The sequence below is a fragment of the Xyrauchen texanus genome, chromosome 12 (genome assembly GCF_025860055.1).
Source record: "Xyrauchen texanus isolate HMW12.3.18 chromosome 12, RBS_HiC_50CHRs, whole genome shotgun sequence".
Classification (NCBI taxonomy): domain Eukaryota; kingdom Metazoa; phylum Chordata; class Actinopteri; order Cypriniformes; family Catostomidae; genus Xyrauchen; species Xyrauchen texanus.
The window spans coordinates 12,786,186-12,858,274 of NC_068287.1; the positions used below are offsets into that span (position 1 = coordinate 12,786,186).

General features: G+C 42.0%; 1 protein-coding gene and 2 long non-coding RNA genes across 6 annotated transcripts; 2 read left to right on the plus strand and 1 right to left on the minus strand.

The window, feature by feature from the left end:
- The first annotated feature begins 24,561 nt into the window (after positions 1-24,561).
- LOC127652288 (4-galactosyl-N-acetylglucosaminide 3-alpha-L-fucosyltransferase 9-like) lies at positions 24,562-33,608 on the plus strand. The gene is made up of 2 exons (XM_052138428.1): positions 24,562-24,568; positions 32,366-33,608. Exons 1-2 carry the CDS (start codon positions 24,562-24,564, stop codon positions 33,508-33,510), a joined length of 1,152 nt encoding a protein of 383 aa, XP_051994388.1. The 3' UTR covers positions 33,511-33,608.
- A 5,012-nt stretch (positions 33,609-38,620) lies between these two features.
- On the minus strand, positions 38,621-42,587 carry LOC127653088 (uncharacterized). Of its 4 annotated transcripts, none has more exons than XR_007971776.1 (4): positions 42,358-42,587; positions 41,146-42,238; positions 39,906-41,018; positions 38,621-39,788 (listed from the first exon to the last, which is right to left on the minus strand). It is a non-coding gene; the product is annotated as an uncharacterized LOC127653088 (long non-coding RNA). The 4 variants fall into 4 exon arrangements; XR_007971774.1 differs by having other exon boundaries at positions 38,622-39,788; positions 39,906-41,424; positions 41,612-42,238; XR_007971775.1 differs by having other exon boundaries at positions 38,622-39,788; positions 39,906-41,010.
- An 11,426-nt stretch (positions 42,588-54,013) lies between these two features.
- LOC127653437 (uncharacterized) lies at positions 54,014-57,247 on the plus strand. Its single transcript, XR_007971801.1, has 3 exons — positions 54,014-54,151; positions 55,827-55,971; positions 57,174-57,247. It is a non-coding gene; the product is annotated as an uncharacterized LOC127653437 (long non-coding RNA).
- The last annotated feature ends 14,842 nt before the right edge of the window (positions 57,248-72,089 follow it).

The window sequence follows — 72,089 nt, forward strand, 5'->3', positions numbered from 1 at the left end:
CGAGCATCCTACGGCTCCGCCTCCCGAGCCTCCTACGGCTCAGCTCCCAGAGACTCTCAAGCATCCTATGGCTCCGCCTCTTGAGCCTCCTATGGCTCCACCTCCCGAGCCTCCTTCGGCCCACCTCCCGAGCCTCCTACGGCTCTGTTCCTAGAGACTCCAGAGCTTTCTAGGGCTCCACCTCTCGAGCATCCTACGGCTCCGCCTCCTGAGCCTCCTTCGGCTCCGCCTCCCGAGCCTCCTATGGCTCTGCTCCCAGAGCCTTCCAGGTCTCCACCTCTAGAGCCTCCTACGGCGCTACCTCCCTCGGCTCCGCCTCCTGACCCGGCCCCTATCCTGTGGCCTCCTCCCAGGCCCCCTGACCCAGTCCCTGTCCTGTGGCCACCTCCCAGGCCTCCTGACCCTGTTCCCATCCTGTGGCCTCCTCCCAGGCCTCCTGACCCAGTCCCTGTCCTGTGGCCTCCTCCCAGGCCTCCTGATCCTGTTCCCGTCCTGTGGCCTCCTCCCAGGCCTCCTGACCCAGTCCCTGTCCTGTGGCCTCCTCCCAGGCCTCCAGGCCCTGTTCCCATCCTGCGACCTCCTCCCAGGCCTCCTGAACCTGCCCCTGTCCGATGGCCTCCTCCCAGGCCTCCTGACCCGGTCCCTGTCCTGTGGCCTCCTCCCAGGCCTCCTGACCCTGTTCCAGTCCTGTGGTCTCCTGACCTGGTCCCTGTCCTGTGGCCTCCTCCCAGGCCTCCTGACCCGGTCCCTGTCCTGTGGCCTCTTCCCAGGCCCCCTGACCCTGTTCCCGTCCTGTGGCCTCCTCCCAGGCGTCCTGACCCTGTCCCAGCCCTGTGGCCTCCTCCCAGGCCTCCTGACCCGGTCCCTGTCCTTTGGCCTCTTCCCAGGCCCCCTGACCCAGTCCCTGTCCAGTGGCCTCTTCCCAGGCCTCCTGACCCTGTTCCCGTCCTTTGGCCTCCTCCCAGGCCTCCTGACCCTGTTCCAGTCCTGTGGCCTCCTCCCAGGCCTCCTGACCCGGTCCCTGTCCTGTGGCCTCTTCCCAGGCTCCCTGACCCAGTCCCTGTCCAGTGGCCTCCTCCCAGGTCCCCCAAACCTGTCCTTGCCCTGTGGCCAGCTCCCAGGCCTCCTGAACCTGTCCTTGCCCTGTGGCCAGCTCCCAGACCTCCTGAACCGGCCCCTATCCTGTGGCCACCTCCCAGGCCCCCTGACCCTGCCCTTTGTGCCCCCCAGGACTTCCTGCCTGCCCTTTGTGCCCCCCTGGACTTCCTGCCTGCTCTCTGTGCCCCCTTGGACTTCCTGCCTGCCCTCTGTGCCCCTTTGGACTTCCTGCCTGCCCTTTGTGCCCCCTTGGACTTCCTGCCTGCCCTTTGTGCCCCCTTGGACTGCCTTCTTGCTCTCGTGCCCCCCCCCCGGGTCTGCCCGTTTGCTCTTGGTGTTTTTTTTTATAGTTGTTTCTTTTTATTTTGGATCGTCTGGAATCCGATCCTTGAGGGGGGGGCTCTCTTAGGCATACCTCGTCTTGTTTCACCGTTGCCCTTTGTTTACCATTTTTGTCACTTTTGTAATTCCTTAGTTTTCACTTTTGTCCCTTTTGTAGCTCCACAGTCTCCCTTGAAGGGTGAGGGTCAAAATCCCTTGGCTCTTCAGATATATCAATACATATATATATATATATATATATATATATATATATATATATATATATATATATATATATATATATATATATATATATATATCCTTTTATATCAATATCTATCTGTATTCTGTTGCTTAACTTCTTTAATAAAGTGATGAATTAACTATATGCAGGATCACATAATCAATTCTATTTTCTTATGCATAATTGAAATATACTTTGAATCATATGTGTGTTGAATGTTAATTAGTCTCTTTTAGGAACATTCCAGAGTCTCTCTGTCCTGCACGTCGGCTGAAGGTCTTTTGGGGATAAGCTTATCTGTGACGCTCTCCAGCCTCTCAGGGAGGGGGTCAGGGGAATGCGTTAAACATGTGTTCCAGATGTATTCTGTGTTTGATTGTTACCTTTCCATGACTAATTATATGGTTTAAAGTCCTATGTAATAATACCTGAATAGTAGAAGTGTGATTTTCTCTTATTATTTCTTTAGGGAAGAAATGTATGTTATTTCAACCCTCTCCTCTGCCCGAGGAGTGAATATTTTATCTCTCTGTTTTTGTTTAAATGGCCTGATAATGTGTGCTCTAGCTGTCTTGTGCCCAGAGAAGGACTGTCGTTCGTCAGTGTTTTGTGTGTGCATTTGACCTTCTACCTAGGTTTTGAACCAGGGATGCACACCAGGCCGACTCGAAGACGCCCCGCGACCATCTGCGAGGTCACTTCAGACGTAAATCTCGGGCGCGGACGACAAGTGCGCTGATTAATGTTGATAGGCCATTTAACTATCTATATGTTGTGACTTTATGTTCTTTTAGCCAATCAGGAGTAAAATAATGGAATATACGTCCTTGCAAATGGTATAATTGATGTAAGATTTTGTGTAAGGTACGAGTTAGCTTTCGATCTCCTCGTGAGACTTTGTCGCTGGCTCTACCAATTTCACTGCAAACTATTCTTCAGTAAATTTTGGATTCTTTAAATTGCACTCCTCGACTCCTGGTCTTCTTTCTCCATATCTGGTCCGGGTCAAACTGTTATACCCCTAACAGTTTGGTGGAGGATTTGGCGGGCAATCACTCCGTGGTGACATCTCTGGCAAATCAGCAAACAAGGTAGGAAGCTTTTATTAATTGTTAGGGCTGTCTGACTGGAAGAGATTTTGAAGGGGAGCGGGAGAGCTTCACTCCGAAGAGGCGAGTGAAGAGTAATTTAATTATACTATTGAGAGTATAAGAAGTCGCTGAGAGAGCTGTTAAGGGTTAAAACAGCAAACAGCGCAAGTGAAACGTGCTCTGTGGGGGGGCCCAGGTGGGCACTGGTGTAGCACCACCCCGGCAGAGTGCGTCCCTGGACGGGAGGTCCAGTGGCACCGTAAACCTGCTCAATCTCTTCCACCTCAGATAGGGGTACCCCGAGCTTAGTGAATCAGGCAGTTAGGGATTCAGATATTAGGTATAAAATAAAATAAAATACAATAGGGATTGTTTTGCCAGGGATGCATCAGGAGCGGTCCCAAGTAAATAAATAAATTGTGACCCGAATTGGTATGGATCAGTATATGTGACCAGGATGTTTGTGAAGAATACTTTGTGGTGAAATTGGTAGACAATCCAGTATTGTTGCTGCTATAGTTCATTTATCCGCGTAAAATATTTGCTGCTAAAATCTTTTCGGTAGTGATTTTCAACTGTGACCAAGAAAAATGTCTGATAAAGGGAATTTTCTGAGTAGTTCTGACCAAAACGAGGAGGGCACACGCTGTAAACAGCTCTGCTCTGACGAGCTCAAATCAAAGAAATTTGCACAGCTCATTAAGAAAATGGTCAGTCAGGGGTTTGATTCTGATTGGAAAGTCATGCAGCAAATTGACTGGCTGCAGAACAAAAAAGACGCTGATAGGGCCAAATATCTATCCGTGTTTGCCTATTCATGGATTTGTAAACTGGGTGGTATACCGTTAAACCATGAAAAGGCAATTCCAAATATGATGGACGGATGGTCTAGTTTGATTGCCCAGCGTGATAGAGTGGCAAAAATTATTGGGCAGGAAGTGGGCTGTGATCTGTGTAGTTTGAGTAAGGGTTTCGAGGCTGTTTGTGAAAAAGCAGAAAATGCTGTGAAAAATGAAACTGTGAAATGTGATAAGATTTAAAGGGAAAAAGTGTGTGTGTGTGTGCTCTCAGCTTGCCTGACAGAAAAACAAATGCAGTTCTATTTTGATAGCAGGGAACACTGAGACACTTTATCAGTGATCAAGGCCAAAGAGCGTTCAGTCTCATTCACCATTCACTTTCATTGAAAAAAAAACACAATGAAGATGAATGTGGTCTGCTGTGAGCAGATTTGGGCCCCTTTGTGAGAGAATGCATTAAAGCAACAGATTGGGCTAAATAAGTGCAGGCGTGAAACACAGCAAAAGTATAGGAGCATTTATGTCAAAATGTGATTTTGAGATCGAGGTACAGAGAACTGTAACTGCTATTGTGGAGAGTGCGGTGGAGAAACATGGAAGGGGGCTCTGACAGAAGTACCTCCTAGGTTATGGGTTAAACACAAATATGATGTGGGTTTAATCATAGGATGTGAACCGGTTGTAATCACCCCAAAATCTGATTACAGACCATGTCAAGTGCAATGCCCCCTAAAAGAGGAGGCATTGCAGGGTATTATGCCAGTTTTTGACTCCTTGTTGAAGGAGGGCATAATTATAACATGTCATGATTCTCCAGTTCGCACTCCAATCTTCCCTGTGAAGAAAATAAGAGATAAGAATTCACCAACTGAGTGGCGATTTGTGCAAGATCTTCAGGCCGTAAATTCAGCTGTCATTGCTAGGGCGGCACGTGTACCAAACCTTACACAATTTTGTCACAAATTCCGCAAAATGCAATGTATTTTACTGTGGTAGATTTGGCTAATGCATTTTTAGTGTGCCTGTGGACCAGGAGAGCCAGTTCTGGTTTGCGTTTGATTTTGACAATGAGGGTTATACGTTCACATGGTTGTGCCAGGGGTACACTGAATCCCCAACGATCTATAATGAAGCGCTTCGAAGAAGCCTTGAACCCCTAACACTGACAGCTGGAACGGCTTTGTTGCAATATGTGGATGATTTGTTGATCTGTGCATGTGATGAATCTACGTGTGTGACTGACTCTGTGTCTCTTTTGAAGCACTTAGAACAGGAGGGACACAGAGTCAGTCTTTCGAAATTGCAGTTTGTGAAACAGGAAATAAAGTTTTTGGGAAATGTTATCAGACCAAACAGTAAATCCGTCTGTGACAAACGGGTACAGGCCATAAAAGATGTGCCAAAACCAATTACAAAAAAATCATTTATTGTAATTTTTAGGAATGTGTGCTTATTGTCGTACATTTATTCCTAATTATGACATTCTTGAACAGCCTTTGTGAGCCCTGATGACAGGGAAAGGGCTGAGGTCATGTGACAAGCTTGTTTGGGCAAGCGAAGCCGAAGAGGGATTTGCTAACATGAAAGAGCAAATGGCTCTGGCTCCCACTTTGGGCTTGCCAGATGTAAACAAACCGTTTGTTCAGATGACTGATGAGAAAAAGGAAGGTCCTAAAGATAATGTTTCTGTCAACAGTGATGTTCCGAAGCTTAACTCTCTGACTACAGCTGAGCTCAAAAAGCTGAGGCAGCTGATAGGGGACGAATAGGGGTCAGCAGCCTCCGGTTCATGTAATTATGCAGACACCTGCCCATTCATACATGCGTTGTTAGGAGGCCGGCAATGCCTTATTTTGATTGACACGGGCGCGACTGTATCAATTACAGATCTCGATCTTGAGATCACTTCTGAAACTTTGTATATAGAAGGTCTAAATGGCACAAATGTATATCATAAATCTGTTCCTGTCCCTCTAACCATTTCTAACTCTGGAAAAGTCTATTGGACTGAATTTTGGGTAGGGAGAAATACTGTAGGGACTCTAATCGGTGTTGACATTCTGAAAGAACTCGAAGCTGATGTTTTGCTTTCTCAAGATAAGCTAGTGCTTGGCTGCAATGAAACAATTCGCTTATCTCAGAGTGGCCCCCACCATGAGCAGAGATGTGCAGTGGCTGAACCTGCTAGTCTAACTGAGACTCGCCCTGAGTGGAAGTTTATAATTTCCAAATTTCCTGATGTATGGACAAAAGATAAATATGATTGTGGTTTAGCACAGATTCAGCCACTGAGCATCCCAGGTCCTTTGCATGAAGCCAGAAGACAATATCCTTTGAAAAATTAGGCTCGAGAGGAGCTGACACTGTTGTAGATGAACTATGCAAATGAGGATTGTGATTCCCTGTTCCTCTCCCACTAACTCTCCCATGTGGCCTGTCAAAAAGCCGGATGGGAGCTGGCGTTTGACCATTGATTACACTTCTCTGAATTCAGTGTCTGAGAAAATGCACCCTCTGGTGGCCAACCCCGCAACTGTCCTACACGAGATAGGATCTGAACCTTGTCTTTTTACTGCTTTAGACATTTCTAACGGTTTTTGGACTTGTCCCCTAGCCAAGGAGGACCAAGGCAGATTTGCTTTCACCAGCAGGGGTCGCCAATGGACATGGAGTCGTTTGCCACAAGGTTTCTGCAACTCACCCACACTGTTTCATCAGGTACTAGCATCCTTCATCGATCCGGTAAGAAAACAACTTGAATATGACGGATCTGTTGTCCTACAATATGTGGATGACATTTTAATTGCTAGTCCAACCAAGTTCAAACATTTGACTGCTGTACAGACTGTTTTGAATGCCCTCCAAAACGGGGATTCAAAGTGAACTTGAAGAAAGCACAGCTAGCACTGCCTGAAGTGACTTATTTGGGGCAAATTGTGGGTGTGCACGGCAGACGCATCACTCCTGAACGAGTTAAAGCTATCATTGAACTTCCAAAACCAAACACGGTCACTGGTCTAAGGCAAGTAATGGGTCTTTTGAATTATTGCCGCCAGTATGTTTCTGAATACACTGAACTTTCTAAACCACTCACAGAGGCGCTGAAAGGAGGAAAACCTGGATCGGAGCTGATCGACTGGACTGAGGAGATGGAGGAGGCGTTTGTGAGTATCAAAGAAACTCTTGCTTCCTCCCCAGCATTACGTCATGCCGATGCCAGCAGGCCGTTCCATCTATGGACATTGGTGGGAACTCGATCCTATTCAGTGGCCCTGGGTCAAAGGGTTCCAGGAAGAAACTCCTATGGGATGGTAGGATATTATTCTGCCCCTATTCCTGTTTCAATGGCAGGACAGCATCCGTGCCTGTTGATATGCGACTGTGCAGAGTGGGCTGTAAAGGTTACAGAGGACATTGTGACTCATCAGAAGGTGATACTGCACACTAGACACCAGATTCTGAAACTGTTAACAAACACTTGTTTAGGCTCTATCTCTAATCAAAGACGAGCTAAATGGGAGGCCACTCTCTTGAGTAAAAATGTGGATATAAATATTGACATTTAAACTGCTATCAACCCTGCCTCCTTACTTCCAGAAGAAGGAACTGCACACAACTGTGCCCGACTGATCGAGACGGACAGCCAGAGACCTCTTCAATCTGAACCACTTTCTGATGCCATGAAGTTGTTCGTGGATGGTTCCAGCTTTCATGAACAGGGAAAACGCTTCACTGGCTGGGCTGTTGTAAATGAACATGGTGAAACTGTTGACTGTGGTTCTCTTTCAGGAGGAGGGGCTCAAGTGGCCGAGCTGGCACATTGACACGAGCATTGCAGTATGGCCAGGGGAAACGAGTCAATGTTTACACTGACAGCCATTATGCATATGGTGCTGTTCATGACTTCAGCCCTGTGTGGAGACGCAGAGGATTTCTAACCACTGCCGGTCTGCCGATCTCTCATCAACAGCAGGTAAAAGAGCTTATGAATGCCTGTGATCTTCCTGCAACAGGAGCAGTTATCAAAGTCACTGGACATGCAACGGACAAATCTCCTGAGGCCGCAGGAAACTGAGCTGCTGACACAGCTGCCAGAGAGGCTGCAACACAGACTGAGACTTGCGTGAGTGTTATGGCTCTTGCTCCTCAGGAGAGTGAGACCCCCAGAGATATTTTTAAACTCTATGATGAGGATGACCCTGAAGAGATAGAACAATGGACAAAATTAGGAGCTCAGAAAAATGCAGAAGGACTGTGGAAATTTAATGAGCGTTTTGTTTGTCCTGTTTCTGCTAGAACTGAACTAATGTCTTTGTATCATGGTTTGGCACATGCAGGTCCTGAAAAACTACATGCAATGATTTCCAAAACCTGGTGGTGGCCACGACTGAGGGCTTCTTGCAATGATTTTTGTAAGAGATGTCTAGTATGCCTTAAGGTTAATTCTTCTTCTAAGCTGAAAATTCCCTTAGGACATGCCCCTCAACCTCAAGGGCCATGGACACACCTCCAAATTGATTTCATAGGTCCACTGCCCCCTAGTGGAGGTTTTACATACATTCTAATGATTGTTGATCTGTTTTCCAGATGGGTTGAGGCATTTCCACAGAGAAACTGCACCGCAGATGCAACCGCCAAGATTATGTTGAATGAAGTTTTCCCAAGATGGGGTTTGCCCTTACAAATTGATTCAGATCAGGGTACACATTTTACTGGGAAGGTGATGAAAAATGTCATGAAATTGATGGGGGTGAGGCAACACTTTCACATTCAATTTAGGCCCCAATCTAGCGGATCTATTGAACGCACTAATCGTACGCTTAAAACTTCATTGAGAAAGAGATTGTTGGAGTGGGGGAAAGGGTGGCATGCGGCTGTCCCAGCGATTTTGTTAAGCATGAGAGCCAGCCCTAACAAGACTACACAGCTCAGCCCTTTTGAGGTAATGAAAGGTCACTACATGCGGCTGCCCTGGGATGCCCCCTTGCAACATGAGGGACCATCCAGGCCTTTGAAAGACGCTTTACAAAATTATCTGAAAGCTTTGGATGACAGTCTGCGAGACACATGGGTTAGTGTTAGCACACGACAAGCAGATCGAGATAATGTTGAGCAAAAAGACATGCCTGCTTTACCTGAAATAGGTGACAATGTGATGTTACAGCGGGAGATAGTTTCCCCCTTAGGTCCGAAATTTGATGGGCCTTATCAGGTGGTATTGACCACTAACACCTATGTTCTACTGAACAGGGGGGTTTTGGGTACCGTATGGAGACATTGGTCACAGGTGAAACCACTTGAAAAGTGTAACAACTTACTACCTCGGGATCATTAAATGTCTGTCGTGTATGTTAAAATTCTAGAATTCTAGAACAAATGTTTTATCATTACAGATGGCTGAATCCGACGACATACTGAAGCTGCTAATTCTTCAAGAAGAAGTGCGTAGTGAGAGACGACTGAAAGTGAAACGAGCTTTCATCCGATTGGTACTTCTGCTCTCGTTGGTATTTTTAAATTCTGATCGCTTTATCATTTTTGATGTGGATTCAAATTTCAATTTGGACAGGGAGATTCCATGCGTTTTCAACTCATTGGGATTGTGAGGAGATCGATAACCGTCCATCATGGGTACAATACCCATGTCTAAATTCAACTGAGGGTCTAAATTTAATTCCGACCATGTACCAAAAGGTAAATGATCGTTGTTATCGTCTGGACGGAAATGAGACAGTGACCTATTGGCTTGGTCACTCCCCAAATTATCCCGATACTACCCTCATTATGCAAAAAGGTCGGTGGATGAGGAGTGGAGGCGTTGACCTGTTTGAAGGAGATTTCAGTTCAATGAGCTGGATCCCTGACCACATACCTCGTGAAAACATGAGTGCATGCTCTATACTGAATGGATATGGTTAATCGATATTTGTTAAAATCTAGAAAAGGTGAGAGTAGAGCAGAACGAAGGAGGCATCAGGTAGCAGATGTGAATGACTCCCACATGATTTTAGGTGGAAAAGCAGTGAAACTTCCGTTATACCCAAGTGCTCCTGATCCTCGCCACATCATGTCATACTATCTTCCCAAAGCTAAGAATGAACTTGGTTACAACAAAGTCGTTAAAGATGTAGCCCAAAGCTAAATATACAGCAATATTGTGATTAGAGAAGAACCGGGGTCTGATGAGTATCAAACAGCAATAAATGATAAGGATTTGATGAGATGGGGAGTGTTAGTCCCAACTAAATGCCACATGATCCGATGGGACACTAATAGGGCTTACGGTGCAGTCTGTGATAGGTTAGGATGGATAGATAAAACTGACAAGGACAAGTTCGATCTGAATGGCAGTAAAAATGGTTTGCCTTCTATTAATGCTTTGTCCCTCTCTTGGCCCAGGTACACTAGATTCGATGACCCTTGGAAGGAGACTGCACATGTTGAGCGTTGTTTAGGTAAAGAAATTCAACAGTGGTTTGTTAAGATGTTTCCTCCTGGAGATGTTGATAAATGTAGAGAAATTTCTGAGAAGCTCACCGGTGTGAAGATGATGGAGATACCCTGGGAGGTGTGTAATGCTTCTTTTGTTAAGTCAGGTTACACTTGGGCTAGTTTTTCTGATGTGTTGCACCAGTATGAGTTTGCTAGGAACCTTGCTAACAAAACTGTTTTCAACATGGATCACTTGCATGATTACCTTGAAGATAAATGTTGTAATCCTACATCGATGGCTTATAATGTGACAGCCTGGATGCATTTGCAAGTGTTTAAACTGAATATTGAAACGATGTACACTCAAGCAAAGACTAGTCTGGTACCTTTAAAGTATGAGGAGCTGTTGTGGGACAATTATAAATCATTTCAGGTGAGGATGTGACCTCAGTTGTCCGATGTAGCTATTGGAGATGAGTGGTTTGACAGGGCAAAACAATTTAGACAATTTCTGAGTCCAATTCCTTCAGTACAGGAAATCAGAGATCTAGAGTCTAAGACTCCATCAAAGGACTGTGCTAAACACAGGTTGACACACCCCATGGGTCCTGCATGGCGTCCAGTTGATAAGAGTAAGAAAGCTAATGAAGCAGAGCTGTCCCTTTGTGTTGCAGAGTTGAAGCAGGAGACTGAATACTTTCCTCGGTTGAAGGGGCAAACAGCTCGGCAGAAATTTATCACTGCATTTCTGGAACAGATAAAAACTAATGATCCATTTGCAGGTTATGAGTATTTGAATTCTGTATGGCTTAAATCTAAGGGCACTCCATGGTATACTGATTCGGAACCTCCGTCTGCTATAGCAGTAGCATTGGTTTTGGCTTTTTCGGTAGGAGCAATATTTACTGACATGACGGAAACAGTGGAGGAATATGTGGAGGAAGCTTGGGAGGAGTTTGTGGCTGTGTCAGAGGATTTGGGAGCTGTTAAATATGTGTTATATGCTTTTGGAGCTCTTTTGGGAATGGGTGTCCTCTGTCTGTGTGTGTGGATGTGTGTTCGTTTCTGTTTTTCTTATGTATGCAGGTCTGCTTGCAGTAACTTGAACCCTTCCGAGGAGGAGAACCGACTAAGAAAACTGACGACACGCTTGGAAGAGAAACTTAAGAAGGATAACATCCATGCCCTGTTGTGAGTGGAAGGTGGGAGAGCCTTCGCGTGGGGACTGGGAATTTTTAGTATCCAGCATGTCCGCAATGAGGCGAAGAGACAAGTGTGACCCGTCAGGGAAGCATGCGTTACCACTCCACCTTCCGTAGTGACCTCACTTGGTAGACCAGACATGGCGGTATTGGACCCCACATTGGTCTAAAACGGGGGACTGAAGGGTGAGGGTCAAAATCCCTTGGCTCTTCAGATATATCAATACATATATATATATCCTTTTATATCAATATCTATCTGTATTCTGTTGCTTAACTTCTTTAATAAAGTGATGAATTAACTATATGCAGGATCACATAATCAATTCTATTTTCTTATGCATAATTGAAATATACTTTGAATCATATGTGTGTTGAATGTTAATTAGTCTCTTTTAGGAACATTCCAAAGTCTCTCTGTCCTGCACGTCGGCTGAAGGTCTTTTGGGGGATAAGCTTATTTGTGACGCTCTCCAGCCTCTCAGGGAGGGGGTCAGGGGAATGCGTTAAACATGTGTTCCAGATGTATTCTGTGTTTGATTGTTACCTTTCCATGACTAATTATATGGTTTAAAGTCCTATGTAATAATACCTGAATAGTAGAAGTGTGATTTTCTCTTATTATTTCTTTAGGGAAGAAATGTATGTTATTTCAACCCTCTCCTCTGCCCGAGGAGTGAATATTTTATCTCTCTGTTTTGGTTTAAATGGCCTGATAATGTGTGCTCTAGCTGTCTTGTGCCCAGAGAAGGACTGTCGTTCGTCAGTGTTTTGTGTGTGCGTTTGACCTTCTACCTAGGTTTTGAACCAGGGATGCACACCAGGCCGACTCGAAGACGCTCGCGACCATCTGCGAGGTCACTTCAGACGTAAATCTCGGGCGCGGACGACAAGTGCGCTGATTAATGTTGATAGGCCATTTAACTATCTATATTTTGTGACTTTATGTTCTTTTAGCCAATCAGGAGTAAAATAATGGAATGTACGTCCTTGCAAATGGTATAATTGATGTAAGATTTTGTGTAAGGTACGAGTTAGCTTTCGATCTCCTCGTGAGACTTTGTCGCTGGCTCTACCAATTTCACTGCAAACTATTCTTCAGTAAATTTTGGATTCTTTAAATTGCACTCCTCGACTCCTGGTCTTTTTTCTCCATATCTGGTCCGGGTCAAACTGTTATACCCCTAACACCCTGTTAGCGTTCATGTTCTCCGTTCATTGTTTTCACCTGCCCTCGTTAATTTGCCACTGTTTTCTGTTTATCCCCTTGTTATCTTGTTTGAGTTCTGTTTGTTCATTGGTTCCTGTCTTCCTATGTCCTTGTATTTAAACCCTGTCTGTTTGTTTCGTCGCTGTCTATCGTTGAATGTTGTCATACCTGGTATGTGTTCCCTGCCTGAGTTCCCAGTTTTATGTTTATTTCCCCATTGAGGGTTTTCCTTTGTGTTTATTGGTTTGTCTGTTCCAATAAGGTAAGTCTGCACTTAGATCCGCTCTCCTCGTCTGCCTTCGCTGCCTCCATTTGTAACAATAACTATGCATAATTATATATTGATATAAATATGTATAATCATTATATGTTGAGTTATTGTTATATGAGGGGCTTTCTAAGCAAATATTTGTATATGAGATTTAATTTGATTAATCACGATTAATTAATCGGGACACCATGTAATTAATTCAATTACAATTTTAATCGATTGACAGCTCTACTTTAAAAATAAAGTAATTATTAAAGACAAAACAGTCGTAATAGAATGGCAAAAATAAAAAAATCACAGGCAATAGAAACAAATTAAAAACAATAGAACAAAAAAATACAAATTAAGACAAAGTTGATATAGTTCAAGTAAATATACTTTTTATAGTTGTATAAATTGTCTCTTGAATACTTGATTCTGATTGGTTGACAGATGTTCTAGGGTGTGCAAATCTTTTTTTTTTTTGGTTTGTTTTAAAAAATATGGTTGCTTGTTAGGAAAATCTGACAAATCAGACTCCAATGCATTGATTGAAACTGTCTGCTCACAGCCTCACAATAATATCAGTGCTGTAGTGTAATTTACCCTCCCACAAATCCCCACCTGGACCTATCCTGCCCCCTCTCCCCCTCTTGGAGAAAAATCACATTGTATCCAAGCAGCATGCATAAACTGCCTTTGGTATCCTCTCTTCTCTAGCTTCTCCGAAACTCTCAGCCCTGTCACTACACAAGAACTGTAATACTGTGGTTCCCTTACAACTCAGTAAACTTGACATTGCATCACTAAGCTGATGTATATGGGGAGTGTCCTTCTATACAACCTAGTTGAAATCTCTCTACAATAATGACAATTTGAATATTAGCTATGATGTTTGAGCCCCGCCCTTTTTTGGCTCGAAGCTGTCTGCTATAAAAGCGGGCGCTCAAACACCATTCCTCAGAATTTCTCTTTCATGACAACGAATCATCTAGAAGCCCTGTACTTCGCTGTCGACATACACGAGTCAGTAGGAGGGATCTTCACGGCAACGTGAAGACTCTCTGCTCCACTGCAGTGTTCTGGCTAACACGTGTTTGTATCTTTTTAAAGATGACGTTCCGTAAATGTTTCCTTATGCGAGGGACACATCCCTCCTTTAGATCAACATGAGAGCTGCATTCACTGTCTGGGCCATGACAAGGCATAGACAGCTCTCATAGAGTCATACTGCCCTCACTAAGAGTGCAAGATGCTTTGCTCGTGAATGGCCCTTGTTCTGAGGGACAGTTCAGCCTCACACACCCTCCCACCCACTTCTTCTGTGATATGAGGAGATCACACAATGAGGCATGGCGGGGCTGCTAGGTCGAGCAGGATAAATTTGAGGTGCACATCGTGCCGGCACACACCCCACGAGCCCCTCAATCTCCATGTACTGCATCTATGCTGATACAGTAAGTGCATGACGAGCTTCTGCCCTCTGTAGGAGAGTGCCGCCTTGTCAAGTCGGCGGTTCTGATGCTGGGGATGATGATGTTTTGTCTCTTACTGCATCTGGTGAGTGGTCACCAGATGCAGTAAGACACCTCCTCTTTGGCACACATCATCGTACATGATGCCGAGTACTGATTGGCCGATCTCCTGCATTATCGGGGCATGGACCCTTTTAGTGCCTACGTCACAATTACCAATCTGGTACCGTCCGTTAAAGTTAACTTATTCAAATAAAAATTGCATTCATTGACATTGAGTGACTTACATATTCAGATAAAATCAGATTTTCTCCAGTCATTCTTAAAAAACAAGCTAACAAAACTTGCGTTAGTGAAGTGGTCAGGGGAATCGTTCTGCCTCCACCTAATCTCCGCCAACAAAAAACGTCACAATGTTTACTAACTGAAAAGGGGTCAATACTTGTGCTCTGCTACAAGATTACCTTTTTTTTGTGTGTGTGTGTTTGCCACTCAGCACCCCCTCTTCTGCACACGGCATCATCACACCCTAAACCGAGTCCTGATTGGCCGATTATCTACTTCATTGGCGCATGGACAAAATATGAGGCTTCCACTTCTGCAGATTAAACAATTGTTTTGCTGTTGGCAAGTTGTTGAAAAATATGCTGACATTATTTACCTTTCAAGTGTTATTGAAATAAAAGTGTAGTATGCAGATGCATCATCCAATAGATAATTATGAGAAATACTCATTAATGTAGCTATTTGTCACGTTCCTGTGTTGTCTGTCCCGTGTTTTCTGTTTTACTCAGCACTTCACACTCCATGTCAATTTCCTTGTGGTCCGGCCCGTGTTTTCACTAGTCCCTGTCTAAGAAAACTACACTTCCCATCTTTCCTTGCTCTCACCACCTGCTAGCATTCACTCATTGTGTTCACCTGCTTATCGTTTAGTTCCATCACCTCTGTGTATATAACCCTGTTTATTTCTCCATTCCCCTGTCGGTCTTTGATGTTCGTGGACGCCTGTTACCCGTGCTCTCTGTCTTCATGTACTTCCCGTTGAACCCTTTGTATGCCCTCCGTGTTTTGTTTTACCTTTTCCCTCATTTAGTTTACCTTTTCCCATCGTGGATGTTTTCTTTGTTTGTGTTTTTTTTTGTTATTCAATAAAGCCCTGCATTTGGATCCTCTCTCCTTGTCTGCCTTCACTGACATTCGTGACACTATTATTGGACAAAATAAAAAGATTGAACACTTGTTTATTATATCAAATGTGATATCACTACCCATGTATTTTATTTTTTATTGTTAAACTCTACATAAAACATTTATGTAGACTCTTTATATAATTTCACAATGAAGAGTAATACTGGAATATCTTAATTAAAATACAAAATAAACATCAAATTTAAAAAATCTCATCTAAAAATCTATGTAAAACGTAACCAAACTGTGGATAATAAAAGCTCATAAATGCGTTTAAATGATTAGAGGGATGGTAAAAAGAAATATACAGATACAATTTAAGTAACATGTAGATTGTACACGTACATTAAATGCATATAAACACAAACACACACACGTTGGGTTTCCATGTTTTATGGGGACTTTCCATAGACATAATGGTTTTTATACTGTACAAACTATATACAGGTGAAACTCGAAAAATTAGAATATCGTGCAAAAGTTCATTAATTTCAGTAATTCAACTTAAAAGGTGAAACTAATATATTATATAGACTCATTACAAGCAAAGTAAGATATTTCAAGCCTTTATTTGATATAATTTTGATGATTATGGCTTACAGCTTATGAAAACCCCAAATTCAGAATCTCAGAAAAAAAGAATATTACATGAAATCAATAAAAAAAAAGGATTTTAAATACAGAAATGTCGGCCCTCTGAAAAGTATAAGCATGCATATGTACTCAGTAATTGGTTTGGGCCCCTTTTGTATTAATTACTGCCTCAATGCGGCGTGGCATGGATGCTATCAGCCTGTGGCACTGCTGAGGTGTTATGGAAGACCAAGATGCTTCAATAGCGGCCTTCAGCTCTTCTGCATTGTTTGGTCTCATGTCTCTCATCTTTCTCTTGGCAATGCCCCATAGATTCTCTATGGGGTTCAGGTCAGGCGAGTTTGCTGGCCAATCAAGCACAGTAATACCATGGTCATTGAACCAGGTTTTGGTACTTTTGGCAGTGTGGGCAGGTGCCAAGTCCTACTGGAAAATGAAGTCAGCATCTCCATAAAGCTTGTCTGCTGAAGGAAGCATGAAGTGCTCTAAAATGTCCCGGTAGACGGATGCGTTGACTCTGGACTTAATAAAGCACAGTGGACCAACACCAGCCGATGACATGGCTCTCCAAACCAACACAGACTGTGGAAACTTCAAACTGGACTTCAAGCATCTTGGATTGTGTGCCTCTCCATTCTTCCTCCAGACTCTGGGACCTTGGTTTCCAAATGAGATGCAAAATTTGCTCTCATCAGAAAAGAGGACTTTGGACCACTGAGCAACAGACCAGTTCTTTTTTTAATTTAGCCCAGGTAAGACGTTTGACATTTGAAGCCCATGTCCAGGACCCGTCTGTGTGTGGGGGCTCTTGATGCAGTAACTCCAGCCTCAGTTCACTCCTTGTGAAGCTCCCCCACACATTTGAATGGCCTTTTCCTGACAATCCTCTCCAGGCTACGGTCATCCCTGCTGCTTGTGCACCTTTTTCTTCCACACTTTTCCCTTCCACTTAACTTTCTATTAATGTGCTTTGATACAGCACTTTGAGAACATCCAACTTCTTTTGCAATTACCTTTTGAGGCTTTCCCTCCTTGTGGAGGGTGTCAATGATGGTTTTCTGCACAACTGTCAGGTCAGCAGTCTTCCCCATGATTGTGAATTCAACTGAACCAGACTGAGAGACCATTTAAAGGCTCAGGAACCCTTTGCAGGTGTTTAGCTGATTAGAGTGTGACACTTTGAGCCTACAATACTGAACCTTTTCACAATATTCTAATTTTCTGAGATTCTGAATTTGGGGTTTTCATAAGCTGTAAGCCATAATCATCAAAATTATATCAAATAAAGGCTTGAAATATCTTACTTTGCTTGTAATGAGTCTATACAAAATATTAGTTTCACCTTTTAAGTTGAATTACTGAAATTAATGAACTTTTGCACGATATTCTAATTTTTCGAGTTTCACCTGTATTCTAACCCTAAACCTAATCCTCACAGAAAACTTTCTGCATTTTTACATTTTCATAAAAACATTATTTAGTATGATTTATAAGCTGTTGTCCTCATGGGGACTGACAAATTGTCCCCACAACGTAAAACATTTCGGGTTTTACAATCCTTATGGGGACTTTTGGTCCCCACAAAGTGATAAATAAAATGCTCACACACACACACACTAATGTTTGTCTACCTATCATTATGAGGACTTTCCATTCACATAATGATTTTTATACTGTACAAAATATAGATTCTATACCCTAAACCTAACACAACCCCTAAACCTAATCCTCACAAGAAACTTTCTGCATTTTTAAATTTTCAATAAAACATTGTTTAGTATGTTTTTTAAGCTATTTAAATAATGGGGACACTAGAAATGTCCTCATAATTCACATTTCTAGCATAATACCCTTCTAATTATTACATGTTCCTGCCTAGATAATACCCCCTTGAATAATAAAGGTGTTTAAGTCAATAGAATCAAAAGTGTTATGAGACATAGAGTACTTCTTGTGTCAATGCACTGTACCTTGATTATGACTATTTGGGCATCCACGTAGAATAATGAGGGAGGTAGAATCTAGGCAGGCTTAATTTTTTTATGATTTTTTTTTTACATGTTTGTTTTCTAATTGTGCATGTTAAATGCTCTCTTTTCCTTTACATTATTATGTAGGTTGACATGGGATTTGTGTGTGCACTTACTGCATGCTAAAACATTTTCAAAACAACCAAGAAGAAAAACTGTTCAAGTAAATAGAATATGTTATGGGACAAACAGTGTTGCTTGTGTCAGTACACAGTATATATAAATGTATATTATAATAATTATATATATATATGATATTCATGTGTGTTTATATTATTCATTTATGTATATTTCTCTTATTAATTTGTTAAAAACTTTTAGCTTAAAATCTGAAAGGTGCAGTAGAAATAAAGATAGGCTATATTATTTATTTCCACCAAGAGCCAATTACAGAATTTTGCTACATCTACAATTTTAACAAGTGTTTAGATATAATACCAATAACATTATTAATTACATTTGGGTTAATTTGGACAATATCGTAACATTACAAGAGTTGAGTGTGAACTAATTTTCTTTTGTAAAGCATGTGACACTTTAGTGTAAAATCTACCAAGTGATTTAATGTTCAAATAGCAGACAAAAGAGACCTAGAATCGACTTGTTACACGAGTTGTGTAGAAACACTGTTTCCATAAGGATCATAAGGACGTAGGGCAATAACATTTGAAATGCTTTGAATTAAATGTCAGAATCTGTGCTGCCATCTAGTGGAAAATGTATAACTTATCATCCAAACTGAACTTTCGGGTGGCTTGGGTGAAGACGAATTTCACACATTATACTGCCATCTAGTGGAAGCACAGCTGTCCTGTGCGCATGTACGCAAAGGGGGATGGGCTATAAACGGGACAGTCGGAATTAGGCACAACACCCCAGACATTTATTTTCCAGAGGCGTTTCCAGCATTGAAGGACATCCGGGGCTTAGCCCAGACCATTTTATTTTCACACTAGCAACCACTTCCCTGTAGACCAAAGCTGGTGAGAGTGTATTCTTTGAGTTTTGCTCTGGCTGGGCCTGTTTCTACAGTTCCTAAATCTTCCACTCTAGTACTATCCTCAACATCCTCTCTCCTCCCTGAATCACCTGTGATGCAAAAGAACAGATACAGCACATAACTTATTGCAAATCAGCTTCAAACAACTAATTCATTGTCACACACTTCATTCAAGTGCTACATATTTCAAATTGTAGACCAATACCATTGAAGAAAATGTATTGGGAAGAGCAGATCAGTGGGATTGCCGGGTGGGGATGCCAGATCGTTCCGCGAGCTTGCGAGAGGAGATCTGCTCTCACTGGGATGGGCCACGGCGCTGTCAGTGACAGCTGCGTAAGCTCCGGGAACCATGTTTGATTCTCCCAGCGCGGGGCTATGAGGAGCACTGAGTGGCGCGTTTCCCTGATCCTCTGCATTACCTGTGGCAATAGCGAGACGGGAGGGAAGGCGTAAAGCGGGCGGTTGGGCCAGTCCTGGGCCAGCGGCGTCCTCGCTTTCGAGAAAAATATTGGGCAGTGAGAGTTCTCTTCTGACGCTAAAGAGGTCTATCTCTGGTCTGCCGAATATGCGCCATAACGTCTGGACTGTTTGAGCGTGCAGGGACCATTCCCCTGGGGAATACTGTCTCTGGACAGTCTGTCTGGGCCGTCGTTCAGGTGGCCTGGCACGTGCGTCGCCCTCAGCGAGCGCAGGTGGCGCTGGGACCAACTCAGTATGCGTTTCGTCAGATGGAAGAGGTTCCTGGATCTGACACCGCCCTGACGGTTTAGATAGGATACCACAGACCTGTTGTCCGAGCGGACCAGGATGTGGTGACCCTGAATGATCGGGAGGAAACGCACGAGCGCGTACTCGACCGCTATCATTTCCAGACAATTTATGTGAAGGAGCTTTTCCTGAACTGACCATAGGCCAAAAACCGGAGAGCCCTCGCAGACCGCGCCCCAACCCGTGTTGGACGCGTCTGTCGAGATGACTTTTCGGCGAGATAAAGCTCCCATCATCACTCCCCGCTGATACCACTCGGCCACTGTCCAGGGCTGCAGAGCTGAAATACAGGTCTGAGTCACTCTGATTGGCTGGCGGCCTGTGGCCCAAGCCCGGCGAGACGCGCGGGTGTTTAGCCAATGCTGAAGCGGGCGCATGCGCAGTAAACCCAGTTGAAGTACTGCTGCGGCTGAGGCCATGTAGCCTAGCACAGAGGTGTGAGGCTGTTCATCTGAAATGACGCGGCTAGTCGCTGCACACGGCGCGCGCGCGCTGTGTAGATAAGCGAGCCGTCATTGCCACTGAGTCTAGTTCTATTCCAAGGAAGGAAATTGTCTGACTGGGCTGTAGTGAGCTCTTGGTCCAATTGACTGCAAGGCCCAAACTGCTCAGATGACTGAGGAGAACTGTCCTGTGAGACAGAAGCTCCGTATGTGATTCTGCCAAAATCAGCCAATCGTCCAAATAGTTCAGAATTCGCAAACCCTGACTCCGCAGGGTTGCGAGCGCCGCGTCCATGCACTTCGTGAAAGTACGGGGTGCTAAGGACAGGCCGAACGGAAGGACGGTGTATTGATAAACCTGGCCGTCGAAGGCGAATCTCAAGAATGGCCTGTGATGGGGATTTATCTGAATCTGAAAGTATGCATCTTTCAGATCGAGAGAAATAAACCAGTCCCCCTGGCGCACATGCGCGAGGAGTTTGCTGGTTGTAAGCATTTTGAACGGTCTTTTTGCAAGCGCTTTGTTCAAAACCCTGAGATCTAATATTGGTCTGAGGCCGCCGTCTTTCTTGGGGACAAGAAAATAATGGCTGTAAAACCCCGACTCGCTCAGGGGAGGCGGCACTCTCTCTATGGCCCTTTTGCACAGAAGGTTTGCTATTTCTGAACGAAGCATGCACGCTGCTTCCGTGTTCACAGTAGTTTCGAGCCGCGCTCTGAAGCGAGGAGGACGGCGATCGAACTGTAGCAAATAGCCCTGTTTTATTGTGCTTAACACCCATTCAGATATCCCTGGAATATCTTCCCACGCTTTGAAGCGTAATGTTAGAGGGTGAGTGGCCAAATCGCTCTGATTGCCGCACACAGCGCGCTGAACAGAATGTGTGAGCGCGCTTACTGTGCTTATGCTGGACTGCTCGCAGACAGCATGGACAGGCTGTTCTGTAAGTGACTTCCCGATTGAGGTGAATGGGGAAAGAGTCACGTCTGTTAAGTGATACGCAAGCATAGTCACGGGCACGGGACTTACATACAGAAAAGTGTTTGCTGGCCGTGTGACAGAGCGGGCAGAGAATGGGCGCGCACGTATTTGTGAGCGCATTTATTGACTCTAACACTCGAGTGGTTCGTAACCGCTTTTGAGTGTGCTCTGATGGGGACACGGAACGTGTAATGCTTGTGTGTAGAGGTGAACACTGGATTGTGGGCACATTTTCTACACATAAGGCTGGTCGTGTGACAGAGCGGCCAGAGAATGGGCGCGCGCACGGATTCGTGGGTGCGTTTATTAACCCTAACACTCGAGCGGTTCGTAACCGCTTTATGTGAGTGTGCCGTGATAGGGCCACGGGATGTGTAATGCTTGTGTGTAGGGGTGAACACTGGATTGTGGGCACATTTTCTACACATAAGACATGTTTGCTCTCTGGTATGGACACGGGATGTGTAATGCTTGTGTGTAGAGGTGAACACTGGGTTGTGGGCACATTTTCTACACATATGGCATGCTTGCTCTTTACCAGATTTATTTGGGTCGCCGTGAAAACGGCGTTTGAGCGCAGGCAAGCGGGCGTTAACACCGGCTTGTTGGCTGCTGAATCTACCACTGTAGTAGCCTGAAGGAAGGGGACTGACAGGGGGCGAAGCTTTGACGGTGGTCCGGCCGCAGCGGGACTGATCCGTCGTTTTGTCAACAAAGCTAGGAGGACTTCGGTTGTTCTGGTTTCAGCGCAATTCTAGTCCGAGGCCCGCGGGGGGGCGGCGGTCTGCGGCGGCTGTCTGAGCGCGATCGAGGGCGGCCGCCCTGTCGACGCTGAGAAGTCTGGCTTTGTTGAGCTGGGCGCTGTGAAGAGGCTCGTGCAGGAGGCTCACAGAGGAGCTAGCGCGACGAGGCAGAAAGAGATTCATGGCTTGTGTGGCTTTTTGGACCTCTGAAAACCGGTCAATGATACCACTCACCGCGGAGCCGAAGAGACCGGATGGAGAGAGCGGTGCGTTGAGGAACGTAGAGCGCTCTGCTTCTCCCATGTCAGCTAGCGTTAGCCACAGATGTCTCTCGGTCACAGTCAGCGCGGCCATGCACTTCCCTATAGCTTGGGCTGCAGCTTTGGTAGCGCGGAGGGGTCCGTAGCACTCCGTATGTCTGCAACCGCCTCTGGATGCCTGCTTTCCTCATCCCACTCCCGCAGAAGGTCCGCTTGGAGGATCTGTAGGACGGCCATAGAGTGCAGAGCAGATGTAGCTTGGCCGGCGGCGGAATAGGCGCGGCCAACACAGGCGGAAGTTGTTCTGCAGGCCTTAGACGGGAGCACTGGTTTGGACCGCCATCTCGCGGAGGGCGCGTAGCCCTTCTCAGTGGCGCTGTCCACCGAAGCAAGAGAGGTGGAGACGTGGGATCGGACCCTGGCCGAGAAAGGCGCGTTCCATGATTTGGAAAGCTCGGTGTGGAGTTCCGGCAGGAAGGGAGCGGCCCGGGTAGCGGGTGCTGCGCGGCGGCGGCTCTGTAGAAAGCAGCCGTCAAGTCTGTTGGGTGCCTCCTCAAGGGGCGGTGACCACTCGAGCCCGAGGCGGTCGACGGCCTGTGTGAGGAGGCGTGTTAGTTCCCCTTCGACTCCGGCGCGGGTCCTGCTGGATTCCTGGGCCGAGGAGGAGGCGTGTGAGCCTGACCACTCCTCGCTGTCCGAAGCCATGATGGAACAGCCCTTATCCTCCGCTTCTTCGTCCGAGATGGCAGCAGAGCAGCCGCTCGGCGGCAACTGCGCGTCCCGAGTGGGCGGGGGAGGGTGAAGGTGATGCTCGAGGGATGGGCTCCGGCGAGGCAATCGCTTCTACCACTGTTTCCGGCAGCCTTTGAGAGCGGCGCTTTTTTCTGCGCGGCTGAACGTAAGGTGGCGCGGCGGCTTCGGTCCTGAGCGCTTCGAGTCGAGCCCGCAGGGTCGACATCGGCAGCTCCTCGCAGAGATCACATCCGCCTTCGGCGAGGGCGAGCTCTGCATGCCCCAGTCCCAGGCAGAGAGCGCAGATGATGTGGTGGTCTCCGGTGCTGAGAGGAGCGCGGCATGAGGCGCAAGTGGAGCGAGGCATCTTAAAAAGGCGCTCGTACTCTTTTTGTGAAGTTCTTTAAGAACTAGCTTGCTTTTAAAAAGGATACGTCGCCGGATGGCGTAGCTCGCAGGACGGCTGAAGGTGGTGAAGACGGCCGGCTTCTTCGAGCGCTGTCCACGCTTGCTTGATGCCCCTCGAACGGCGACGCGGCTTCCGGTTCAGTGATGCGAAGAGCTTTGCTGAAGAGATGAAAATCAGGGTTCCAGCCTACGAACTATGCTTATATGCATTCTAGTCACGCCCTTTTTGGCGGGCTTTGATGCAGTGAGCGCGCGGACGCCTCTCATTGGATGCGAGTTCGCCCAAGCTCGTCTATAGGCTGCAGCAGTTGCCGCAGAGCAACCAATGAGCTCACTAGCTAGCCCGCTCAAGGTCTGCAGCTGCCACACTGCGTTGACAATGGATACAAAATTAAGGATAATTTTTTGGCTTCAATATCTCAGAAAAGATAAATCTTTCCCGTAGCGTAAGCTAGCTTACGCAATACGAGAGAACCTCTCGTAAGAGAACTAGTGTTCCTGGCTACCCACTGACTTCTTTCGGGAAAATCCCCAAAGCCTCATAAACTCAAAACATTCGGGGCTGAAGCCCCGGCAAAATCGGCTGACGACGCATCTGTTTTTTTTCTTCCTCTCATCTTGACACGCAGAAATGCTAAATACACCAGCAGACCATTCTTTCAGTCACTCGTTCAAAGAGGGAGCAGTGTTTTCCTGAGGTAATGACAGAAAAACAGCATCTGGAGTTATTCACACTAAGTAATGACAAACCTAGACGTGGTATTATAATGGGCTTGTTTGACCATTTTTACAGGCTTATTTAAATTCAGGAGTTAAAACAATGATAATGATCTTTAATCCTCGTTAATAAATGATACCCTTATGAAAACTACCCATGGATTTACTGTAGTAATATTGTATTAAACATGACTAGTAACCACGACTGTAACCATGTTTTTTTATTTTTTATTGTATTTATTATTATTATTGGCAGAATGCAATTAACCATGTTTTTTTTTTTTGTTGCATTATATGCATTACTGTTGTATCCATATTGTAACTTGGTTTTAGTTATAGTAACCATATAATAATATCTATGGTTAATTTTGTGGTTTTATTTGTTGCGTATACTTACAAATTTTTAAAAAGTAAACAAAGCAGCCTAATTATTTTGGCCTAAAAGTACTTGGTATCGGATCGAAAAGAAAATAAGTGGTATCATCCCTATTACAATGTGTAACCGCCCAGCTGCGTGTGTGGACTGGTGACGGCACACAACATCCTCCGCTTGAACAGCACAGAACAATGACACGTAAGTTCTCATGTTGTTTTCTCTTTCCTCTGCAGAAATGTCGAGACCTTTTTAAACATGTACCCCGTACAGCGCTTTCCTCTTACAATTACCGTTCTTTACAAAAACGAACATCTTTATTTCACAAATATAAGGTCACCAAATATCTTCGCGAACACGACACACACCATCGTAAAGTGAAAGTGAAAGTTCACCGCACATTTTACAGCAACTTGGGATTCGCCTAAATATTCACTCTCAAATTCAATGATCTAAAAATGTCCAGACAAAATGGTTATAATCGAATTGTTGTTTGAAGTAATTGTTACGTATTTTGGTGGCAAAAATAAGAAACTTGAATAAACTAAATTAAGTTTATTTTCTACATCCTTGTGTTAAGTTAACATTGCGGTCTGATCCACCACCGTTAAATGAAGAAAAAACTATTCAAATTGAGACACTGAACTATTCTAACTGAATATGTTGATAGCCTACATTAGTCACTCTTGGTGTGAAAATTAAATTGGCCATATTGACTGTGGAATGTTGTTGAACGAATGAACGAGAGATGCCACCGTGCTCTCTTTCTTCTTGAGGCGTAATGTAAAACTAACCAAAACGAGCGATCCAGATGGAGAACAGCAACTTTAAGAAGTGAATGATATCAACGAAATAGCCTCGGACCATCGCTTCATTTCATCTACATACTTCGGTGAAGCACTGGAAACAAAACGGTCATCTCGACTCGGAAGTTTCGGAACATAAGCAACATGTTTTTTTTGGGTTTATATATATATATATATATATATATATATAGGCTATCAATTTGTCCAAATATACTTTAACCGCTAAGAATAAATGCTGATGCAAGTGAAAACACTGGAGACAGGAATTGAAAACAGGCGAATCGTGGAATACTTTCACGTTCAGGAAAAAGGTGGACTAAAAACTACCGTAAAAAAAACACAGAGAAACTCAAATATCGGTCAAAATAAAAGTTCTGTCAAAATATAAGCTCTGTTTAACTGGATTTGTAAAGCTCTATCAAAGTGCACACAAACTTGTGCAAAAAGGACGGGACAGTACAATAAATTACTAACAATGAACAGGAAAATAGGCACAGTGCAGCGCCGACCAGTACACAGTAGTGCAAAAAGATGACAGTTTCTAAAAAATGCCAAATGTAAACATAACATACAATGAGATAAGTGTTCTATGCATATAGCAGTTATTGAGGTAGCAGCCAGTTATAAAGTGACAATATTTAAAGTGCAACTCAGGACGTGTGTGTGTGTGTGTGTGTGTGTGTGTGTGTGTGTGTGTGTGTGTGTGTGTGTGTGTGTGTGTGTGTGTGTGTGTGTGTGTGTGTGATTTACGAGGACAATTTTGTAAGTTACAAATTAGTAATTACAAGGGTATTATGCTATAAATGTGATTTATGAGGACATTTCTAGTGTCCCCATAATTTAAATCGCTTAAAAATCATATTAAACAATGTTTTATTGAAAATGTAAAAATGCAGAAAGTTTTTTGTGAGGGTTAGGTTTAGGGGTAGGGTTAGGGTTAGGGTATAGAATCTATAGTTTGTACAGAATAAAAATCATTATGTCTATGGAAAGTCCTCATAATGATAGGTAGACCAACGTGTGTGTGTGTGTCAAACCAGTCTCTGAGTATTGAGGAGTTTGATGGCTTAGTGGGGAGAAGCTGTTACACAGTCTGGCCATGAGGGCCAGAATGCTTCGGTACCTCTTGCCAAACGGCAGGAGGGTGAGGAGTTCATGACCCCGGGGTCATCCACAATGCTGGTTGCTTTGCGGATACAGTGTTTTTTGTAAATGTCTTTGATGGAGGGAAGAGAGACCCTGTTGATCTTCTCAGCTGTCCTCACCTCTGCAGGGCAGGATGCTCTCAATAGTCCCTCTATAGTCAACTTTAAACAGCCATTTTTAAGGTAACTGACGAGTTTTGACTTTTACTTGAGATATTTCACACAAAAATGAAAATTATTTACCTTCATTCAGTTGCAAACCTGACTTTCTTATTTCTGTGGATATGAAAAGGAGATATTAGGGAGTTTCAATGCATCTTGCAGTTGATGGAGATTTGTGGGATGCACATCCAGGGTACAAAGCTCCTGTTCCACCACATCCCAAAGATGCTCTATTGGGTTGAGATCTGGTGACTGTGGGGGCCATTTTAGTACAGTGAACTCATTGTCATGTTCAAGAAACCAATTTGAAATGATTCGAGCTTTGTGACATGGTGCATTATCCTGCTGGAAGTAGCCTTCAGAGGATGGGTACATGGTAGCCATAAAGGGATGGACATGGTCAGAAACAATGCTCAGGTAGGCCGTGACATTTAAACGATGCCCAATTGGCACTAAGGGGCCTAAAGTGTGCCAAGAAAACATCCCCCACACCATTACACCACAACCACCAGCCTGCACAGTGGTAACAAGGCATGATGGTTCCATGTTCTCATTCTGTTTACGCCAAATTCTGACTCTACCATCTGAATGTCTCAACAGAAATCGAGACTCATCAGACCAGGCAACATTTTTCCAGTCTTTAACTGTCCAATTTTGGTGAGCTCTTGCAAATTGTAGCCTCTTTTTCCTATTTGTAGTGGAGATGAGTGGTACCCGGTGGGGTCTTCTGCTGTTGTAGCCCATCCGCCTCAAGGTTGTGTGTGTTGTGGCTTCACAAATGCTTTGCTGCATACCTCGGTTGTAAGGAGTGGTTATTTCAGGCAAAGTTGCGCTTTTATCAGCTTGAATCAGTCGGCCCATTCTCCTCTGACCTCTAGCATCAACAAGGCATTTTCGCCCACAGGACTGCCACATACTGGATGTTTTTCCCTTTTCACACCATTCTTTGTAAACCCTAGAAATGGTTATGCGTGAAAATCCCAGTAACTGAGCAGATTGTGAAATACTCAGACCGGCCCGTCTGGCACCAACAACCATGCCACGTTCAAAATTGCTTAAATCACCTTTCTTTCCCATTCTGACATTCAGTTTGGAGTTCAGGAGATTGTCTTGACCAGGACCACACCCCTAAATGCATTGAAGCAACTGCCATGTGATTGGTTGATTAGATCATTGCATTAATGAGAAATTGAACAGGTGTTCCTAATAATCCTTTAGGTGAGTGTATGTACAGTCACTTCAATGGGCCGTACTGCAGTTTAAAGTGTTTGTGGATCGTTCCGCAGACAAAATATTGGAAAAAATATATTTTCAAGGACACTCAGTAGACAAAAACTCCATACAACATGAGTTGTGAAAAATCACATGTGATCTAGGAGCTTTTTACAGCTTTATACCGTGTAATCCATTGATTCAAAAATCTAACATGGCGCTACTGTGAATAAGGTCAATAGACCAATCCTCTTGTTTACAAAAATATCAGCGTATGTGCAGTAAGTGGTGGTAGAAAGCCCACTGACACATACAAGGAATTTGTCTTGGTGACAAGAGTTCCCCTTCTGTCGCTCTCTCCACGTTGTGTCAGAGAAGCGACACTAGGGGTCTCTCTTGAGCGCCGATATTCACCTCTGGACTATGAAAAAAGGCCAATGAGAGTTGGCAACCAGTATTTGCATGTCCCGCCCCCGGACATATGGGTATTTAAGTGGCGCAAATACGGGAGTTCATTCAGAAAATTTCTTCGGAGCCGATGGTCGTGCATGAACTCTGCTGCGAGTTACACACCAAGTTCCTGTTTTAATCCTCTGACGCTCTGCATGCTGTTGGATTTGACGGCGCACAACAGCGGCTTTCTCATTTGTGCACGGCTGTGCATTTTTGCCCCTGGGCGCTTCGACAGCACAGACAACTCGAAAGAGTTATTCTAAAAGAGTAATTTTCGCTCTAAAAGAGCAAAAACACAGCGGCGTTGAACGTCCTTCTCAGGACGCGTCTTTTTAAAGACGATTTTCTGCCCTGGTGTAGTTTCTGGATGCGTTGATTCTCCCCACCTCTGACGGCCATAAAAACTGCCTTGCATTCCTGGGTTGCGATCACACGCAGGCAGCGTTTTTATGAATGGTCTACGTTTTCAGTGCGAGAACATAACCGCGGCAGCGTTGCAATCTCTGCTTTCTCTTGTAGTGATAGAGAGCCATTTCAGCCACCACCCGCGCCTCGCCTCCTTCCTACAGGATTGAGGCAGGCGCCGCGGGCGATGAAGAACGATCTGGGGAGAATAACGGGGCGCTTTCGCCGGGTAAATCCCCTCAAAACCTCCCGCCTCCCCGGCACGCTTGCCTGCTTCCTGCGAGCTCGGGATTAGTGCGGCCCGCTTAACGGCCTACCGTCCGGTCCCTCGAGCTCCCCGACATTGGATGATGACATCACCGCTGCATCGGAGAGCGTAACAGCAGCGTCGGATGCGGATAACTCGCCTGGGCCGCCACCTTTTGGGTCCCCGCCCAGTCTGAGCCTGACGCACGAAGGTCCGCTATGCTTCCCCGGGCTTAATTGATTCCGTGGGCATGTGCGCCGCTCACAGCCACGCCCCCCCGGATCCCTTCCCAGACGTGCATGACGAGCTGAGCAAGCCCAGCTTCCTCACTCCTCCGCTCTCGCTACCCTCGGTGGTAGAACTGTCCCAGACCGCTCCCCCCTGCACGCCATGATCCCCTCCTGCAAGTCCACCGGGCCAGGGCTCTCCAAAATCTGCACTTGGGTAGTCCTGTTCTTGATGTGCTGCAGGAACCGCACTCAAACAGGCGATGGCCACTCCGTGGTCCAGAAACGCAACGATGGACAGGCAGTACAGGAGGCAGACAAAGCACGCTTTCTCAAACGCCCAGCAGTCCTCAGTGGTGAAGAAATAGACAAAGGCTATTTTCAAAGGCAAACCTGCCGCCAGGGGCCATGCCCTGCCTGCTCGCCGAGGGCGTCCGCCTGCAGCTTTCAAGGAAGAAAGAAAGTGGTGCTCCGCCTCAACTAACAAGTGAGTGGGCCCAGCTCTCAGCCCCAGAATTTTTTTTGTTAAATTCTTTACACACTATAGAGCTATTTTCTTGTTGTCTCTGGGTCACATGGCCCGCAAATGCCGTTCTCACGGCACTCTGCTTTCAGGCCTCAACAGTCCCGGCTTCCCGGCGCGGTGCCCCCGCCCTCAGCCTCACGACTGTTCCCCGGCCGGCCGGTTCAGATGAGTTCAGAGGACGCCAGCATTAGACCTCCTCCTCAGTCACGAACCCGCCCCCTGCCGGGTGTGCGGAAGGTAAGCGCTTTGAGTTTGTTCTCAGCACCAGAGCCTCTGGGTGCCACGTTGGCCCCCAACGCCACGTTACCTGTCCCGCACCGCTGCGAAGCCCCGCCGGGTACATCCAAAAAACCCGTCCCCATGGTGCCCCTTGCACGGTGCTTAGAGGCGTGGCTTTCACTGCCCAACCCGTCGTGATGGCTGCACCGGACCATTCGACTTGGTTACGCAATTCAGCTTGCCAGGTCTCCGCCCCCCTTCGTGGGCGTTCGTTTCTCCACAGTGCACGACAGACACGTTCAGTCCCTGCGCAAAGAAATCGCCTCCCTTTTAATCAAGGACGCGATAGAGCCTGTCCCTCCAACCGAAACGAAGAAGGGTTTCTACAGCCCTTACTTCGTTGTACCCAAGAAAGGTGGCGGCTTACGACCGATCTTGGACTTGCGAGTTTTCAATCGGACCTTGTCCAAACTCCCATTCAAAATGCTCACCCAGAAACAAATTCTATCTGGCGTCCGGCATCTAGATTGGTTCGCAGCGATAGGCCTGAAGGACGCGTACTTCCACATCTCGATTCTCATTCGACGGCCAGGCGTATCAGTACATAGTCCTCCCCTTCGGCCTGACTCTGTCCCCTTGCGTCTTTACAAAGGTCGCAGAGGCGGTTCTGGCCACAATCCGAGGAGCTGGCATACGCATACTCAATTGCCTCGACGATTGGCTCATTCTGGCCTCGATGCACACACAGAGACCAGGTGCTCAAACACCTCGGCCGTTTGGGGTTTCAGGTCAACTGGGAAAAGAGCAAGCTCACCCCGGTCCAGAGCATCTCTTTTCTCGGTTTGGATTTAGACTCAGTCTCAATGACAGCACGTCTCTCCAACGAGCATGCTCAGTCAGTGCTGAAATGCCTCGCTTCCTTTAAGCCAGGCGCTGTGGTCCCTTTAAAACGTTTCCAGCTCCTGGGGCATATGGCATCCTCCGCGGCGGTCGCGCCGCTGGGGTTGATGCATATGAGACCACTTCAGCACTGGCTCCAGACTCGAGTCCCGAGACGAGCATGGCGCCACGGCACACACAACGTAAAAGTTACCACTGCCTGCCGCCAAGCCTTCAGACCCTGGACAGACCTCTGCTTTCTAAGGGCAGGAGTACCCTTGCAGCAGGTGTCCCGACGTGTTCTGGTTACGACCGACGCCTCCAAACTGGGTTGGGGCGCCGTGTGCAACGGGCGCGCAGCCACAGGCCGGTGGAACCGAGGCCCGCTGCGCTGGCACATCAACTACCTAGAGCTGCTGGCTGTTTCTCTTGCCCTGAAGAGGTTTCTTCCGTTAGTTCACGGCAAGCACGTCCTAGTCAGGACAGACAGCACCACGGTGGTGGCCTACATAAACCGCCAAGGCGGAGTACGCTCCCTCCACATGTCACAGCTCTCCCGTTGTCTCCTCCTTTGGAGCCAGCAGCAACTCAAGTCACTGCGCACCACTCACATCCCCGGCAACCTCAATGTGATAGCGGACGCGCTGTTAAGACAAAGCTTGCCCAGCGGAGAGTGGAGGCTCCATCCCCAGTCGGTTCAGCTGATTTGGGACAGGTTCGGCAAGGCCCAGGTAGACCTGTTTGCCTCCCAGGAAACCTCCCACTGCCCGCGCTGGTATGCCCTCACAGAGGCTCCCCTTGGGACAGATGCTCTGGCGCACAGCTGGCCCGCGGGGCTGCGCAAGTACGCTTTTCCCCCAGTGAGCCTTCTTGCACAGGTGCTATGCAAGGTCAGGGAGGATGAGGAGCAAGTCACTCTGGTGGCCTCCTACTGGCCCACCCGGACGTTGTTCTCGGATCTCACGCTCCTCACGACAGCCCCTCCCTGGCGAATTCCCCTGAGGAAGGATCTTCTTTCTCAGGGATGGGGCACGCTCTGGCATCCGCACCCAGACCTCTGGAACCTCCATGTCTGGCCCCTGGACGGGACGCGGAAGAGCTTGCCGGCCTACCACCGGCCGTCATAGACACTATCAACCAAGCCAGAGCCCCTTCGACCAGTCATCTTTACGCCCTAAAATGGCATCTGTACGCAGACTGGTGTTCTTCCCGGGGCTGGTAAGACCGGATTCAAATCATGTAGATGTCGCTCTCAAGATCATCTGCACCTAATTAAAGAGAGAGCCTTTTAAAGAGAGGAAACAAAACATACACAGAACACCCAACTCTGCACCATATCAATAACACAAAATCCTATTGGGACATAACACTCCCACCTCTAAAAATAAACATATACGTTGGTCAACTGTTAAACAAAAAGGAACAAGATGGTCTTTGTCTATTTAGGATTTCAATCTTGAAATTTGTCACAAGAATGTAAAAGACAATGTATTGTCAGATGCTCTGTCAAGTTCCCTTTTTTTTTTTGAAAGTTGACCAGTGTATACGTTTATTTTTAGGGGTGGGGGTGTTACGTCCTTATAGGATTTTGTGTTGTGTTTGTGTGGAAGCAACAAAGGAAGCAAGCTGTATCTACAAACTTTATTTTTTAAATTGTGATATTTATGAAACTATACTAAAGTGTTTTAATAATAATCTTTATTTTCCTTCTCCACAGGTTATCAGATATTATCTACTGAGTCCAATGACACTGATGGTTCTAAAGATGACAATGGGCGGGGTGTGGTTGGCTGGGCTCTGGGCTTGATTAAGAGCTACTGGAAACCTGTACTATTCATTTTGTCTGTTGGATTGAACATATTTTTGGGATATTATTTGAAAGATTTGAATAAAGAATCACCAAAATGTATACTTTCCAAAGTAATTAAAGAGAAGCCTCTGGAAAATGACACTATCCTGCTAATATGGTTGTGGCCATTTGGAAATCATTTTGACCTAAATTCCTGCAGTTCCAAATTTAATATTGACGGCTGCTACTTAACTGCAGATAGAGATCTCTACAGTAAGGCCCATGGAGTACTTATTAATCACAGAGACATTAAAACTGATCTGTCTAATTTACCCACACAACCACGGCCTTTCTTCCAGAAATGGATATGGATGCACTTCGAGTCTCCACAAAACACGAGACGACTTGAGGGTCTGGAGAACTTGTTTAATGTGACAATAAATTACCGGCGGGATGCTGACATTGTCCTTCGTGAGCAAATAATGTTTAAATCTGATGGTTCTGAAGATGAGATATTCCCACAAGTTCTGGACAAAAAGGACAAGTTAGTTTGCTGGATTGTGAGCAACTGGAATGACAACCACAAAAGGGTAAAATATTATAATGAGCTAAAACAGCACATCGACATTTATGCTCTTGGGCGGCATTTTGGAAAAGCAATAGGTGATGACGAATACAAGAAAACATTGACAAGATGTAAGTTCTATCTATCATTCGAGAACACAGATGGTCACTATGACTACATGACTGAAAAGCTGTTCAATCCGCTCAAACTAGGATCAGTCCCAGTGGCTCTTGGGGCTCCACGATACATATATGAACGCTTTGTGCCAAAAGATGCTTTCATTCACATAGACGATTTCTCCAGCCCTAAAGAACTAGCTGAACACCTGCTGTCATTGGACAAAAATGTTACAGAATACAAAAAGTATTTTCTTTGGCGAAAACATTTTGATATAAAGTCTGTTGATTATCCTGAAGAGCATGCATGCCGCACTTGTCAATATATACGTAACCATAAATATTATCAGGTTTTTGTAAACCTGAACAAATGGTACTTTGGTGGCATCTAAGATGGTGCCTAAATATCATAATGCCTTTTCTGTGACAGAATGATTTTGCTACTGACAAAAGACTGGATCAATGACAAACCACAAAATGCTCTTGTGATTGTTTCTGTAATCTATTTTTGAAGGTGAAAGGGGTAAATATTGTGCCATTGGTTTCCAAACAGTTTTTTTTTTATTTTTGTATGCTTTTGCCTAATGATTAAAATGCTAAATAAAAACTTGTCATAATAAACTTTCTCCTTTTTCATGATGTCGTTATTTCAATATGTATTAAAATATTTGGGTTACTTTAATGTTATTTGTTTGTACATCATGTTACTTGGAAACCACAATGTTACATTAATTGTTAGGTAAGCAATCTCAGTGTATGTCATTCTGCTTTAAGCAGATATCAACACAGTCACCAAACAGGCTAAATGTCTTGTCCAGGTGGTGGATGTGGCCTAAAATTGAAAACATTGAATCAAAAGAATAAAGAAGAGGTTAAAGGTTAATTCACCCCATAGAAGAAATTAATAATATTCTACCTAACACAGCACTTTGTGTTCAGCAGAAGAAAAAAGTACTATGAGTTTGAGGATAAATAAATGATAATCAAATTTACATATTTGGTTGAACTATCATCTAAAAGTCACAGTAACGTATCAGAATCAGAATCAGCTTTATTGCCATCGCTCTGTCCCACGTGCAGCTTTGGGACTCTCTGATCACTGTCTGGTTCATCTTCTCCCGACCTACAGGCAGAAATTAAAATCAACAAAGCCAGTTGTAAGGACTATAAGGAGATGGACCACTGAAGCAGGGCTGGAACTACAAGCCTGCTTCGATTGCACTGATAGGAGTGTTTTTGAAGCTGCAGCTACAGACCTGGACGAGCTCACAGATACTGTTACATCATACATCAGTTTCTGTGAGGATATGTGCATCCCTACTAGGACATTTTTGTCATTCAACAATGATAAACCATGGTTCACAGGGAAACTCAGACAGCTTCGTCATGCCAAAGAGGAGGCTTACAGGGGTGGGGATAGAGTCTTGTATAATCAGGCCAGGAACACACTGAATAAGGAAATCAGAGTGGCTAAAAGAAGCTACTCCGAGAAGCTGAAAAGCAAGTTTTCAGCTAACGACCCTGCATCAGAGTGGAGTGGCCTGAAACAACTTACTAATTACAGGACTCCTACCCCCAACCCTGTGGCGGACCAACGACTGGCTGACGACCTGAATGTGTTTTACTGCAGATTTGAAAGGCCCGATTTCACACCCCACATGCACTCGGACCTTCATTTCACACAACCATTAACACCTCCTGCAACCCCCCTCCTCCCCCTCCTGCTACACTACCTGCACTCAAGATCTGTGAGGACGATGTGTGCCCTGTCTTTCGGAAGCAAAGGACAAGGAATTCTCCAGGACCAGATGGCATCTCACCAGCTTGCCTTCGTTCCTGTGCAAACCAACTGGCCCCCATCTTCACTCAGATCTTCAACAGATCACTGGAGCAGTGTGAAGTCCCATGCTGCTTCAAACGCTCAGTTATTATCCCCGTCCCTAAGAAACCTAAAATCACAGGACTTAATGACTACAGACCTGTCGCCCTGACATCTGTGGTCATGAAGTCATTTGAGAGACTGGTGTTGGCCCACCTGAAGGACATCACTGGACCCTTTCTGGACCCCCTTCAATTTGCTTATCGAGCAAACAGGTCTGTGGATGATGCAGTCAACATGGGTTTGCATCATGTCCTGCAACATCTGGACAGACCGGGGACATACGTAAGGATCCTTTTTGTGGACTTCAGCTCGGCTTTCAACACAATCATACCAGATAGACTAAGTTAAACCAACTCCCTGTTCCCACCTCTACCTGTCAGTGGATTACCAGCTTTCTGACGGACAGGCAGCAGCTTGTGAGGCAGGGAAAATTCACTTCCACCACCTGTACCATCAGCACTGGTGCCCCCGAGGGATGTGTGCACTCCCCACTTCTCTTCTCCCTGTACACCAATGACTGCACCACCAAGGACCCCTCTGTCAAGCTCCTGAAGTTTGCAGAAGACACCACTGTCATCGGCCTCATCCGAGATGATGATGAGTCTGCATATAGAAAGGAGGTTGAACGGCTGGCTTTCTGGTGCAGTCAAAACAACCTGGAGATGAACACGCTCAAAACAGTGGAGATGATTGTGGACTTTAGGAGGAACACCCCAACATTGTCCCCCCTCACCATTCTAAACAGCACTGTGGCAGCAGTGGAGTCATTCAGGTTCCTGGGCACTACCATCTCACAGGACCTGAAGTGGGAGATACACATCGACTCCATTGTGAAAAAGACCCAGCAGAGGTTGTACTTCCTTCGCCAGCTGAGGAAGTTCAACCTGCCACAGGTGCTGCTGAAACAGTTCTACTCAGCAGTCACTGAGTCTGTCCTCTGCACTTCAATAACTGTCTGGTTTGGTGCAGCTACGAAATCAGACATCAGAAGACTACAAAGGACAGTTCGGTCTGCTGAGAGGATTATTGGTTGCCCCCTGCCCCCCCTTCAAGAACTATACACTTCCAGATTGAGGAAAAAGGCTGGTAAAATCACTCTGGACCCCACTCACCCTGCCCACTACCTTTTTGAACTGTTGCCTTCTGGCCGGCGCTTCAGAGCTCTGAACACCAGAACCGTCAGACACAGGAACAGTTTTTTCCCTCAGGCCATCCATCTAATGAACAATTAAAACTGCCCCATTGAGCAATAATTATGTGCAATACACAGTTTAATTTTAATAATATAATTTATATTATCCAACATATCCACTTCTGCCATTACTTACATTGCTCTGTACATAATATACAGGTTTTTGTTCTTTATATAACAGATTGTATTAGATTTGCACTACGTGTGTGTATGTGGGTATGTATGAAGGTGAGTGTATGTACGTATATGTATAATTATTTATTTTGTGTTCTTTTTTGTTTTTAATTACCTATGTCTTGCTGCTGTTTTTGGTATTGTTTGTATTGTTGTTGACTGGAAGCTCCTGTCACCTAGACAAATCTACTAAATCATAACATCTACTAGCATTATGTTAATGTTTTACTAGAAGTTTGCTAATCAAAAGCCATATAACAAAGTACAGAATCTTTAACTGAGAAAGTGTGATATCTCACAATTAGCTATGAATGTATCACATATACAGGCGAAACTCGAAAAATTAGAATATCGTGCAAAAGTTCATTAATTTCAGTAATTCAACTTAAAAGGTGAAACTAATATATTATATAGACTCATTACAAGCAAAGTAAGATATTTCAAGCCTTTATTTGATATAATTTTGATGATTATGGCTTACAGCTTATGAAAACCCCAAATTCAGACTCTCAGAAAATTACAATATTACATGAAATCAATAAAAAAAAAAGGATTTTAAATACAGAAATGTCGGCCCTCTGAAAAGTATAATCATGCATATGTACTCAGTAATTGGTTTGGGCCCCTTTTGCATTAATTACTGCCTCAATGCGGCGTGGCATGGATGCTATCAGCCTGTGGCACTGCTGAGGTGTTATGGAAGACCAAGATGCTTCAATAGCGGCCTTCAGCTCTTCTGCATTGTTTGGTCTCTTGTCTCTCATCTTTCTCTTAGCAATGCCCCATAGATTCTCTATGGGGTTCAGGTCAGGCGAGTTTGCTGGCCAATCAAGCACAGTAATACCATGGTCATTGAACCAGGTTTTGGTACTTTTGGCAGTGTGGGCAGGTGCCAAGTCCTGCTGGAAAATGAAGTCAGCATCTCCATAAAGCTTGTCTGCTGAAGGAAGCATGAAGTGCTCTAAAATGTCCCGGTAGACGGCTGCGTTGACTCTGGACTTAATAAAGCACAGTGGACCAACACCAGCCGATGACATGGCTCCCCAAACCAACACAGACTGTGGAAACTTCAAACTGGACTTCAAGCATCTTGGATTGTGTGCCTCTCCATTCTTCCTCCAGACTCTGGGACCTTGGTTTCCAAATGAGATGCAAAATTTTCTCTCATCAGAAAAGAGGACTTTGGACCACTGAGCAACAGACCAGTTCTTTTTTTCTTTAGCCCAGGTAAGACGTTTGACATTTGAAGCCCATGTCCAGGACCCGTCTGTGTGTGGTGGCTCTTGATGCAGTAACTCCAGCCTCAGTCCACTCCTTGTGAAGCTCCCCACACATTTGAATGGCCTTTTCCTGACAATCCTCTCCAGGCTACGGTCATCCCTGCTGCTTGTGCACCTTTTTCTTCCACACTTTTCCCTTCCACTTAACTTTCTATTAATGTGCTTTGATACAGCACTTTGAGAACATCCAACTTCTTTTGCAATTACCTTTTGAGGCTTTCCCTCCTTGTGGAGGGTGTCAATGATGGTTTTCTGCACAACTGTCAGGTCAGCAGTCTTCCCCATGATTGTGAATTCAACTGAACCAGACTGAGAGACCATTTAAAGGCTCAGGAACCCTTTGCAGGTGTTTAGCTGATTAGAGTGTGACACTTTGAGCCTACAATACTGAACCTTTTCACAATATTCAAATTTTCTGAGATTCTGAATTTGGGGTTTTCATAAGCTGTAAGCCATAATCATCAAAATTATATCAAATAAAGGCTTGAAATATCTTACTTTGCTTGTAATGAGTCTATATAATATATTAGTTTCACCTTTTAAGTTGAATTACTGAAATTAATGAACTTTTGCACGATATTCTAATTTTTCGAGTTTCACCTGTATATCAGATATCAAAACAAGTATTATGAAAGTCTTGTCATTTGAAAATGCTAACTTCAAAATAAGCTGTCAAATAAATTTCTTATCTTTATTTATTCTTTAGAAATACTTGCTTTTTCTTTAGTTTGTTCTCCAACAGTGATGCTGAGATCAATTTAAAGATTTGACATCAATAGAAAGACATCTACTGTACGTTTCACAATGCCTGAAAACGCATTATCAAAGGATTAATGAATACGTAAATAAATACAAAAATGGTTAATTGTACAATGGTCCAATGGGCCTGAATGGGACATGACTTATTGATGACAATTACAGTTTTTTTCAATTGTTTAAGCACAATTTTGAAAACAGGGCCCGGTTTGTCAAAACAGTACACACAATTAGCACAACCCTAAACCAAAGTAGCACAACACTTCAGATAATTTGCAAAATGGAACAATTTTGTCAAAACTATACACTACTTCATAAAAAGAATATTTTGTTACCATACGAAACACACACATTTCATATGACTTCAGTCTTTTTGAACCAGTTACACACTGCTGTTGCTAACCTAAAACACTTTTAGCAAGTCTAATTGTCAGTGATTAGAGTACTGTAAATGAAGTACACAGAGAAAGTACAACTATACAAATACTACACAAGACCAATGCTGCAGACTGAGGAAAATATAATTTATTTCTCTCCATATACCCAAATCAGTCAACATGGAGAATCACAACAAAACATGTCCCAGTTTTCATGCTACTACAGTAGTGTGCATAACACTGTTAGCTCAGCAAACAACATACAAACGTAAAATACTCTATCCAGTACAGGTTACAATTACAGTAAATAACAAACAACATAAAAAAATAATCTGAAAAAAACTGTCAATATTGTACAGACAATACTACAGTAAACATACTACACATCATCTCTTCGCCTAGCTGGATCTGGCCAGAGAATTTCATCAACATCACAAGCAATATCGTTATTAGCAAGACAACGAATGGATGTCGAATCCATCCTTGCACAGCTGCGGCGTCGACTTGGTCACAGGCGTCCTCCATGGCCTGAATGAGGGGTACCTGAGCCTGGGGCTGGAGATCGTAAACCTTCCACAGCCATGCAGAGAAAAACTCTTCGATAGGGTTTAGAAACAGAGAGTATGGTGGAAGGTATAGTACTGTCAACTGTGGATGGTGTTGAAACCAGTTCTGGACCAAAGCGGAGTGGAGGAATGACACATTGTCCCAGATGACCGTGTATTGCATCTGGTGCATTTCATTACCTGCTGTGACGATGTGGTGCAATCAGTCCAAAAATGTGAGGTGTGTTGTAAGGGCCCATTTTGGCATGACAGAGGACAACCCCATGCTGTGAAATGGCAGCGCAAAGGGTGATGTTACCCCCACGTTGCCCTGGGACATTGATTATAGCCCTGTGGCCAATGATATTTCTGCCTCTCCTTCTTGCTTTTGTGAGGTTGAACCCTGCCTCATCAATATATATGAATACATGCAGGATTTCCTCAGCATCCATCTGCAAAACTCTCTGAAATGCAGTGAAAGACAAGATTGTGTAGTTCAGGATAGGTCTAGTATACAATCAATGTAAAAAAGTCATGTGTGCAGTATGCAACATCACAGTGCTAAAGTTAACAACACAAACCTCCACATACTCATGCCGCAGCCGTTTGACCCTCTCTAAATTCCGCTCAAAAAGGCACTCGATAAAGTTGTTTCATTTGAACCTGATGTCTTTTCAGTGTTGACAGACCTGATGGACATTATTGAAAATGGCATGGTTACCGATAATGTTGGCTTGTAGTTCTCAGAGCCTGATAGCATTTTTGGCCAAAACCATGTTTACAGTTTTTCTCGATTGTTTACACACATTTTCTGAAAGAATGCCTCATATTCTCAGAACTCTACACACAAATCAAAACACACACACAAAATGGGCAAAACCCCTCAATTCTCCTGCAAAATGAAACTTTACATTCAAAACAATGTTATTTCTTCTCAAAATGGTATTTTGTTTTCAAATGACACACACAAACCATCATATGAATAGACATTTATAAGAACCAGTTGAACACTGATGTGCTCAATGTAAAACACTATGATGAATGGAAAACACTTCTCCATTCATCATAATGACTCAGGCCTTTTTTTTTTGTTCAGTATTACACTTACTACAGAGAGTACATACATAAGTGTGTTGTAAAATATTTGAGAATATTGTTTTATACTCAGAACACACAAATACACGGTAACAAATACATTTTATTTTTCCCACAAAAACAATGTACACAGTGTACATCCCATTCCCAACACAGAAAAAAATTCCTCAATAGGATTGAGGAATGGAGAATATGGAGGGAGATAAACAACTAAAAAGCGTGGGTGGGCAGTGAACCAGTTACGAACCAGAGCAGCCCTGTGGAAACTTACGTTGTCCCAAATGACAACGTACCTGAGCTGCTCTGGGCCATCTACCTGATCTGGTGGAATGAGTGTGTTGTGTAGGGTGTCCAGGAATGTGTTCAGATGGGCGGTGTTGTAGGGGCCAAGGGTAGCATGGTGATGGATGACGCTGTGGTGGGTAATCGCTGCACACATTGTGATGTTCCCTCCGCGCTGGCCAGGGACTTCAACAATGGCACGCTGGCCGATGATATTCCTTCCCCTCTTTCGTCTTTTTGTGAGGTTGAACCCAACCTCATCAATGAAGACTGGTGCTCCACTGCAGCCACCTCTAGCTCAAGGACTCTCTGAAACACTCATGACAATATCAGAAATAGACATGAGTGGTCACTATTGTGAAGCACAATCATTATGATTACAATACTGAAATATGTATAATTTACTGTATACAGTGGAGTGTATGCAACAATTGTGGGACTCACTTGCACATAGTTATATCGCAATTCTTTGACTCTTTCTAAATTGTGTTCAAATGGCACCCTGTAGACCTGCTTCATCCTGAGATGATTTCTGCGCAAGACACGGTCCAGTGTTGATAAGCTTACCCTAGCAATATTTTGAAATATGTCATTGTTTTCTATTATTTTTCTTTGTATTTGCTGTAATGTTATGGCGTTGTTTTCTAGGACCATGTTTATGATTTCAGTTTCCTGTTAGACAGAACATGTTCCCGACCACCTTGTGTTGGTAATCTTTCAGTTCTGCCAAACAAATAGTAAAATACTGTAAATACAAAGTAGGTATACATTTCCTAAATACTAGAAACATACTTTACAGTATTTTTACAGTCCTACAGAACAGTCCACAGGCAATACTGTACTACTGTACTCATTGAGTACTGTATTGATATGCAGTACTGCAATTTTCTAGTGAGAGTAGATTTCTTACCTATTCTCATTTCGGAAAGTCCGGATGATGGATGCTACAGTGTACCTGCTCAGATTTGGCTGTACTCTTTGCCCAGCCTCCCTCATTGTTAGACCATGGTTGACCACATGATCAACCAAAGTGGCTCGGATCTCAGAGATTACAGTCCTTGGCCTTCCTCGTCCTCGTCCTCCTCTTACTCTGCCTCTGTTTCCAATGTTGGCATACATTGCTCCATTGAATAGCTCACCTGTTGCCCTTTTATGCTAAAGCTCTGAATGCTAATTGTAAAACTGTGTGACGGGTGTTTGCCCTTGTGATGAGTCAGTGTGCATATTTGAATGGCAGTGTGTTCCTTGTGAAAACAAGATATTTTCTGCATGAAAATTGTGCCAAAAGCAGAGAATTGTGTGTAGTGTTTTGAAAAAAGTGTGTTTTAGAACTGCAATTTAAGTTTAAAGCAGGAATTGTGCTTGTAGTTTAGCAGAATTGGTTCAGGGGGTTGGTGAATGAGTTACATGTTGCGGTCATTGTGTCTCAAGTACCAGAATGTGTGTGTAAACAATTGAGAAAAACTGTATTATATCTCTCTCTTGTTCTTGCGTGAATATGGGCCCCCTTCCTCCTTGTCGTTCCCGACCCTCAATCCTGTGTAGAGAATAATACATGTAACTTACTGCACAATGTCACAGGAAGGGGTATCACAAGTGCTGATATGGTGCATACAATAAGCGGCTGATTACTGTAACTGTAGACAGATCTTTTACCTGTTTTCCTGTCGAAAAGTCCTTATGACAGATGCCACTGTATATCTGCTAAGATTTGGTTGAACTCTCAGTCCAGCCTCCCTCAGCGTCAATCCGTGGTTCACAACATGGTCCACTAGTGTTGCACGAATGCCATTTGATAAGTTTGGTCCTCTTCTTATTTGTGCACGTTCTCCTCCTGCTTCAGGTCTGCCTCTGCCTCTGCGTACTCCTCGCCTCTGCCTCTGCGTACTCCTCCCCTCTGCCTCTGCGTACTCCTCCCCTCTGCCTCTGCGTACTCCTCCCCTCTGCCTCTGCGTACTCCTCCTCTCACCCTCACTCTTCTTCTGTCTCCTCCCATTTTGGTTGAAGGCAGGTGAACTTACCTGCTGCATTTTTATAGTGCTTAAACCTGATTGGTGTGTCTACAATTTAGCAATCATGTGTTTGTGCACCTGATGGCTGTTTAACAGATTGGCTCATAGGTGTGGTAATTTAACAGTCAGTGCTTTGGAATTGCAAGGAAGTGACATCGTGATATACTTCTGTGTCTGATGTATACAAGTGTGTTTAGTGTTTTGCAAATCACTGTGTGTAATGTTTTGCAAATAGTGTGAAGCTGACAATGTGCTTACAGTTGTGCAAATCTAGCCTTGTGTTTTGCTCCTTGAGTGTAAGGTTTTGCTAATTGTGGGAAAAGTTAAATTTTAGTGTGTAAGCAGTCGTAAAAAACTTTAAGAACATTTAGCTAAAACAATCTTCATTAAAAATGGTCTTTAATGCATGAAAGTAATTTTTTTAAAATATATAAATAAGTTATTTCTGTGAATTCACTCAAGTTATTTTCATATGTATAAAGGTTATAATAATGTTTAAAAGCCATTGCGATTACACAATATCAGGCAAACGGTTACACCCTGGGGACTCAATTTCACATGTTGCCTCATAGCACAGATTAGAGTTTTTTCGATCTATAAAACTGCATAACCGCCTACGTGACTCAATGGAAACGTAACATGTAACTCTTTGTCAGACTAAACTCTGACCTGCTGTCAAAATAAGTGCTCGATTACAATGTGTAACCGCCCAACTTTGTGTGTGTGTGTGTGTGTGTGTGTGTGTGTGTGTGCGTGCGTGCGTGCGTGCGTGTGTGTGTTGCTCAATCAGTCGCCTAATAAGAGTGAAATACTAGCATATAATTTTGAAACATGTACTTTCCTCTTACAATTGCCCTGTTCTTGATAAAAACGAACATCTTTATTTCACAATTATAAGGTCACCAGATATCTTCGTGAAGACGACACACACCATCATAAAGTGAAAGTTCTTCACACATTTTACAGCAACTTGGGATTTGCCTAAATATTCATTCTCAAATTCAATGATCTAAAAATGTCCAGACAAAATGGTTATAATCAAATTGTTGTTTGAAGTAATTGTTACTTGTATTGTCGTGGAAAATCACGATTAATCTCTCTCTAAGTTGTAAGAAAACTCTCGGAGTCTTGAGTTCCAGATGCCAAAGTTGTAGTTTTTTGAACACCAACAAACTTGAGACCGGTCAGCTGTCTGTTCTGACTCTCTTAGTCCAAAACCTCCTCTTCTATACAGTTTGTTATTTGGCATTACCTCATTTCTGCGCCCCTTCGTTATTTTTGTAACCAATGGATACTATTTGCCACCATTATCTCACAGAGCCTTTTGATAACTTTTTACTGGTAGAAACTTGGCTTTAGTCTATCTTCAAGGTCCTTAGTCTCATTATTTTGTTACAGCTGGGTGCTTTTTGTGGCCTCTGCAGCATCAACACATTTAGTAACCTCATATGCTCTCTCCTGGGTCACACAAAGGCCAGGAAACTCATATAAGTATTTTGATATAAAAACATACTAGAATATTGAAAAATATACTATAGTATTTTGGGGCAAAAATAAGAAACTTGAAAAAACTAAACTAAGTTTACTTTCTACATTCTTGTGTTAAGTTAACATTGCGGTCTGATCGTGCACACAGTTTCCAGGCTGACTACTTTTTGCCCCAAACTAAAGTCAGGTGAGATTTCAGGACACCCTTTATTTTATATTCTAACAAATATATGTAAATAGTGTAATATTTTGTGATCTCTCTCTCTCAAATTCAAATTCAAATGAGCTTTATTGGCATGACTTGTGCAGTATTGCCAAAGCATTGGCCATTACATGAGAAATGAACAAAATAATAAAAACAATTAAAAAAAAAAAAACTGTACACACATTCAGACATGTTAAGATATAAGAATATTTCGGACTTTAGTTTTGTCCGCTGGCTGACTCTCTTAGTTTGTGGCAAGCTGCTACATATTTTGCTGCTGTTGTGATCAAGCTGGAGTTTTCTCCCAAAATATGTCTTAATTTTTCAGGATTTGGTAATGCCATAAAATTTGGTGCTATTTGTTGTAATTGTGTAAAGTAGACAGATCGGATGTTGTGATAGTGATCACAGTGCAGCAGGAAGTGTTCTTCGGTCTCCAACAGTGAACAGTCTCTGCTCTCGCGGCTGCCATCTCTGTCTGTGCCGTCCTCTCTCTATAGCCAGACAGTGATCACTCAGTCTGTACTTGTTTAGTGTCTTTCTCACTTTATACTCTTTCACACAGCTCCTGCTGGTTTGTCTTTTCAGGTGTAAATAGAGTTCCATCTTCTTTTGGGATTTAGTGGCAGCTCTCCAATTGTATAATTGGGTTGGGCCAGATTTTGCTGTGCTGGTTTGGATGTAGTTTCAGCACCAGCTGTGAAAGGGTGCTCCTGTGCAGGTTCTGCTCCTATCACTGCAGGGCTTCAGCCTGGTATGAGCTCGGATCACTGCATTTTAGGAGCTTGTAGAATTTCAGATCTCTTTTTTTGGATACTGATTAGTAAGAGGTATTGTCCTAATTCAGCTTTGGTGTCGCTCTGTTTACTTTTAGGATGCTTTTACAAATTTGCATATGCAGAGTTTCGATTTCTTCTTTTTCCCATTTAGTAAAATCTTGGGATTTTAGGGGTCCCCATACCTCGCTGCTTTACAGAGCAACTGGTTGGATTCTTGCTTTAAGGATTTTTAGCCAGGTATTAATTGGAATTTCACTTTGAATTGTATTTTTTAATCATGTAGAAGACTCTCATTGCTTTTGCCTTCAGTTCAGTCACAGCCAGATTGAAGTTTCTTGTTGAACAGGTATCCCAGATAAGTATTTCGTGGGTGTGCTGGAGGACTTGGTTTCCTGCTCTGAAGTTGTATTTATTTTCCCTACTCCTGGTTTCCTTTAAGATTATTTTTTCAAATTGCATATGGATGCTTATTGGTGAAATATATTGGTAATGTCACTTATTGCCAGATTTATGCCTACTTTATTTTGTGGATATGTGTTCATTATAAATTTGTCCAATAATAATTTTATAGTTTGACTTTCTATTGCACTTTGATCATTTTCTTTGCTGTTTTTGTCCACATGTATGATTGTTGCAGCTTTAGTAAATGACAGAGCTGTCTGCGTGATTCATTGGGTTGAGTTGGTTTTAGATACAGTGTAATTTTACAGTGGTCTGACAGAGGTGTTTGTGGACTGACTGTGAATGCTCTGAGATGCACTGTGTCAATGTCTGTAATGAAATAATCTACAGTACTGTTACCCAGACAGGAATTGAAGGTATAACAGCCAAAAGAGTCTCCCCGTATGTGACCGTTCACTATATACAGGCCCAGCGATTGACAGAGCTCTAGTAGGCTTTTCCCACTGTTGTTTGTGAATTTGTTGTAATTATTTTGGAGGTGGTATGAGGTCAGAGGGTGGCTTGTGTTTGTAATATATTTGTCTTCCTGTGTGTTGTCAAAATCTGGTTCATTTCCAGTTCTGGCATTTAAATCTCCACACATTATCACATTTCCTTTTGTCTGGAAATGGCAGATCTCATCTTGCAGGATGGAGAAGGTGTCTTCATTGTAATAGGGAGATTCAGCCGGAGGTAAATATGTAGCACACAAGAATATGTAACGGTCTGTGGAGACAATATCTTTTTGGATTTTTAACCAAATGTAACATTTTCCTATTTGTATAGATTTGATTGAATCTATGAGTTCTGTTCTGTATCATATCAGCATTCCCTCTGAGACTCTGCCCTGAGTCACCCTTCTTAGTTGATGGTAGAACTATTTCTCTAAATCCAATTGGGCAGCCATTGGACAAATCTCTTACACGCCATGTTTCTTGCACTATTATAATGTCTCTATAATGAATTTCTTTTATGAAGTCTGAATGTTGGCTATTAACACCAAAAATGGAGGACCTCAATCCTTGAATATTCCAACATGTGATTTTTAAGGAGTATGAGCCCATTAATTAATTGCTTTTGTTATTTCAAAAACAAGACAAACAGTATGTTGTTGAATTGACAGATCAAGAAGAAAATATTAAATTTGAGGTTTCTCAGAATCTCTTTTAAAATAAATGTATAAATAAAAAAAAACACACACACACATACACATACATGTTCTCTCTCTCTCTCTCTCTCTCTCTCTCTCTCTCTCTGTCATCCATCCATCATTTAGCAGCTGATGCTTGAGTTTAGTGTGAGCGCGTGCAAGAAGCGCATTTTTATTGAATTTACAATGTTACTCATGTATAAACCTTCATAAAGCTGTTAATCCGAAATGCAAATGCCGTTATTCTGCCTTTGTAAGTGAGCATGGCGCTAACACTGTCACTCCTGTTTATAAACGACCAAGCTGTCAGCATTGCAATTTGCAAGCGTGCAAGGTTGGAGCATCTTTTGACACCTTTCAAATTGTGACGCTTATTTTACATCACCTTTGACATTAATTGTAAAGCTTACAGAACTACTCAGCTGCAGAGTTACACAGAATCTTTATGTATGGCCTCCTTCTGCTTCCTCACCGTTGAGAACTGCCGGGCAAAGTCTCCAACATTGTTGCCAAACAGCCCAACCTGGGGGATGGAGGTGTTAAGGAAACGCACCTTGTCAGCCTCTCGCAACTCGACCAGGTTGAGCCTGAGGTGGCGTTCCTGGACCACCAGGGTTGACATCGCCTGCCCGAGAGCCCGCGCCGTGACTTTCATTGCCCGGAGTTCAGCCGAGCGCAGGTCCTGCATTAGACCCGGGTCAGGACTTCCCTTGTGTAGTTCTCTGAGTGCCTTGGCTTGGTGCACCTTGCAGAGTGCCATGGCATGCAAGGTGGAAGCGGCATGTCCAGTGGTGCTGTAGGCCTTAGCCGTCAGGGACGACGTCAGCCTACAGGTCCTGGAAGGGAGCCTCGGACAGTTCCACCAGGGGGAGGCACTTTGCGGGCATAAGTGCACCGCGACTGCTTGGTCCACCTGGGAATTGCCGGGTAGCCCTTTGCCACCATGCCATCGAGGGTAGTGAGAGTGGAGGAGCACACGGATCGTGTGCATGCAGTGAAAGGTGCTTGCCACGAGCGTGTGAGCTCATCATGCACCTCCAGGAAGAAAGGAACAGGGGCGGAGTGTGGCCATGAGCGACGCTCTGGTCCCAGGAACCAATCGTCGAGTCGCAAGGGTTCTGGGGGCGGAGGATTCCACTTCAGACCGACACAAGCATTGCGACTGAGCCACCGCACACGGCCAAGTCCTCAGCGTCAGACATGACGAACCCGCTCTCTCTCATCGTCGTCAGGCGCCCTGAACGAGATCGAGGTGTGAGGTGTGTTTTTGTAGGCAATTAGTATTTATAACATATTCAAATTCATTTTGATGGTAATGTGAAGGACAAATAAACACAGCATTGTCACCATGCCAAATACATAAGTCATTGGTCTATACTCAATCTTATGTTACCTTTGCCGCTCTTTTTCAGCCACTTCACAAAAATTTGCTAGCCTATTAGTTTAATGAGTTCGGTTTAGCTATAAAGCACAGCCTACATAATGTAACGCCACTGCCTTGTCTTAATATAGTGTATTAAGTTGTCTAATATAGTTGTCACTAGTTATGACAACTTACCGTCTTAATATAACTTACTTAATATAACTTTTAAAAAAAAATGACCTCAATTTCTTTGTGGTTAGCCTTCATATCATCGTCTCTTTCTCCCAAGTCCAACTGTTGCTGTCATTATTTTATCGCTGCGCCGTTTTGTGGTCCATTCTGATTAACGCGACTGCTCATTTGAACTTATCGCGGCCCATTCGGCACGTTTCGCGGCCAACACACCGGCCTGCTCGGTTCTCCCAATGGCCAATCCCCCTATGATCGGCCCACTGGGAAAATGCCCGGTATGCCAGATTACCAGTCCAGTCCTGCTTGAAAGGTACTCCTTACTGTGCTTGCTTAATCCTGATATGCCATGCACAGGAAAGGAATCTGCTGCTCATGCCATCCAATGAACAGGATATTTGGATTGTAATTCAGAAAAAAATATTACATGTTGATATAGTCACAGTTAGTGATTAATGACGTCGGTACCATCTTGTTATTGTCTCATCTTAGTCATGGAAAAAAGGTCGTTGAAGAACATTTTTCATCATAGTGTTCGTTAATGAAATTAACACTACTTTTTCTAACTCGCCCTAGGCTGTTGGTCCGATTTGCACAAAAATTGGTCTGCATCATCTAGAGGCACTCACGACAAAAAGTTATTCACAGAAATTCAGTTTTTCTATTCTTTTCGAATGGCGCTTCAACAAAGAGCACGCCAAAATGGACATGAGGGTATATGTCCTTAATGCTTTAGCGTATTCATATCAAACTTATTAGTTGTCATAGGCACCATGACTCGAGGGTGCCTGCTCAGTTTTGGAACAGTGTTGGTATAACTCTTGAACGCTTTTGCCGAAAATAACGAAAATTGTCTCTTTAGATCAAGTGCTACATACCAAGTCGAACAATACCACATTTTCCTATGTCGGCCATTTTGGAGGTCGGCCATTTCTAATTTTGTCATAAAATGCTGTATTTTACGAAAGACTTGGCGTATCATTTTCAAACTTGGTAAGTGTCTTTGGCTCTATGCTCTGAAGGGACTCAAAAAGTTTCGGGACAGTGCCACCTTGTGGTCAAAAATGATAATGCTATTTCTAAAAATGCTAATAGATATATTGACTCCTATTGCCTACTGTAATGAGACTGGATAGATTCTGTGGTTCATGCAGAGAACAATGATACCAATTATGTCAAGATCGAGCAAATTTCCTGTCCACCATTTTTAAATGTTTTGAAAACATACTTTTTCGAACTCCTCTAGACTGTTTTTCCGATTTGCAACTTCTTCTTCAACTCTTTATAGTTTGTTTTCTTAAAGTTTTTCACTATTTTTCTAAAAGAACAAAATGCCAGAACATACAATAATTAATGTGACAATTACCTTTATTTTTCCATAAACCTGGTAGTATAGTATATTTTAATATTCTAGTATGTTTTTATATATCATTCAATATTTTAGTATGTTTTTATATATCAAAATACTTATATGAGTTTCCAGGCCTTTGAGTGAGCCAGGAGAGAGCATATGAGGTTACTAAAAGTGTTGATACTGCAGAGAACACAAAGAATGGTATATAACCTTGAAAAACAAGTGTATTTCTTCAAAAACAAAAAGTGTTTCTGTTATCAATAGTACACTGATGAGAATCCTTGGTGTGCTGGTATGTATCTTTTCCAAGATACTTTTAATCAGTTATATGAATGGTGTCTTGTTTTAATAAGCTAAATGTATTATAATTTTGCAGCTGGTGTTTTCTTTCAAATAACAATGTGTATGAACAAACAAGGCTGCCCATTGAGAGAATGTGCTGAAAATGCAGGAAAAAGATAAAAAGTATTTGATGGAGACATGGCTGTTTACGCAGATGTTTCTAGGAGTTGATGTACTCTGTCCATGAACTGTAACATGAGGTCAAGTTATGAGAGGCTACCAAAGATATATGTTTCTTTTTCTTTTTAATAGATAGACGAGGGATCTCCCACCAATATTTAATTAACAAAGGACGTAGAACATATTGATGGGAAAGAGACAAGGCAGTGACCTCATGCGTCAGAGACAGTGGGTAACAAGATAACAAAAAAGGTATATAACTGAGAACTTAGAAAAATTAGTCAGAACGGACAGCTGGCCGGTCTCATGTTTGTTGGTGTTCAATAAACTACAACTTTGGCATCTGGAACTCAAGACTCAAGAGTTTTCTTACAACTTAGAGAGATTCATCGCGATATTCCACGACATATCTTTGGCGCCCAACGTGGGGCTGGCATTGAGGTCAAGGGGGCAGAGGTCGCTGGTGGGACGGCTTGCACGAATCGCACAGAAACACCGGCGCCAGAAACTGAGGTAAGCATCTTTGCTTAAGGTGTTTTTGTGTGATCTGTGGTAGCGAGTCCGGTAAGTGGCTTCCCTAAGACTTTTGCCAGTCCGAACATAGAATAATTAGAACTAATTGGCTAAAATAGAGATGAGTTCCAGATTTCAAAGAATTTGGGGTGGGAATGTTATTTAAAGAAGTCGAGAAGCGACTGAATGTTATTTAAAGAAGTCGAGAAGCGACTGAATGTTATTTAAAGAGTCGAGAAGCGATTGAATGTTATTTAAAGAAGTCGAGAAGCGACTGAATGTTATTTAAAGAGTCGAGAAGCGACCAGAAGTTATTAAAAAGTCGAGAAGCGACTAAAAAAAGAGTTGAGAAGCAACTCTGGGCCTGGAGGTGAGTCGAGAAGCGACGACGCGTGAAAATTCCCGGTTAGGTGCATTTATTCAAGGTTTGGCCAAGAAGTGGCAGAGAAAATCCTGTACAGGTGAAAATCCTAACTCGGGTGGTTGAAATTCGCGTAAAATTCCTCCAGGTGTTAGATTTAGTTATTTATTGAAGTGTTTGACGGAACCCGGACTGTGTAGAAAACGAGGAAATGTTGAACTATGTGCATGTTTGAGATAATGAATAATGTGCATGACTAACTATGTTGTTGGTGCATGTGTGCTTACGGTACTAAACGCGCTGTTTTTGTGTTTATTCAAATGCATGATTGCAGTGTTGATGATGTATTGTGTGCAGAGGCAGAATAATACAGAGAATCAGGTGCACTGAGGAGATGCTAAATGAGAGCAAAAGTGGAAATTGAATTGAAACAGTGAATTGAATAAAACAATTGTTGAAAAAGTATAAAGATGCAAAATGGCACCTGCTTCTCTGACATCTCCTTGCCTTGCTCTCGCTCACTGGTCAGCTGAACGGACAGCTCTGTGAGTGAGGGGAAGGGGAGATTAAGAAGACAAAAAATAGAATAATTGGGAAAAAGATAAAGAAAAGGCAAAATGTTTTCCATTGCAGTGAACAAGACTAGAGAAAAATGCAGAGACAAGGGAGTTTTGTAAAGTCTGGAGATCAACGCAGATCTGAAGAGTGGGAGAGAGAATTGGAGAATACACTGATAGAGTCAAAAGGGGATCAGTGATCATTTTTGGAAAGAATCAGAGTATATATATTATACAGGGCAGGGGAGGAAGTTAACTAAGAGAGAAAAAAAAAAGAAAAAAAAAGAAAAAAAGGAACTGGTGAAGGGTCTGATTAAATAGTAAACTTAGCGGAGACCTTACAAGAATGGCTGTTTGTTGAATGGAAAGAAATTGCAGCAGGTAACATTTCTCTCTCATACAGTACGCTAGAGACTGAGTGCTGTGAAGATCTGTAGGGGAGGGGCTGCTAGAGCGAGAAATGGGAGCTGTAAGGGGAGGGCTGTGAGCATGCACAGAAACAGAGAGACTTTTTTTTCCTTGTCTCAGTTTTCCTCATGAAACAGAAATCATAATGTGGAAATAAGCTGTTACTGAATTTGAGAGGAGACTAACTGAGAGGAGAAAATAAATAGAATTAAAAAGATTAATAATAAAAACACAGGGAATTAGTGATCATTTCTGGAGTTATGAACAAATTAAATAAAGTCCAACATTTAAAGGTGATTTTTAATAGAGAAAGGAGAATTAGCACCCATGTAGAAATTGTCTTGAACAGAGACCCAAAATGGGTGTGACAGCTGTGGGTGGAATATAAAAATAATTAACAGATATAGCAATCAACCGCTGTAATTAATGAGTGTTTTTTATGGAAATAAAAGTGAGAGAGGCATAATAAGAGGAGAGCAAAAGGAGGGGCAGAAGTAATAGGTTTGTATTAGTATAGTATTTTTTGAGAGCTCTGTGTTTATAAAGGCCTTGTGTTTGTAAAAGTGTGAAATGTTCTTTGTTTGTGAGAGATTGTGTGTCTGTGTGTGAAATTATGGGAAGTATCACTGAAGTGTGATTGCGTATGGATGTGTATATGAGCCCTATAAATAAAGGGACACAGAGTGTATGTTGTATGAGCCCTATAAATATCCATCCAGATAGAGAGGTTGATCATTTGCTGCATAACTAATTAGGAGTATGTATGAAATTTACATAAAAGAAAATCTATTTAGACTATTTTCATCAATATAAGAGGCAGAAGAGATCTGATGATTAAAAACAAAGAGGGCACTTAATAAATATTATGATTGTAGAATGAAAACCAATGATAAAAATTATATTTGTATGTCTGTGTAAATGTGTGTATGTATATGTATGTATGTATGTATGTATAAGGATAAATATAATAAAGTATAAACAAACAAATAGCTGTAAAACAAAAATGTGCATGAAATCAAAAAGTTAACCCTTAGTGGACTGGACAATGTTTATTCTTGGGCTGTTCTTTTCATGCCATGAATGAAGCCTGATGTAAGATTAACTAAACTGAGAGGGAGCAGCTGTTGAATGGACATGTGTCAGATCATAACTCTTTTCATATCAAAGTGATGAGTAAGAATATTTAGATTATAAAAAGTGATCACTTTAAAGCGATTGAATTGCATTTGGGAAATCACATTATCTGGACAAACAATAAAGCTTTGAGTCAAGTGTATTGCATTAAACTAAAGTCAAATAAGTCATTGGATTTTAAACCAAGGTTGTATTTAAGATAAGTGTTGTTATATTAAAGCAAATGGCAAAAGAGGACCAAAGATATGATAAAATAAGAAAACTATATTTTGTATCTTATGCAGTAAACCTTAAATGTGAAAACTTCACATTCGTGTGTCCGTTTTATGTTCTGTCTGGTCCAGTTTTTGAGAGAATACTATTTTAACATTATTAAATTAAACACAAGAAAGTTGTTTTTGATTTTTCTATGATTTTAAAAATGTCTGGAGAACAATTTAAATGTGAGTGCAGCGTTGCTGGTGTAAACTTTATCAACCAACAAAAGATAGGCAGAGATTTTTTATTTTTGTTAGGGACTGTCTGATGAGGGCATTGAGGATGACTTTGAGGGGAAACAGGCCTCTCTTGATGTCTTCAGACAGACAGAAAGGGTAGATATTTTGTTTTTATTTTATTTATTTTTTGTTTGGTATACACAGAATAGGTCTTGGTTGATCATGGGTACACTGAGAAGCTGCATTTGAGACTAAAATTAAAGGAACATAAATTTAAGAATGATTTGGATCATTTAAACATTGGTCTTGGGGGCGGGTGAAGCCCATGGAGAAAGGTTAAGATTAAATTAAACATCATAACTTCCTCATATATGAATGTTAATAAGTTCATATTCATGTGTCTATTCTGTGTTTCATTTGTTATTATTATGTGTGTTGTTTCACTAACTCATTCTGGAACTAGTTTCTCACCATTGCAGACGGCTGAGAAAGATGATTTTATAGAAGTTACTAATGCTGCAGGAGGAAATCCGGAGACAAAGAAGACTGAAAATGATGTGACTGATCTGATATATCCTCCTGCGCTCATTACTGCTGGTAATCATTATTGATGTGCCATTTATAATGTGGATTCAAATTTCTCTGGAAAAGTTTATTTCAGTCCTATACGATCACTTTATGATTTTCCAGAATGCCATCAATGGGGTTCAATGCCGTGTCTAAATTGTTCTGAGGGTCTAAATTTAAATCCAGCAGCTAACCACTGATTTATTGATTTGAAGAGTAAATATTACAAACATATGGCAAAGTTATAGAGTTACCTATTGGATTGGTTACTCCCCCAAATTTTCCAGAGAGTACCCTCATAATAAAGAAAAGAAAAAAAAAAAGGAGGTTAGTGTGTGCTATAAAGTGCTGATTGAGTGTCTATTTCTATTACTACTATTTTAGTTTGCCATAGTTAATACATGAAAGTGTAATTTTAGAGGTATAATAATGATAACTGTTGAATGATGATGAAACATTTGGATAAAAAAAATAAATAAAATAATGTAAGAGTCATGAGAAATTAAAAGTACGTAGTGTATCTTACTGAGCAATTATTTCAAAACACAAGAAAAGAGATATGTTTTTAGATATGTTTGTCTTTAAGACTTTATTCTGTTTAATCTTTTACTTTTCTGTTAGTTTAAAAACTTGATTTATATTATTTTATTAGATAGAATGGAAGTTCCTTCACCTGAGAAAGTGTAAGAAATGGAGAAAGTAGTAATAATAAATTATTACTTAATAATAAAAAAGGGATTATAATATATTAATAATAATAATAATAATATAGGTGTTGTAAATGTAAAGCTCTGCATGAATAAGAAGGCTAGAATAAGTTGAATTGATTATATAGAGAATATCGAAAAAGACATTGTGTTCTGTTTTATTAAAGTTTAGAAGGTTATTTGTATGTTGTTTGAATGAAGAAAGTAAGTTGAGAGTATTTTTTTTGTTTGTTTGTTTGTTTTTAAATGGCGTGAGATGAGAAAGTTTGAAAGCAGTTAATATAATCAGTTATTATAAATATCACTATTTTTACTGTTGAAGAATAAATTAAATATATTATTGTGAGATTGTAAAATGAAAAAAAAAAAAAGAAATAGCTGTAATGAGATTAGAAACAGTGTGAGGGAGAGGAATGCCCCCCCTTTCTCACTCTCAGTCTAAAATTGATAAGTGTCTGCTTGAAACAGAAACACAAGAGCAGATTTTGAAGAAATACCTATAAGTTGTTTTATTTTATTTTGATTTTATTTTTATATGTAAAATTATGTGCCTTGACAATAATGTTAGATAGAGTGAAATGAAGGAGTTCAAACAGCTGTCCTCATCAATGATTAAAGATTTTATGTATTCAGAGGGCAATCTAAAGTTAAGGGTTTATACTGAAGACAACAGATTAAGTTGAAAATTCATCTAAATGAATAAATGTAGGTTCAAAAACTATCTAGAGACTATTATTGAATTAAGGTGATGTTTTTAAATTAAGCTCCCTAGAAGCTTGAGAGGCTCTGATCTGATGTTAGTCCCCACCATGATACATAGTTTTGTGTAACATTTGCTAAAGTAGCAGAAATAAAACCTGAATGGAAATTAATTATAATGAGTTCAATTTTAGCATATTTTACTTTTACTTTGGACAATTTTAATAGACTGATGAATTTTTAATAATGCTTTTTTTTTTTTTAATTTAACCATGTTTTGAATTGTCTCCATATTTAAGCATTTGTAGATGTTCCATTGGCTGTGTCGGTTCTCTGGTGATACTCCCTGAAAAAGAAAATATCTGTTTACTGATACCAAATTATTACGGATTGAGGACTGACCAGTATCAAGACCAGGGGCAAGAGGTGATGACCCAATGACGGGTAAGACTTGACAATGGCGTCACCGCCCAAGAAGGTTTGAAAGGGTTTTAAGGGGTGGATAAATGCTGCATTTTAATAACCGCTTTACTAAAATAACTTATCACAGTGTTAAATACCAAGCATTCTGTCACTGTGTTGTCAGGGGATCATACCCTGTGTAGAGGATTATTTATAGATTGGTTTTGGGGGTAAAGTTTTGAGAACCGTTGCAGACAAAGGAGTGCCTGACTTATTATAGAAGTATTAAACAAACATGAGAATGTTTGTATGATAATGAATTTAGACTGGAAGATGATTTATTACTTTTACTTATGCTTTAATTGAACTCATGTACATTGTAAAAGTAATGAAGAATGGAAAAGATACATGGTGGTGACTAAAGATTAAGATTGCTTGTCTTGTTTGTTTGTAACAATATAAATGGAATTAATTAAGAAATAGGGTGCAGGGTTGGCTACAATTGGTATAATAATTGAAAAAACGATTCTTGAGAGGGGAATAATATTATATTGTGTGTTACCATTGATTAAATAATTATGTAAAAAAAACCAGATGAAGTACTGATCAATGTAAATGGCCCAATGCAACAGAAAGACCAAACTGGGAGGAAATTGATTACTCGAATGATATGTTATATATTTGATAATTCTTTTATTGATTTAATATTCTGAATTACTCTGATATAGTCTGAAACTATGAAAAACAGCTTAGCTTGCAGGGAAAATTAATTAATGTGATACAGACATTGAGAGTCCTTGGGAAACAGGAGGAAATGGAATGTATGTGATAAGTGAATGAGTAGGGAGTTTTAAGATAAGGAACACCTGTGGTAGTTTACCTCCTCTGTGGAGAATTATAGCCTTTTTGTGAATTACCCTTTCTGTGAATGACCATGAAAAATGTTGTGTATAGATAATAAAGGGATGATCTAATGTTTTTAATTGGAACAAAGTCAGGCTATGCCTGGCTCCTGCCTGGAGGAGGCAGAGGACCCATGTGTTATTTAGTGCTAGAAATGAGATGCAACAAATGTGTGTGTAGCAAATGACTCTAATAAGGGAAATCATTTAATATATTAATCAAATGAATGCAGAAAGTAATGATTGTTAGTTAATATAAAACATGTAACCATATGAGGTGATTACAGTGTTCTTTATGCATATAAAATGAAATAGTCATGCTGGTGCCATCATTGAAGCAAGTTAGGACAGGATGACCCGCTGAAGGAGAGAAGGTGGAAAACAATTGCGGCCTACAATACCAATGAATAAGAAAGACCTAATAATATGGATGTTATTACTGACATACTTGGGACAAGTGTTGCCCCCAATGACGGGGCCTACCAGAGAAACGTCCCAAGAAGGACCAGGATCACCAGATGAACAATTCTAAGTAAGCATACTGCAGAGTGGGTTCCCTACAATCAGCCTTGGGGATCTTGGATGGCCTTTCCAATGAAGCTGACCTAAAACGAAATACTCCAGAATGTGAATTAAGAAAGTACAGAGCACTTGACGGACTGTATTGAAGAAACTATGAATATGGACTTCCCAACGATGAATACGAGGCAAGATTCAGACAAAGAAGAGCAGCAAGCACAAAAACAAGAACCCGAGGAAGAAGAAGATCAGCAGGAAACGGCTACAGAATCTGAAGAAAGTGCAGAGGAGATAGAACAACGACAAACGAACATAGGGGAAGAGCACACTGAGGAAGAGGCAGAAGGACTTGCCGCAGTAGAGCAGGAAAGCATAGAAAGTGAGACGGAAGTACATATCACAGAAGAACAGGACCAAGAAGGTGAAGAAGGAGAAAGACAAGAAGAAAGTGATCGTCCTGCTGAAACAGATTCAGAAGCAACTGAAGGAAATGAAACAGGCCAACAAGCGCAGTTGTTCGAGGAAGAGTTGTGGCACATGGAGAAAGAATGGAAGCTCAAGGAGGTACTAGTGTTAATGATGCTGTTACTAACATATTTGGGACAGGTATTGCCTCCTATACAGGGCCTACCGGACAGGCGATCAAGGAAGGCCCAGACTCTCCAGGTGAAGGACTGTCACAACGACTATGGTATGATGAATTTCCTACAATTGACATCTCAGACCTTCAATATTATTCCCCGAATGAGCAGAGACTAGATAACATAGCACCAGAAATCAGAAAGAAGCTGAACGCCTGGATCACTAAACAAAGGTGAACCCGAAAAGCAGAGAATCTGGATAAGCAATCTGGCTAAGCAGAACAAACCGAAGAATCGGCCTCAAAAGACACCTGTCAAAATAATCACCCAAAGACTGAAAAAGCAAATAAATTTAGAAAATGATATGGAACCCATAGAGTCAGCAGGAACAGAGGAACTATTACAATATGCAAATCAAAATGACTGGTATAAATGGGCCAGCTAAGCAAGCAAAAATGACAAACTGTGTAATGTGCTCGCCCACTCCATTGAAAAAATTTGTAGTAGTCCCAAATCAGTATGATTATAAGCATTGCGCTGAGTATTATGCCAAAAATTGTGGTAAAACAGGGAGAACAGTGTTCTGCCCAACAGGATGTTTAGCATTATTGGGTCATCCGGAATATGATAAATATAATAAGATGATATGGTGGGGAGATGAAGGCAGAAAATTAGACAAATACGTGTGGATAATGAGAAAAAAGAAAGCTCATTATCATATAAATAAATCGTCAACTGGAGTATGAATGCTTTAACAAAACTAAAGAATGTAGGACAATTTAAGGGTAATTGTGCAGTAATATGGCATATAGATGATGAAATGTTTTTTAATAATAATGCGATTAGGTTTAGATTTAGATTGCTGTACATACATACCAAATAATATATCGCCAGAAGGACCTTTTACCCAGGCGATGAGGAAACTGCATGACCTGAGAAAGGAAGTTAAATCTAATGCAGGGAGAGATTAGCTGTTTGGACAATGGTTTGATGACCTTTTTTGGGTCATGGAAGATTGGGCTAATGAAAATAGGTATAATGTTAGTAATAGGCTTGACCCTATTTGCTTTATTGTTTTGTTGTATTATACCCATTCTGAGATCAATAATGACTAGAACCGTAGCTAGAACCGTGGCTAAACAAATGGTAACTGTTTCAATGCTACCACCGGGGACAGGGCTAGAATCTAGATATTGTACCATTGGGCCAGGATTGGATGAACTTGATGAGATTTACTGAGAAGCAATCAAGAAAATAACAATGTAAGGGGAATTTTATTTTTGAACACTTTTCTCATGTTTTTGATAGTAAGAGAGACAGCAAGACTATTGTACTTTCATTTTACATAACAAAATAGGTAGCAACTCAAGAAAGGAGTTAGAGGGTGTTTTGTTTGTTATTTTTAACATGTTCCCCTATTACTCTCAATGTAACCAATTACTTATTACTTATAATGATTGATGAAGTATATCTTTAGTACAATGTATCTAATCAAATAGAAGTAGTATTACTGATGATTATGTTTAAGCATAATATAACTATGAAGTAATTGCCAAGAGAAGACATGTGAGGGAGACATTTGAAGAAAGGAGCGACGAGCACCTCAGTGCTTGGCTGCAAGAGCAAATAGACTCAACTGGTGGTTTAAAAACCCGCTGTCTGCTCCAACACATCACCAGATAGCGCTCAGGCTACCGGAATTGTCTGTGAGTTCTTCTGGCAACGAAGGATGAATATTACTATGTTACTTTTTCTAGTGTTTTGTTAAACATATATATGTATACCTTCTACTTAATGGATAATCAATTGTACTCTACATCACGCAAGGCTTCACAGTTGCATGCACATGCTTATTACAAATGAGTTGATTTCTGTTTCCCACCCCCAGGAACAGTGATAGCTAGAGGACTGGGATCTTTTACTCCTTCCTAGCCAAGTGTGGATGGAGATGTTTGGTCCCAAGTCCTGCAGAGTGCAGCCCCATAAAGATGGCATTGGATAGTGGACTGAGTGGCCTACTTTGGCTACATGATGATATGGGACAGGCTGGCTTGTGTGACTGCACTCTGGTTTGAGGGAAATAGAGTGTGAGACTTTTTTAAGTCTCAGAGGTGGGAATATATAGTATATTTTAATATTCTAGTATGTTTTTATATATCATTCAATATTTTAGTATGTTTTTATATATCAAAATACTTATATGAGTTTCCAGGCCTTTGAGTGAGCCAGGAGAGAGCATATGAGGTTACTAAAAGTGTTGATACTGCAGAGAACACAAAGAATGGTATATAACCTTGAAAAACAAGTGTATTTCTTCAAAAACAAAAAGTGTTTCTGTTATCAATAGTACACTGATGAGAATCCTTGGTGTGCTGGTATGTATCTTTTCAAAGATACTTTTAATCAGTTATATGAATGGTGTCTTGTTTTAATAAGCTAAATATATTATAATTTTGCAGCTGGTGTTTTCTTTCAAATAACAATGTGTATGAACAAACAAGGCTGCCCATTGAGAGAATGTGCTGAAAATGCAGGAAAAAGATAAAAAGTATTTGATGGAGACATGGCTGTTTACGCAGATGTTTCTAGGAGTTGATGTACTCTGTCCATGAACTGTAACATGAGGTCAAGTTATGAGAGGCTACCAAAGATATATGTTTCTTTTTCTTTTTAATAGATAGACGAGGGATCTCCCACCAATATTTAATTAACAAAGGACGTAGAACATATTGGTGGGAAAGAGACAAGGCAGTGACCTCATGCGTCAGAGACAGTGGGTAACAAGATAACAAAAAAGGTATATAACTGAGAACTTAGAAAAATTAGTCAGAACGGACAGCTGGCCGGTCTCATGTTTGTTGGTGTTCAATAAACTACAACTTTGGCATCTGGAACTCAAGACTCAAGAGTTTTTTAACAACTTAGAGAGATTCATCGCGATATTCCACGACAGTAGCAGTTAAACTTCCCGGTTCACACTCTGTACCACCAAACCATAATTCTTCTTCATCTTCTTGTGTTGTTTAATGGTGGTTGACAAGCCAACATATGGTGTATTACCGCCACCAACTGGACTGTTGTGTGAAGCATTAATAAGAAGGGGGGGAAAAAAACGTTATATAATGTTTATTAAATCCTGTTCCCTTCTGTCACTCACTCGACATTGTGTCAAATTAAGTGACTCAATTGGTCTTCCTGGGACACCAAATGTACCTCTGAACCTGAGAAAATGCCAATGTCAAGTTGGTAGAAATAATTTGCATGCCCCGCCCGGGACATATGGGTATAAATTGAAGTGGGGCAGCGAGTGACAGTACGAATTTTTCTATGGAGCCAAATTTTTCTTTTCTCCCCACGAACCAGCCGTCCTCCAGCACGCTTGTTTGCTTCTGTCTGAGCTAGGGATGAGTGCTGCTCACCTTGCGGCCAGCCGGCATTCTCCCTTTAGCCCCCAGAATTGGATGACGACATTGCCGCTGCATCAGAGAGCTTCACATCGGATTTTCAACCCTTGGACAGACCTCTGCTTTCTGTGGACTGGAGTCCCCTTGCAGCAGGTGTCCAGATGTGATGTAGTGACCACAGACTCCTCTTGACAGGGTTGGGGCGCCGATGGGCATGCCGCTGCTGGCCTCTGGACAGGACCCCGGCAGCGTTGGCACATCAACTGCCAAGAGTTGTTGGCTGTATCTCTTGCCCTATGGAGGTTTGTCCCACTAATCTGGGGCAAGCACTTCTTGATCCGTTCAGAGGCACCGTGATGGTAGCATACATATATCGCCAAGGCAGCGTGCGCTCTCGTCATATGTCACAACTCGCCCGCCATCTCCTCCTTTGGAGTCAGCCATGACTCAGGTCGCTGCACGCCACTCACATCCCTGACAACCACAACATGACGGCAGACACACTGTCGTGGCAGGTTTCGCCCAGTGGAGAGTGGAGGCTCCACCCCCAGGTGGTCCAGCTGATTTGGGACCAATTCGGCAAGGCACAGATAGACCTCTTTGCCTCCCAAGACAACTCCCACTGCCCGCTCTGGTACTCCCTGACAGGAGCTCCTCTTGGGACAGACACACTGGCACACAGCTGGCCCCAGGAGCTGCGCAAGTATGCATTTCCCCAAGTGAGCCTTCTTGCACCGGTGCTGTGCAAGATCAGGGAATATGAGGAACAGGTCATCCTAGGGGCCCCTTAATGGCCCACCCGGGCCTGGTTCTCGGATCTTACGCTACTCGTGACAGCACCTCCCTGGAAAATTCCCCTGAGGAAGGACCTTCTTTCTCAGGGACGGGGCACTCTCTGGCACCCGCACCCAGACCTCTGGAACCTCAACGTCTGGCCACCGGACTGGATGCGGAAGATTTAGTGGATCTACCACCTGCAGACGTAGACATGATCAACCAAGCCAGAGCTCCCTCCACCAGGCAACTTTACACCCTGAAGTGGTGCTTGTTCACGAATTGGTGTTCTTCTCGAGCCGAAGACCAGCAGAGGTGCGCAGTTTGGTCTGTGCTTTTATTCCTGCAGAGAGTCTGGAGGGGAGGATGTCCCCCTCCACCTTGAAGCTGTATGTAACTGCTATCGCAGCCCACCACGACGCAGTAGATGGCAAGTCCCTAGGTAAGCACGACCTGATTATCAGGTTCCTGAAAGGTGCCCGGAGACTGAACCCTCCCCGGCCTAGCCTGTTCCCCTCCTGGGATCTCTCTGTGGTCCTCTCAGGCTTTCAGAGACTCCCCTTCGAGCCGCTTGATTCAGTTGAGCTCAAGGCCCTCTCCCTGAAGACGGCCCTCCTGATCACATTAGCCTCCATCAAGAGGGTTGGGGACCTGCATGCGTTCTCTGTCAGCAACACCTGCCTGGAGTTTGGTCTGGCACATTCTCACATTATCCTGAGGCCATGACTGGGCTACGTGCCCAAGGTTCCTACAACCCCCTTCAGGGACCAGGTTGTGAGCCTACAAGCAAGCTGCCCTGGGAGGAGGCAGACCCAGCCTTCTCATTGCTGTGTCCGGTACATGATTTTCATATATATTTGGACCACAAGCAGAGCTCTAGATGTTCTGAGCAGCTCTTTGTCTGCTTCGGCAGATGGCAGAAAGGGAACACCGTCTCCAAACAGAGGTTAGCTCACTGGGTCGTTGATGCTATTTCCTTAGCTTATAACACCCAGGCCGTGCACGCCCCCTTGACATCTGTAGAGCAGCGGGCTGGGCAACACCCAATACCTTTGCCAGATTTTACAATCTCAGGGTTGAATCGGTCTCGTCCTGTGTATTGTCAGGTCCAACCCGGTAGAACTCGGTAACATAGCACAACCAACCGGGTGTTCCGTTTGCACCCAACACCCTTCACCAAGTTGATACAGTGCGCCTTCTATCACTGGATGTTCTCCTCCTTAGCCTTCTGGCCTGCGAATTCAGCGGAGCAATTCACATGTGCTCTGTACTGGGTCAGGCTCCACAGGTTTCACATGTGCTCTGTACTGGGTCAGGCTCCACAGGTTTAGTTCCTTTTTCAAGAAAACTCCCCGTGATGTATTTCCTGTGGTACGGTCCCCCTGTCGGCGAACCTGCATTTCCCTTGGGCAGCCCCGCTGTCCCAGTCGCCATGCTTGTAGAGTTCCCCCTCATTAGGCTGGACCTACCACCGTGCCATTTCCCACATACGGCTTCACAACCCTCATGGTGTATTTACCACATCTTACCTCCCCCTAGACTGGGCAGGATGTGGCCTCCGCAGGGTCTTTTCCCCCTGAAAGAATAGGACCATGAAAGACCACCTTCCCAGACACATTTCATAGCGTTATGATAACCACAGCCGCTTTCATGTCCTATGTGAGAGACATAGTGAGAGAAAAGGTGCGGCTGACAGGCTTGCTCCCATGCTAGTCATGTAGCGCCTGTTCCCCCCCTCATGGGGGCGGGGAACCTAAGGTCTGTATGTGACACATCTTTGGGGGCGTTGCGGAGGGCTACATGCAGCTGACACAGTTTCCTCTAGCACGCAGTAACCTGCTTGCACCTGTCTCGGCAGTTCACGTAACATGGTCATTGCATGCCGTTTTTATATGGGACCCCTTGTGTCACTCCATTCGACACAACGTCAAGTGAGTGACAGAAGGGGAACGTCATGTTACTGTTGTAACCTCCGTTTCCCAAGGGAAGGAACGAGATGTTGTGTCCCTCCTGCCACAACACTAGACCTACCACTGTAAACGGCCGTACCTTATTTTTGGCTCCTCAATGCAAAATCCTGACTGGCACTCACTGCCCCGCTTCCCTTTATACCCGTATGTCTGGGGCGGGGCATGCAAATTCTGTCTGCCAACTTGACATTGGCCTTTTCTCAGGTTCAGAGGTACATTTGGTGTCCCAGGAAGACCCCTTGTGTCACTTCATTCGACACACCGTCTCGTTCCATCCCTCGGGGAATGGAGGTTACAACAGTAACCATGACGTTTTCCAACCCTGTTTTCCTGTGACAATTAAGTATTTCTCTTTGTATTTTTCACTGTCCTGAGGCACAATTCAATAGGTTTGGTAAGGTGAAATTGATTGAATCTATATTTCTCAATTTATTTAATAACTCCTCTCTTTCCCTTGTAAACATTACACAATGTAATAATACATGTTCAACAGTTTCTGCTTCACCACATGTCAAGCATAAACCTGTTTTATGTTTCCCTATTTTGAACAATGAATGATTTAAGCCAGAATGTCCTATTCAGAGCCGAGTGATAATTGTATATTCTCTCCTATTATTGAGACCTATTCTCACTTTTCCAACTTGTTTTGGATATTGTATAGGTGTCTTTCCTTTTCTTCCTTGTCCCACATTTCTTGTCCACTTTATATTCAGAAGTTCTCTACGCCTTCCTTTTACCTCTTCTTTACTCAGTGGTATATGAACTTCAACATCCATATGATCCATTGCCTGTTTAGCCAGTTTGTCCACTATTTCATTTCCTTGTACTCCCATATGTGCTGGTACCAAAATAAATCTCAGGACCATCCCCAGTTTCTGAATTCTAAGCAGATGTGTAAGAATATCATATACTAAATCAAGTTTTGATTCAGACTGCCCATTTAATAAGCTACTTAAAGCTGATTGAGAGTCTGAACAGATAATAACCCTCATTGACAGTACTTCCTCCACCCATTGCATAGCTAATACAATTGCTATTAGTTCTGTTGTAAAAACTGATATATAATTAATTTTGAATGCTTCTTATTTTATTATTCCCACACTCCCAGCACTCTTTTAGTATTTCCTTAACTGGGTGTGTCTCAGAATGTCCTTCTCTGTTTCTTCTTCTTCTTTTGTTTATTGGCGCGTTGCATTCTTAGTGCATATCGCCACCTACCTTTGCTGTTATGCAGTCATGATTTCTTTTAATCAGGTTTTCCTTATTATTATTATTATTTCCTTTAATTCTTTCTCACATAATCATCCTTATTTATTTGATGCTCCATCTCATTCCATCTCCCATAGTCCGCTTGGCGCTGCGTGTTCAGCTCCTCCAAACTGGACTATAAAATCTGGGACAAAACAGACCATCCTTATTCTAAACTAAATCCTTTCACTTAATCCAGAATTATATATGTATTTCATTAATATTCTATATCCTTCTCTATCCTTATTAAACTCATAACCTAACAAATATGATAAATCCCTATTAACCTTCCCTCTTTCATTTAAATATGATATCAATTCCTTCCTTTCCTCCTCATACCTTTTACAATCATATATCACATGCTCCACTGACTCTTTCTCCCCACAATTCTCACATAAGCCTGACTCATGAACTCCAATTATAAAGAGCGATGCATTCAATCTTGAATGACCAAGTCTCATCCTAGTCATAATGACCTCTTCTTTCCTATTTCTACCATTTATGCTTTTCTTAGTATCTACCATTTTTTAATATTATATAAGTATCGTCCCTTAATATCTGTATTCCACTTTTCCTGCCACTCTTTAATAATATTTTCCTTAATAATAGATTTAACTTCACTTTTACTTAATGGAACATTAAAATCTATTTCTTCCTTTTTAAAGCATTTTTTGCTAACTCATCAGCATACTCATTACCAGCTACTCCTACATGCGCTGGCACCCAACAGAATCCAACTTCTACTCCTTTCCTTTGTATTCGCCATATTAATGAAAATATTTCAGCACATCAAATCTTCTCTAGAAGTACAATTAGTAAGTAGTGATGTTAAGACAGAAGCAGAATCAGAGCATATCACTATTCTGTCAGGCCTAACCTCCTCTACCCATGTTAGTCCTATTATAATAGCGACCATTTCAACAGTATAAATTGACAATCTAGAAGTTAATCGTTTAGATATTGATATTCTGAACTCTGGAATATACACTCCTATTCCTGTAATCCCTGTTCTTGGATCTTTAGATCCATCAGTATAAATGTTCATACTTGCATAAAATCTTTCCTTAATGTACTTATTAACTTGAGACTTAATTATACCCATTTCCTCCCATTCCCATTTCTTATCTAATATTCCTAAATCAATTTTAACCTCAGGAATAATCCAGTTCGAACCTCTCCCCATACAGGTGACACACTACACTCAATATTTGCAATCTGATATTTCTCTGTTAACTGATTTATCTTCCATCCATATCCTCTCTCAATTCTACTTAAATATTCCCAACAATTATTTAAAACATCTTTAGCTATATTTCCTCCAGTGTAACTCATTAAAGATGTCCATAATACCAAAGACAGTTTCTCTCTCCTTAAATTCAATGGCATTTCATTCGCTTCTACTAATAATGCATTGACTGGAGTAGTTTTAATTGCTCCTAAACATATTCTAAGGGCTCTATATTGAATTCTATCTAGGCTTTTTAAAAGTGATTCTGAAGCTGCCCCATAAATTATGCATCCATAATCAATAGAAGATCTGATCAAGGCTTGATATATTGTTAGCATTGAGTCTCTTTCTGCTCCCCATTCTTTCCCAGCTATTGCCCTCATCACATTTAAAATCCTCCTGCATTTTTTATCAACTTCCTCAATATGTTTTTTCCAAGTGTATCTCCCATCTAACCACATTCCTAAATATTTAAATGTTTTAACTTGTTCTAAAGGTTTCCCATACAATAGTAATTCATTATCCTTAAAATCTTTTTTTCTACTGAATATCATATAACATGATTTACTAGTTGACATTTTAAAACTCCATTCTATACTCCATTCTTCCACCTTTTTAATAGCTGTTTGCATACCTGACATCACTTGTTTGAAATTTCTTCCTCTCTTCCAAATAGCCCCATCATCAGCATACAGTGCACATCCCACACCATATCCTAAATTGTCAAAAATATCATTAATCATGATATTAAAAAGAATTGGACTTACAACACTCCCTTGAGGAATACCATTTTCTGCTTTATAAATTAAAGATTGACACCCTCCCACTTGAACTACAAATGTTCTTTCAAACAGAAATTGAGATAACCAATTATACATATTCCCATCTATTCCTATCCTTGAAGCTTTAATTAACAACCCTTCTCTCCATACCGTGTCATACGCTTTTTCTATATCAAAATACACTACTGCCATAATCTCTTTCATAGCTATTGTCTTCTCTACTTCATTACTGACCTTGATTAATGCATCCATGGTTGATCTTTTACCTCTAAATCCACATTGATACTTACTTAATTTACCCTTTTCTCTAGATCATATGTTAGTCTATGAACTATAATCTTTTCCATTAATTTACATAAATTTGAAGTCAGAGCAATTGGACGATAACTTCCTGGGTTAGCTGAGATTTTTCCTGGCTTTAAAATTGGAATTACTACAGCTTTCTTCCATATTTTTGGAATAATTCCTTCCATCCATATTTTATTATATAGCTCAAGAATCTTTAATAATATATTATCTGACAGATGCTTTATCATATTATAGCTTACTCTATCAACCCCAGGAGTAGTATTGACACATTTATGTAAAGCTACTTTCAATTCTGTAAGTGAAAACTCTACATCCATACAGCTTTTATTGCTATTTCTTTTCTTCATTATATCAGGATTTTTGTCTAAAATTTCCTTTCTCCTTATCTCATATTCTTCTCCCAAATCTATTCTATGTGCACTTTCTAATACCTTACCTAACATGTTTGCTTTATCTATATCTATTACTGCAACTTTGCCTTCTTCAATTAAAACTGGTATTAGAGTAGACTTCCTTCCTTTCCCACTCATATTCCTTAACATATTCCATATTTTATCCAAAGGAGTATCTTTTCCTATGGTAGAACAAAATTCTCTCCATCCTTCTTTCTTCGCATTCTTAATTATTCTTCTTGTTTTAGCTCTTGCTTTCTTATATTCCAACAAATTACTCATATTCATATTTTCCCTGAGATGTTTAAATGCCTTATTTCTTTCTTTAATTGCATTACTGCACTCTTCCTTCCACCATGGAATATTTTTGTTTTTCTGACCTGTCCTTCTTTGAGGTATATATAATGTTGCAGCTTCCATTATTATATTTGTAATTGAATCACAAAATGTTTCTACTGAATCTTTTACCACTAAATCTTTATTTTCTTCACAATGCTTACTAAAAGAATTCCAATCTGCCTTCTCATACAACCATTTCTTTTGTAGAACACATTCTGGATTATTATCAATATTTATTTTACAAATAATTGGAAAATGATCACTTCCAATTGTGTTCTCGCTATTTACTTTCCACTCACATAGGTCAGCCATACCATTTGATATTAGTGTTAGATCTATACTTGAAACCGTATTTTCTGCTACATTATACCTAGTACCTTCTCCTGTATTTAAACATACTAGTGATCTGTCATCCATGAGCTGTTCTATTACTTCCCCATTATAATCTATATTTGAGCTCCCCATAGACAATTATGAGCATTGAAATCACCACACCATAATTCCTTTGTCTCTTTCTTAATCTTATCAAACAACTTAATAGAAATCTTCTTACATGGATTATAAAAATTATATATTACAACTGATTCTTCTCTAAAATATATTTCAACCACAACACATTCCATATCCTTGACCTCACTTAATTCCCTATAAATAGTTCCTTCTTTTATAAATGTTACCACCCCTCCCCTTGTTTCCCAACTCTATCCTTTCGAACAGACTTATATCCTGGTAGTACAAATTGCAGATTTGGCTTAAGCCAAGACTCTTGAACACAAATTACACTTGGTTTATGATCCATATCCAAAACAGTTTTTTTAGTTCTTGACCATTTGCTACAAGGCTCCTTGCGTTCCATTGCATTACATGAATCACCATTTAACTACTCAGATACCTGTGAAACTACTACTGCTGCTTCTCTAGTTAGAATTTCATGAATTGCGTTCACTGAAATCCCAGAGATCCCTAGGAATTCTGATGCAGCTTCTAGAATTGTTTTAATCTTGGCCGATCTGCTTGGCAACATAGCAGTGACATTAATTACCTTAACAATAAAGGCTAGAAAGTTCTCTTTAGTCATTATTAAAGTACTATCTTTTATATCACACTGTTGTTCTGATTCCTTAGCTTTCTCCATTCTTAGGTCCCTTGGGTCTTGATTGAAATTATCCCTCTTCTCTTCCCTCCTGACCTCCTTACTTTTACAGATCTTCACTGCTTCCGCATAAGTGACTTTATGCTCAGACTTGTATTTTTGTACTTCTCTTGCTTTAACTTGTACCTCACATCCTCCATATGCTGCACTGTGAGCACCTCCACAGTTGCAGCATTTTAATCCATTCACCTCTGTGCATTTATCATATTCATGCTCACCTCCACATTTTACACATCTTACCTTCCCCGACACACTGCAGCCACATGTCCTATTCGTTGACATTTAAAACATCTCAATGGCATTGGGACATACACTCTTACTGGGTAACTTATATATCCCATTTGAACCTTTTCAGGCATTTTCCCTTCAAATGTCAACAAGACACTTAAACTTTCTTGTCGTTGTCCTTCCTTTGTTTTATACAGTCTTCTCACATTAATAACCTTACCTCCTCTTAAATTCTCATACATTTCGTCAGTGGATATATATGTTGGAATTCCATATATAACCCCTTTTTCCACCTTTTCTACTCCAATCTCTTTGGTTGTGACCTTTTCTCCATTCATTTCTTTAATCTTGAGAAGTTTGTTTTTTTCCCAATATCTTTCACTATGATCAAAACTCTCCCAAGTCCCAAACATTTAGCCAAAACAACTGACCCAATGATTTTATCGATTGCCTTGGATAGTCTTATTGGATGCAAATGTATTCCTGTACTCTTTTCAAATGTCAACATAACTTTGAATCCAGACTCCTTAACATTTTGTACAGTTTGCTCTCTTACAATTTCTTGATTTTCTTTTGTCTTTTTTTTTACTTTATCCTGCATTAGTTCCGTCATATCTTCGCTATCCTCTTGATCCTTGAATTTCTTACGTTTTGAATTTTTTTTCTTTTGGCTTTTTCCCAATACCTCCGTAAATCCTTCCCTATCCTCTATTATCGATTCTTCAGAATCTTCCTCCATGACTGCACAACAGCCGTCTAAAACTATCCGAAATACCTTTTTGGTGTTTTATGGCGGTTTAACAAACTTATCTTGATGGCAAACAAACGATCTCTCGTCTCCAGTCCGGTGCCAAGGCTACTGCAGCAGTCAGACCGAAACACCCCGCCTTCCTCCTTCTCTGTTTTGGGTCAAACTGTTTTTTTAAAGCAACAGCCACATCACTTCCTGTGGAAGCTACCATTTCGGTGTGAAGGAAGAGGAGAGAATTTGGAACAGTTGTTTTTGGCCATTTAATTTGTTGTTAAATTTTCTTCTGTTAATGGTTGTTGTATTACCTGTTTGTGAAGTTTAAGTCTTGTTGTGTTGTGTGTTTATATAATTTTATTTGATTGTTGCAAACTTTTTAGTTTGTTCCTGTTTAGTTGGTATGCCCTGTAGACGGGGCTTTAGCCTATAATTATGCTTGCTGGCTGAATGCATTCAGTTCTGATTGTGGATTGAGCAGTATTGCAAACTTGGGCCATTCGGTTTAGCCAAATTAGCATATTGTTGCGGTTTTGTTTTCTTTTGTACAGTTTTTATTTATTTTTGTTTCCTCCTGCACTGTAAATATTTTTGCACCTTCCAATAAAACTTTTTGTCATTTCCTTTTCCACTCCAACTTTTTGGCTTCCTTTCACTACCTGAGCAGTTTCAGAACAGTGCCACATACTGGACAAAGTTTCTAAGAAGTAGCTATTTTTTGCTATTTTTAAAATAACAGGTTTTTTTTTTATGATTGAAAGTTGACTTTTCTAACTCCTCATACACTGTTCATTGCTTGTTTAACCAAAAACATACCACAAAGCTTCTTTTGCTGCTCATGGTGCTGATAATTGGCTTGACCCCGGTATCGCTGCTTGCTGCTATATTTATGATTGTTGTTGCTGTTTTTAATTATCCTAATATTAACAACTATAAAAACAGTATTAATAATAATGATAATAATAAATACTGAGTGAATATTAATCATGAATTTCATTGAATTCATCCATCTGCTCAAAAAATTACACACAGAAAGAGCAGGGCCATAACCTTTACAAAATTAGTGAATGGTGGGGTGTAAATTATTTTACATTTTTGACATTCAACACTATAGATGTACCCTTTCATCATGTTATTATAAGAAGATCAACCATGCAAGATGTAAAAAGGCCTACATTGTAAGCAATAATATCACAATACTAAAATGTCGATAGCAATACCAGTTAAATGTAATGATTCTCTAAACCATAACAAAAACTAATACTAATTAAGAAAACATTGTTTCCAAAAATTATTACTTTAAAACAGGGCTGTCAATTTAATGTGTTAATTCAGTGTGATTAATTTGACAAAAAATAATACGTTAAAAAAATGTATGCAATTAAATGCATGCCAACAGACTATAATAAGGAAGATTCCTGAGAATTGCAAGCTTGTAGTACCACCTGTTTACTCCAGAGGGCTCCAGTAAATGAAATTTCAGCTGTATGAGCAATGCGCAGTTTATACAGTGAAGAAAACACTTCAGTAGGCAGAACAACACAAACATGCGTTACGTTCTTGCGTTCAAAACACTCGAAGGAGCA